General features: G+C 42.5%; 5 protein-coding genes across 5 annotated transcripts; 2 read left to right on the forward strand and 3 right to left on the reverse strand.

Moving 5' to 3' along the window:
• Positions 1-10,943: 10,943 nt before the first annotated feature.
• On the forward strand, positions 10,944-26,258 carry tmem63c (transmembrane protein 63C; the record flags this gene model as incomplete). The annotated part of the gene is made up of 22 exons (XM_083997590.1): positions 10,944-11,156; positions 14,031-14,110; positions 15,479-15,566; positions 17,477-17,514; positions 18,290-18,432; positions 19,308-19,359; positions 19,453-19,561; positions 19,904-19,977; positions 20,102-20,182; positions 20,272-20,392; positions 20,592-20,725; positions 20,926-21,048; positions 22,239-22,392; positions 22,502-22,608; positions 23,257-23,343; positions 23,572-23,637; positions 23,727-23,889; positions 23,988-24,093; positions 25,285-25,452; positions 25,547-25,659; positions 25,751-25,825; positions 26,022-26,258. The coding sequence occupies 22 exons, from the start codon at positions 10,944-10,946 to the stop codon at positions 26,256-26,258; spliced, it is 2,532 nt and encodes an 843-aa protein (XP_083853716.1).
• Positions 26,259-35,180: 8,922 nt separating this feature from the next.
• On the reverse strand, positions 35,181-36,333 carry ngb (neuroglobin; the record flags this gene model as incomplete). The annotated part of the gene is made up of 4 exons (XM_083999015.1): positions 35,181-35,333; positions 35,433-35,552; positions 35,669-35,777; positions 36,236-36,333. The coding sequence occupies 4 exons, from the start codon at positions 36,331-36,333 to the stop codon at positions 35,181-35,183; spliced, it is 480 nt and encodes a 159-aa protein (XP_083855141.1).
• A 2,608-nt stretch (positions 36,334-38,941) lies between these two features.
• Positions 38,942-42,870, reverse strand: fam161b (FAM161 centrosomal protein B; the record flags this gene model as incomplete). Its single annotated transcript, XM_083997591.1, has 8 exons — positions 38,942-39,023; positions 39,273-39,448; positions 39,535-39,634; positions 39,754-39,921; positions 40,019-40,137; positions 41,325-41,620; positions 42,061-42,581; positions 42,662-42,870. 8 exons carry the CDS (start codon positions 42,868-42,870, stop codon positions 38,942-38,944), a joined length of 1,671 nt encoding a protein of 556 aa, XP_083853717.1.
• A 953-nt stretch (positions 42,871-43,823) lies between these two features.
• coq6 (coenzyme Q6 monooxygenase) lies at positions 43,824-52,779 on the forward strand. Its single transcript, XM_083997731.1, has 12 exons — positions 43,824-44,214; positions 44,576-44,710; positions 46,166-46,224; positions 48,093-48,219; positions 49,468-49,598; positions 49,694-49,801; positions 50,079-50,141; positions 50,245-50,352; positions 51,020-51,222; positions 51,420-51,535; positions 51,894-52,060; positions 52,653-52,779. The coding sequence occupies exons 1-12, from the start codon at positions 44,013-44,015 to the stop codon at positions 52,680-52,682; spliced, it is 1,449 nt and encodes a 482-aa protein (XP_083853857.1). The 5' UTR covers positions 43,824-44,012; the 3' UTR covers positions 52,683-52,779.
• Positions 52,780-54,463: 1,684 nt separating this feature from the next.
• On the reverse strand, positions 54,464-60,287 carry entpd5a (ectonucleoside triphosphate diphosphohydrolase 5a; the record flags this gene model as incomplete). The annotated part of the gene is made up of 13 exons (XM_083997810.1): positions 54,464-54,547; positions 54,754-54,869; positions 55,725-55,781; positions 55,900-56,043; positions 56,726-56,827; positions 56,919-56,980; positions 57,115-57,194; positions 57,279-57,367; positions 57,823-57,858; positions 58,387-58,462; positions 58,859-59,002; positions 59,311-59,390; positions 59,825-60,287. 13 exons carry the CDS (start codon positions 60,285-60,287, stop codon positions 54,464-54,466), a joined length of 1,533 nt encoding a protein of 510 aa, XP_083853936.1.
• Positions 60,288-60,948: the final 661 nt, after the last annotated feature.

Consider the following 60,948-nt stretch of genomic DNA (forward strand, 5'->3'; position numbering starts at 1 on the left):
TCAGCGCTACACTTCTCTCCGCACAACGCTACGCACCACAACAAAGCCTGTCGTGTTGAGAAAGTGATGAACTAGCTCGGAAATACTGTCAAAATACGCTCAACAATATGTAAACAAAAGCGAAACACTTGAGCCACTGCATGTGTACATGGTTGAAAAGTACTACTTGCATTTAATCACATTACTGTATTGCGAATGTTTTGTGTACTTACATTTCTTTACACTTCTCTACAGATCTTATAAAACGCACAACGTATTTATTGGCGTGCATTAAAAGAAATGTTCACTTGAAGTCGCCGTGGTTCGCGGAAGAGGTGATGTTAACCTCTGCTGTTTCTGCCTTGTGGCTATGATGCGTTCAAGGGAACAGGGCAGCGTCGGACGGATTCACAGAAAAAACTGACAAACTAAATAGTTTTGGGTCCATGGCGATCTAAATGGCAAGAAAATTATCAATCTCTATTTGAACATTAGTCCAGAATGATTTTCTGTCATAGATATGTCAGTTTTTTTTGTGAATGTCAAACTAGTTTTAATGAAAAGTATACCTTTACAAAGGGCAATGATAAAATATGTCGACACACGAAATCTAAATTTCAAACAATCGACTCACGTCCGACGCTGCCCTGTTCCCTTGAACGCATCAGGCAGAAACAGGTAGACTCAGAGCTAACTTCACCTCCTCCTCGACCACGGCGACTTGAAGTGAACATTTCTTTTAATGCACGCCAATAAATACGTTGTGCGTTTTATAAGATCTGTAGAGAAGTGTAAAGAAATGTAAGTACACAAAACATTCGCAATACAGTAATGTGATTAAATGCAAGTAGTACTTTTCAACCATGTACACATGCAGTGGCTCAAGTGTTTCGCTTTTGTTTACATATTGTTGAGCGTATTTTGACAGTATTTCCGAGCTAGTTCATCACTTTCTCAACACGACAGGCTTTGTTGTGGTGCGTAGCGTTGTGCGGAGAGAAGTGTAGCGCTGAATGTGTTGATTAGACTGGAGGAAAAAGAACAATACACCGAGGCATTGTCCGTGTATTTCAAAGGCAAACCGATGGTAACCAGTTGTCTCAGATCAGCTCGAGTCAAAACGTTACCTGTAGTGACGTAATTGACTGATATCCAGTGAAGCGGCTGGCACCTGTGAGCTTGAGTGGCTCACAGAGCTAGACAGGTGGTTAGTGGTGTAATTGGTTTTGCTGAAGCGAGATCGAGTCCCGACCCACGCAAATATGTGAAGATTATTTTTTCTCCACTTTATTTTTTTTCCCATGTGGCTGGTACGTAACTGTTAGTGCTCACTCACAGCAGCATATTCGCCGCGGTAGATGTGAATTGTGGCTTGAAACTCGCTGGTAATATGTTGTGTATGTTTGTGAATTTGTGACGAATCTGCTCAGGGAGCGCAAAACATCTGCATCTGCAACCAGTTAACTTGAAACCAGTAGGGCCACAACACCGGCCAAGGAGGCCTGCAGACGGGCTCTGCCTGTGTGAGGAACCGCTGCAGCTTCAGAGCTCCGGTGCTCCGGCGGTCCAGCGTTACGTCGCCCCGGCGAACAACGTCGCCCCGGCGGTACGTCGCTCCTCACACAGGTACAGCTTCACTTACATGAAACGTCGGCGTAAACTTCTAAATAAAACTTAGTAAAGTGACGCTACAGCGCAAAAACATGCAGGGAAGAAGCAGGAAGTAGTCCGCTCCGCTCTCCGCTGTGACACCAGGCACAACAGAGCAGCATGGGAGGAGGCGGGGCCGGCTGGAGCAGAGACCTCGGCATGACCATGTAGGGGAGTCCGGCACGCCATGACGTAGACGTGAGCTCATGTAAAAAAAAACTCAGCGCAACCGAGTGTAACAGGTGTGCAGAGAAATCCAAGAGAAATCCCAATTATCTAGCAGGGTTTACCCCCAAATGCATTAACCTCAGGATATGACACTTCCACGGCCTCTAGAACCATTATCCAACATTTTAAACATATATAAAAGTCTGAAAAGCTGGAAAAGCATAATAGGTCCCCTTTAATACCATAAATATGTCAGATTTTTCAAGATCCATACATTATTTCCTGAAAAATGAAAAAAAAAAAAAATCTCTAGATCTGTACCAACATTGAAAGGTCTTCCCTCCTTAGCTCGTGCCCGATCCATCCAATAAGTTTCAAGCACATCTGTAACCCTGGTGACAAATAAATAAACAAACCGACAAACAGAGACAGGTGAAAACACAACCTGCTCGGCGGGGGCAATGACAGTTAACTCTACACACAGCACAGACTGAGGATAAGAGAGGAGCAGCCCATGCTGTTGATAAACTGTACACACCACTGTGTTAGTGATGATGATGATGATTGTGTGTGTGCGTGTGTGTGTGTGTGTGTGTGTGTAATACATCAAAGATTGTATCTAAGTGAGATGTATTTCTGTGACTCATCTCCGCAGCCACATGTCACAGGCTGCAGGGGATGAATAAAAATGTCACAAAACACTTTGGTGAAAGGCTCCAGTGAGACGATTGTACACAAACAGGATATCAGAACAAAACAGAGGCTACGCTACACACTGTAAATCCCATCACTCACTTGACTTAAAAGGTTTCTGGAAACAGCTTCCACATAAAGTTTTTGTGTAGTTTTTGGTGGAAGACTTATATTGAGGCAGGTACATACTGTAGTATGTTTCAGTGCATCTCCACTGTTGATTAAGTCTACACTGTTTCCATCTGCTTTGTGATTGTGAATGGATCAGGATTTATAATGTTAGCAAGGTTTCTATCCCACCTGCCTTATAACAACCGTCGCTCTATATCGTAAACTCGCTTTTGTTCTTTTTACGGCTTTGTTGGTGAGGAGGACGCTTGCTGCTATTTGAGATTCCTGTTGTAAACTTCCCTGTTATCCCACAGGGGTCCATCTCAGTCATATTGACGCATGCAGCCCTGTCACTGATGTATTGTGCACAGATCCTCACCACCAAAGCTCACACTGCCACAGTCTTGCTTACAATATCAATAAGGAGCTTTTGACATTCAGACATACACATTTCATACTGACTCTGCCTTTTGTTCGTGCACTGTGGGCTGGAAGATCTGTCTGATGTAAAGGCGCTCCTGCAGTTACATCAGATGTTGTGATATGAGCCAGTTTCATCTTGATGCTCAGTTATTTCTGATCATAGTTTAGCCAAGGGCGACAGTCAAAGTTAATTGTAAATGACATACTAAACATTACTGTTCAAACAATTAGTCAATTATTCAAACTCTCATGGCAGGAAATTGCTCTGCATTAATCTGCCACTGGATCAAAATTTATTAAGTACTCTTATGAGTCTTTTATGATAGTCAACTTGTTGGAATATTCAATCTGTGCTTTTTGCTAAGCTTTTTCCTACTTTGTATACCACATGTTTTTAGATTTATCATTAGAGTATGATATTTCTGGATCCTGAAGAATCAGTATTTCTCCAAAAAATCCTCATGACATGTGAAAAGCAAACTCAGAAGATGGGGAAAGAATAAAATATACTCTGGATATTTCCTGCATTGTAAACGCTGCTGCTCAGCAACTGACTCTCAGATCTCCGATGTTGGGGTTGGGACTTTCTTGATAACAATGCGCACTATCCCTGCTGGCAACCGCATTTCCTCACAAAGTCGTGAATCTGACAACAAATGAATAGATGGAACAGTTAAGGCCTTTACATGTAAAGCAGGGAAGATATGGAACAGCTTTGCAATAAGCCTGGCGATAGTGTGGCTTGAAGAGGGAGCATAACTAATACACGTCAAAGCAGTGCTGATGAAAAGACCCATAACAAATAAAATCTCTAATATATAATTGTCCTTTAATCTTTTAAGTAAAAAGATGAATAACATCTACAAATAGCCAGGGAGCAAACGTGATGCTGAACTATTGCTGAGACATGTTGTGTGACATTTTACTGCAGAAAATGGTTTTGATGCTTTAGAGAGAGGATGTTTCTCTGCAGGACTCTGTTCTGTTGAGCTGTGGTTGCACTTTGTGGTCGATGTGGGGGTGAAGATCATTTTAACTCTGAGACTCAGGTTTTTCTCTCGGGGCCCATTTTCAGGATCGAATCCAGCAACGTTTTACAGTGTAAAGAAGCTGTGGGTGGAATCTTCCAGAAGCTCGGAGGATGCAGTGAAAACACAGCTAGCCTCTGTGATTGTTGAACTGGTTGAGTGTCATCCCAGTGTTACGTGTTAGACCCGAGCCATCACTGAAACCAGATGGGTCCTAATGAAGTTCACACGGCGGCAGCAGGGCAGACACAGGGTGCCCTCCTGGGGATCTACTGAGCATGTGCAGCCAGACAGCAGGCAGGTGTGTGCGTGCAGCCCTCGCTCCAGGCAGGTTATGGCTCATTCAGCCTTCAGAGAGAGACTGAGGGGGGTGGGGGGGGGGGGGGGGGGTCAGGGCCGCATTAGCTGTGTGCTCTGAGCAGACACACCTCAGTGATCTGTGTTTGTGTATGATGTGATGGAGAGAGAGCGAGATATGAAAAGAATGGAGCCTCCTCCTTTCGTCTGCATTGAGCAGGTGGTGAGCAGATTGTGCTGAAAACCTCCGCTTCCCCTTTTCTCCCCCCTCAGGCTAGGTCTGCCCCTCCACACACCCCTCCAACCAGAGCCATCACAGCAGAGGCCTGTAGCTCCTGTGGAGTTGAGAAGAAGATGCATTCACACACAGCATCCCCATTAAAATGTCAAAAAATAACTGCACACAGTAGACGTGGCCAAAAGTACTGTACAGTATGTAGACGCTCTTGTCCACAAACGGACTGATTTTCATGGATTTCCATGGCTCTTCGGAAGCTCTTTCAGAGCAGTGGAGGCTGTTACAGCAGCATATTAATATCCATTGTGCAAGAATGAGATGTTCAACAACCCCATTTTGGTCTCTGGAGACCTCTAACCCTGCATGCTATGAATATGAGCATTTGGAAGCTGAAGAAGTCTCATTACAATCCTCTTGTGTTTCTGCAAATGTGCTGTCAGCTCTGACTGCAGTTGTATTTGAACTCTGCTTTGATAAGACTTCATTAGACAATTATTCTGTCTCTGGTCCGTGTGGATTATTAGAGGGTTTATCTACAAGACCACCACAGGTAAACGGCAGGAGGAAGACAAAATAATAGAAGTATGCAAAAAAGAAAAAAAAGATTTAACAGTCATGGTTATGATGCTGCAAACACTAAATGAAAATCAGCTGCATTTATCAGCCTAAAAAGAGGTTTGTCATTCAGTTGTATGGGAGTTTTGATATAGGAATTTTCATCAGAGCTCAAGTGCAAATGACCCTGTCTGAAAACTGTTAGCATACTTTAATTATGTCAAGTGGGCAGCCTTGATTGTGCGACAATGTGTTACTAACTATAAATGGGTAAAACTAGAAACCAACCTTACTGACATTTACAGAGATTAAGTAATGGTTTGTCAAGTAGCTAATACTAATTGCTTTGGAAGTTCAGTCACTTTTAAGCTGCACTGATCAATATTTAAACATTAAAGATGGATAAAACGACTCTGTAATATGAAAGAGCTTCTTGTAGTGACAGACCCACAGAGAACCATCATTACTCAGCTCTGAATTTCCCTAGCTACATACTGTAGAGCATTTTTTTTAGCATCTCAGCTGATTTCATATGGCTCTGGCCCAAAGTGGTCCTATCACATCAGGCAGCTGTTTTTATGATTACCTACTGCACACTGCAGCAACAGCACACGGATAAAGTTTTTAGCTCACTAGTGAGCACATATAAAAATGAACCCAAAAAAAGGAATGCTAGACTTGGATTTTTAAGTCGTCCAGAAACAGAAATACTTTTTCTGCATGTAAAAAGTCAGTTATTTGCTAACACATTCACCATATGAACTTAATGATATATGCCAATTCACTTAAATACAGTTATGTTACACACATGTCACAATGAAACACGTGATGCAGGTTTACAGCTGACATTCTTTAAGCCAAAAATTGTTTCCATTATTTTTCAGTCAATTGGAGAAGGATTATTTAGGTTACTCTTTAAACATCAGAATTTTAATAATGAGGATCTCTGTTTTGGATTAACAGGCAGAGCACAGCTAAGAATTACTCATACATATTTTACCAGCTTGGGGCCTTTGTGATGAAGCCAAAGACGGGGGAAATGTCAGCCCTTTCCTGTCCATTGCAGGCATTGCTGTCTCATACAGGGAGAACGGCCTTTGCCAATACAAACACATTAGTGACAGGAACAAGTGCATGTTTAACAAAGCTGCAGTGAAGAAGACGGTGGCAGCTCTGAAGCCATTATTCTTTTATTTATGATGATTGCAAATCGTCCTTGGGGATAGTCTTTTATCTCGCAGTGACTGGCATTTGATGAGGTGCAGTGGTTTGAAGGTCAACACAAGTTCACATATCATTGATGGCTCATTTCTCTGGCAAAAACACCACCATCTCTCTCATTCCCTCAGGCAGGTATTGTAATTTATCTCAGTCCAACTGAAAGTTTGACGATGGGAGGAGAAACCCTGTCGGAGCTGTCCAAATGCTTTATGGTGCTGATCAGGTTTAGTGCAGCAGAGAACGAGGATCCAACCCATTTGGAAGTTGTTTAAGTGTGAAGCTGTTTCCTGTTACAGCTGTTTTTTATGACGACAGCTTCTTGACGAAGAGCTTGTTAATGTTTGCATCAGTGGTGAGGTCTGCATTTGTATTTGAGTGTGCTGCATGCTTGGTTATCTGCCATAATGAAGGCCCTTTACTGTTCAACATAGTCTTGTTTATTGTTGTCTTGTTTTTTAGGTTCTTTTTTTTTTTTTTTGCTTTTATGCCTTTCATTGATAGGATAGTCAGAGAGAGACAGGAAATGGGGACAGAGAGGGGGGATGACATGCAACAAGGGGCTGCCGGGGGATTCGAACCAGGGCCAGCTGCAGCGAGGACTTGCCTCTGTATATGGAGGTGATATAGTTTTGCAAAGTCAACTAACAGGGTTTCACAGTCACCTTGGAGATATTGGTCAAACTTGTCACATGCAAAGATAATGACAAGACACGCTGATATTTTATAGGATAGGCTGGTAGCATGGCCGATCTCTGGTCTGCAGGGGTCAGAGTTCAGAGGATGAAGCATCAGTCTGTCACTGTGCTCTGGAGGATCTCCAGTTACTGTAAGTGTTGCCTTTCATGACCATTAGTTCTGGTACAAGAGGGGAGCGTACCTACAGTATGTTCCCCGGGTCCTATGTTCCCCGGTTTTCCCAAAAAGGGTCCTATCTTCCCCAGTCGCAATACATACTGGGGAACATAGGACCCTCTACCTGGTCTTTTTACTAAACTTAGCCAACTTCTTTCTTTATTGCCTAAACCCGACCAATGGGACAATAACACTTCTCACTCAAAGTCACAACTCAACTTCTCATTCAGAAATAGGCAAAAATCTGCAAAGTCACAACTCCACTTCCAGGTATGGGTACAAAAATTGCATGTTCCCCGGGGCCTTTTGGGGAAAAGCGGGGAACATAGGATCCTGTTTCTAAAAAAGGGTTTACAAAGTACCAAGAGGATGAAAACTATTGACCCTGGTGATTCTCTGACTTTTCATCAAATTTCCACCCTGTGAAATATCTCAAGCAGAAGATGATGGCCCAAAGGAACAAAACATTGTGCAGAGATCTCCTGTCGACCATTAGGTTGACATCTGTCATTTTGAAGACGATAAAACATTAGACCTGCTACAGTAAATATTACCACTGTTTTCCTCTTCCTATTGTCACTCATTCATGTCATGCTAGCTTTAGCATTTAGCTCGGCACATGTGGACTCTCTAGCTCGGCTGCAGACACTATTTTAGGTCAAAACATGATTTGGTCGTGTCACCACCCCTTGGAAAACTCCATGGTACGTCTGCGACAAAGCTAATTTAATCAAAATATTACATGAGGAGTGATGACAGATATCTGGATTGAATCAGGGTTTACTGTGAGTTATCGATCCTCTGACTTAGAATTTAATTGTTTTGTCTAAATCACCTCAGGCATGATATCCTCTCTCTCTCTCTCTCTCTCTCTCTCTCTCCCCCTACCCCCCCTCTCTCTCTCTCTCTCTCTCTCCCTCTCTCTCTCTCTCTCTCTCTCTCACACACACACACACACACACACACACACACACACAGATACCTCAGCTGTTTTCTGGTGCAATGAGCAGATGAGCTGACCTGAGCTAGCTGTTTTTTTTCCCTTCTTCTCTTTTTTTTTCTGCTTTTCTGACTCAAACTCAGGTAGGCCTACAGTATATCTCATCACCAGCGCACGGCCCCTACACCGCCGTCAGCATCTGTGATCAAGAACAGAGCGAGAGAGGAGAGATTTCACTCAGGCTGCCAGTGGGAGGCACAACGCTGCTTCCCAAGCCAAACATCAGTTTGTAATCTGCTGTGTTGGCTGGGAGGCTTGACTCAGGGATGAGCCGGAGAGGAATGAGCAGAGGGGCAGGATTAGGAAGACTTCACATTTTCAGTTGAACAAACTGGAGAAGAAATGGATACCATGGGATGTGTCTGAGCCTGTTTTAGTGTTTAAGAGGGACGAGATAGAAGGAGAAAATCCACGGAGTCTCATAGGCAAAGTGCTGAGTCATGCGGGGTGACGTTTGTCCAAATGTTGTGTGAAACCACACCACACTCAGCCTGTATCCTTTAGCATCCTGCTCTGCTCTGGAGGTGGAGGGGAAGGAGTTTTACTGTTGACATCTGCAGGCGGTAGCACTGGAGCTGAATGACTCGTCAGATGCAAGAAGAGAAACAGCTCCATGAGCCGATAAAGGTCTGTGTAAGCCTCTGCATGTCAAAGTTTATCAGTGTCTTTCCAGTTTGCTGATAGTTAGGCATGTTTTTCTTTCATAATGGAGCATCGTTTCTGTTTGATTTAGCTCCTGTTGCACAGTTGACACAGCTGCTCTTTGATTTGTTTGCTGCCATAAGCTCATCTCAGGAATATAATAATAGGCACTCATTGTTTACCTTTTTTTTTTTACTGCATCTATTTATATCAGACAACGCGCATATTCCCTAGAGAAAGTGTTTCGATACAGACTGGAAGCTGTGGATGATTTGTTTTTCTATTGATCATAGAACTTCAATGAGTTTGTCTATCATTTTGTCTGATAGTGTTTTTCCAGAAATGACAATTTTGGACACAAACCTTCACCAAATCTACTAATAAAGAGCTACGAGTTTTAATTTTCAGAGAATGTCATGTTCTTTCCTTGTGCTGTGAGCCAGTTGTGGCGGTTGTTAATCCATTTTTGGCAGGAAAATAATCCCCTTGTCCATATTGATGGCCCCATTCATTATCAGCGGGGAGAGAAAGCCTGAGATATAGTACACCAGCATCTGTGGAAACACATTCTCTGCAGACCATGTGTGTGTGTGTGTGTGTGTAATGGATTTGCCTTGTGATCCATCCTCAAGGAAACCCCAGTCGTCTCCTCAGGGAGGCTCAGATGTTGTGTATCTGTACAGTATCTGGGTATTGACTGCGAACTGTACACTCTCACAACAACTAAGCGAGACACCAGAGTGGTGCAGAAAGAGCTGCTACAAGATCACTGGGTTGTATTTGACAGAGTGATGTACAGCGGCCCAGCAGCACTGCCATTGATCAGCTCGCCTCCTACACAAGACGTCCCGCTGTGGCTTCTGTTGCACAACAAGCACCGATTGGGAAATGCTTGACAAAAACTGTAATGGAGCTTCACAGGAAGTGACATCATTGGCGCAGTGATAAATCTCACCGAGGTTTTGGTTTGGAGGCCTGTAGCTTCCTTTCTTCGCTTTCACACATCTCATTTAATTCTCATGTTACCTCACAGCTCCAGTGAGAGTTGGACAGCAGAGGACTGTGATGCAGTTTTGGCTGCCATTCACTGCTGCAGAGCAAACACTGTGTTTACTACAGTACAGAGCACCCCCGTTCTGTCACTGTCCCGGCATACGTGGCTAGAAGTAATGCTTCCATGAAGGCCAATGATGGGTGTCTTTCACTCAGGTGAATTGGCAGTATTGATGCAAAGCTTTGTCAGCACTCGGCTGTTGCTGCTCCATTTTCTCTGACTGTTTGTTCAGCGAGGAGCGTACATGAGCAGAGCAGCTGGGAGCCGCGCTTGTATTGATTGAGAGCAGGAAGACTGTGTGCTGTTGGAGGACAGATGGTTCAGGCTCATGGGAGTGTGAATGATTCTACCCTGTGCATGGCTCGCACAGAAACACACAGAGGGTCGTCACAACTGCAAACCACCAACAATCTGGATCAAAATATGGACAAAAGGATTGTTTTACCACTAAAATGTATAAATAACCAAACGGTTTGCACTGTTACTCTTGAATGGTGTCTCACAACAGATTATATTATATTCTTGCCTTCATGGTTAAATTGACTTGTTAGCATTTTACTGCTCCATCTTGAAGCTTTTTAAAGAACCTACAATCAGATTGTTTGCTTTTATGTGACATTTCCACTTCCACAGACACAGATCAATGGCTGCTAATGGAGCGTGGTGGTCATTAGACCGATCCTTGCAAATGGTATCATAATTGCACTCAGAGTGAATGACAGACACTTCTGATGAGAAATGAGTCTCAGCAATGTTCAAAAGAAACACAGACCATTACGCCCCAATCTCAGCAGTTACTGTCATCACATTCATAAACATTGTTACTATACAGGCTGAGTGGCTACACAACAGATTTAGAGTTATTCCATAGTGTCACTTGTTGCACAGCTCATAAATCGGTGTCCACAGCTGCAGGTTCAACAGGTGTGGCGCACAAAGCTAAAAAAAAAAAAAAAAAAGCCACCTTCATCTGCCCTAATGGTCTCTGTCTTTTTTTAAACTCTCTTTTTCTTTAGGTATTGTCCAGTGCTGATGTCGCACTCTGAGCTGTTTGTGATGAGAGCGCCCCCTGCGGCGGAGGGCAGCGCCTCGGAGCTCAGTGCTCTGGGCCTCTTGGATTCCTTCGGAGAAGAGAACAGCACGGCTGAGAGATGCTACCGCTCCCACTCCCGCAGCAGCGTCCTCCAGGGCCTGCCATTTGGAGGGGTGCCCACGGTCCTCGCCATCAATGTGGTGCTGTGGATGGTACAGACTCACACACACACGCACACAATAATGTCAAAAGTAGAAAAATAGCTCCTGAAAAGCCATGGTCTAGTGACATCCAGCTGTAAATTTAAATATGAAACAGCTCTGAAAATGTCCTTCTTCTGTAGACCCACCTTCAAAAACATAGATTAATCTGCTCATAATTTTATTGATTATGTGTTAAACTGCAGTACATTGAGCTCTCTCAGGGCCACTGTACCAAACCTCATCATGCTGTAATATACGTCTACCTGACAATTCAAAACCAAGAAATACTACTTTAATTACAGAACACTAAATTAAAACATAATAATTTAAAAAAATTTAAATTACCAATTATCCAAAAAATATTTAAAAACTGACTCAAACATCCAGCCATCTGAAGATCAGTTAATCAACTCTACACCTCTAAAGCCACATTTACTCTCTTATCTTGGAGCTTGGGCCCATCTTCTACTCTCCAGATCAGCTCTTCCTTGTTGTGCAGCTTGAGGGGTCTCCAGAATATACCCAAACTGCCAACACCATGTTGAGATATTATGGAAAGCTCTGATACAAACAGACAACAAGAGGTGGTACATGGTCAGGGGGGGCATCGTGTCTCCAGTACCTCACTCTGCTCTTGATGATAATGAAGTACAGCAGCAGCATCAGGGGGGTTAGTGATGCTGGACATCATCTGTGAAGGTGTGACATGAATTCTGACACACTGCGTATTGGAAACATGTCAACACACACATGTTGGGGCAGTACTGTCTGTGAAGGACAGTATAAATAAATAGATGATTAAATTCCATTTGTGATGAAAAATGCATTACTTTTTCATATCTTTTTAATTTACTTACTTACTTGCATACCAGTACATATTTGTGCATTAATTTCTGTATTACTGTGTCCTTAGGGTAATTAGGTTGGCAGCCCAAACATCAGTCTTAATCGCAGAAAAATAGAACACAGACAAACACATTTTTGGTAGGGGTTAGCATTTTTGTTACCAACTTTATTCATTTATTGTTTTTTGTCTTTCATAATATACTTAACGATGTGGCACCATTTTGGTGGCTAATCAGTACTTACCATAGACTGTATATAAAAAGGTACTTACTCAATGAATCATTGGCTATCACAAATTCATATTCATATTCAAAATAGTAATATTAAACAATAAGTTTAAAATTGATTCAGAGACAGACCCCTTACTATCAAATACCACAGCCTAGTATAGCATAGCATAGCATAGTATAGTATACAGTACAGTGTGTATTTTAACCTTACCTGCCGACGTCTTAACTAACCTTAAGAACTGTCTTCATAATAATCTACTAAAGGTCAGGATTTCTCAGATAGTGCTGTGTACATTCTGGTTTTACAATCCAACCCACCCCCGCCTTTATGAACTGCAGTAAATGTTACAAAATTGGTCTTAACTTCCTTAATCTAATGTGCTCTTTGAAGGGAAACTCAAAAAAGTATCTTTAGACTGAAGTAACCTCTTAGGAAATCCATGCTGCCAGAGCAGTGTCACTGTGGAGCTTTTCATTTGCCTTCTTCTCCTCATCTGGGCTTTTGGGCTTCATAATGATCTACATGAACACAGATGAATGCAAACACATTATTCTGTGCATGTAGCTGATAATGTTAATTTGCACAAAAGCTACATGTCCTAGCTTTCAGATTTCCTTCTGCATTGTTTAACACGGTGTTTACAAACAGTTGCATATCTGTCTCCAGATAATGATAGGCCTCCACTCTCAGCCGTCAACCAGCTCAGTTCCACTGTCAGGCCTTGTCAGACTTGATCTCTGCACTGATATCGCTCTCAATCTGCCACCTCTACGTTTTAATTGGCTCATTTTATCGCTGCCTGGTTGTCAAGACAACGCAGATGGTTGAACGCTGTCTCTTAATGACAAGCATGAGTCAAAGCACGCGTCCCCCCCAGGTGACAGGAGCACGCCTCTGCATCAATTCCATCATCATACAGAATAAATCATGTGTGGGACTTGAGGAGAGCGTGCCCACGCATCGAGACCAAATAAAAGAAAACAACAGGGAGGAGACGGACAGTGAGGAAACGGCGGGATAATGGAGAGGGAGACGCTTATTTAAAGGAGTTTGGGTCCTGTCTGCTGGTGTCAACACAGGCTCATTATTCAGCTTCAAGCCTGAGTCAAGGTTGCTCTGATTGTCTATGCATGGCTTTGGATCACTAAAGAATGAATCATTCAACATTCATGTGAGCTTTCTTCCTATTAACGTGGCTGCCATCCATGTCCACTTAACCAAATGTCCTCTCGCACGAACGCACAAATGATTAAACACCATAAACTAAAAAATCAAACATTCATCAGCACTTTTGCTCCATTTGCATTTGTCAACATTCATCTGTCATGTTCCTGTTATGCTCTTAGATTTTGACCCAAGGCTGTTCAGCATGAATCCACTACTATGTCTCATAATAAGTGGTTGAATAGGGTTTTTTTTTTATCCATTGCGATGTGCAGTTTGCTCTCCATTTGTGGCAGAATGGAGGCTATTGAGGTTTATTCTTGCCATTGACTACATTCATTCATTATTAGTGTGCAGCATGTGTTTGCAGGGTCTATGCTGACCTGTCGCTGGCAGTTTCCAAGACAACCACATACTACTCTTAAGAAAGAAGATGGCTCATTATTGCTGCTGCTTTTTAAACCTGTCAATTATCAGGAGGGTCTTCATGAGAACGCTGAGATGGGCCTTAGCGGTGTGGAAAGGGTGTGGTTGATGCTAAACCCAGAACGGATGAGGACATGGGGTGTGAGTGTGTGTGTGTGTGTGTGTGAATCAGGTTCCCTGGAGATCTGCATTCATCTTCTTGTTTTTATCTTCCAGTTCCTGTTGCTCATCTTCTCCTGTCTGAGGAAGGCAGCGTGGGACTACGGCCGCCTGGCTCTGCTGATGGAGAATGACAGGTAAATCCTCCACTTCTTTGTCTCACACTGAGGAACGGGATGCACTCGCTTGCTTGTGAGCCATGTCAACAATTAAGATGGAGTAATAAATCTCAGTTGAACCACTCCTGAGTCCTGATGCCGCAGCCTCCAGCTCCCTCTGCTGAGTATAAGTGGTACTGCACAGAGAGCAAGCATCTGTTTGAGTCGTCTGTTGTTGTTGTTGGTGTGATCAATATCCTCTATATGTTCACATTGAATCTGAAACCTAAGCCAGACGTACACATGTACAGTATATATCAACATACAGTGGTCAAGATGGAGAGATCTCATCACTCCTCTCAGTTAAGAGTTGCGCCTTTTGAATATTTCCATTATTGATTAACCCAGTGAGTGTTTTGTAATATTTAAAGCAGTTTATGCTTCAACTGACATATTTATATTGGTGTCTGAACAATAGTCCAACACCACAAGATGTTTAATTTATGATTGTATAAAACAGAGAAATATTAAACTAAAAAGCTGGAATTAATCAATATTGGCATTGTCACTTCACTTGATGAATGAATTAAAGACATCAAACCAAAACAAACAATGTATTTTCTCAGTAGCTCGTGACTTCCCATTCTTTAAACCTTGGATAATTTCCTTAAACATCTGTAGTTTATGGCAAATACAGGTAAATAATGCCTTTATTTGTGACTAATTCCAGCTGCAGGTTAACATCCAGTGTTTTGACGACACCTAAACTCTGGCTACACAGACAATACTTTTTGCATGTAAAAATTATTTTTGATTAGGGCATTTTTATGTTTTTTGTCACCAGAATTAAAAGTAAAGAATATCACCAGACTTATTCTTTAAATAATTAATCAACTGTTTCTAACTTCTTGTTGATCGATTGGTATTTCATTAAAATACCTCAGAGGTTATGAAATGAGTCTGCAGTGGTTTCATCCTGCCTGACCTGACTCCCTCTCTGTGGGAGTGTGGGCTTGATTAGTTCTGCCTGACCGATGGTGGCTTCACTGCACCCGAGGGCAAGCAGCATCTGTGTGTTTTGCCAAGCGGTTCTCTCTTGTACTAATTCAATTATACTGCTTAATTTGACGCGCTGTGGAACTGTCAGTGCCACAGCCCACAGAGAAATATCCACAAATTCAATCATCACTCTGGCTTTATTAGATTTGACCATATTGTATGTGTTTTAATATGTCTTCATGCGCACTGGGATGGATTGCAGACCGGTACTATACGGGGACTGTCTGCAGCAGTTACATTATGAGATCCCTTACACTCTAATACTGAATGTACTGATAAGGTCGTGTCAGGCCACAGTCAGTGTGATGATCCTGCTGTTTCTTTGTGTTTATTTTCCGCCCACGTCAGTCTCACATCCCTGTTTTATGGAGAACCAAGTGAGAAGGAGAAGTCGCCATCAGAGTCCAGCCCCTCTGACTCTGAGACCAAGGACATGGTGAGTTATGACTTTGAGAGTTTTTCATCAGTTTTTAAAAGCACAAAGGAGCCCCTTAGTAGCACTCTCAGATCCATTAAGGTTACCCTATAAAGCTCACTATAAACAAAGACCGTTGTTTGATTTCCCTCTCAGCAAAATATATTTTATGCTGCCTGAAGGTCTAAAGATGTCTTACCTTGTAAAATATTTGCAAAGTTTTGTCATTAGTTTTGAAACTTTGATTGTTGACAGTGTATGTGGTCTTTTTCTGTGACTAATTATTTTCTATATACAGCATATATTAAGAATGCATCAGATAAAAGTGTGTAATGTGAAATATGTTGATTATCAACCAGTTCTGCAAATCAAAGTAGTTTCTAGCCACAGCAACAAAGTTAACAACTACCTGATCGTGCACGTCTCGAATTGTGGGAGGGAGCTGGAGAGAGCCCACACAGACACAGCGAGAACATGCAGACATGAGACAGAAAGGAATCAAACCCTGAACCTTCATGCAGAGAGGCATTACCACTACAAAACTGTGTAATCATCAAAGAGACAAATATTTTCAGAAGAAAAATAGTGGAAACAAGACCAGAGTTAAAAGCAGAGTGAATATAGGACTGAGCCCCTTATCTGCTGGGTGTGTACAGTAAATAGGCAACTCTTCACTAACACAATCAATACGCGTCAGTCAAACTTGAATTACTGCAGCTTTCAGATTGAATGTTTATTTAAATGTTTTATTTGAAGCTGCTGGGTATAATTAACTAGAGCTAGCGCTGCTAAACAATGCCACCACTGTGATGGTAAAAAAAAAAAAATCCTTTCTCCATGTTTAGTTTTGTCTTCTGAGGAAGAGCTGTGATAATATTTAGATATTTTCACAATTTCCATTCAGCGCTCTGCCCCCCACCCCCCCAGCCCCCTCTGCAGGAACAGCCACCGGCTCAGTCACCCTGCCACCATTTTGGCTCGGGTGCAGAAAGATGTTAGCCAAACAAGTCTGTACCACAGAATGGAAAATATTCCACTGTGTCTCCCTTTTCCCGCCGGCCAGCGCAGCTCAGCACATACGATGATCATGTGCGCGAGCAAGTGGAGCCAGGATCCGTAGTGCGCTGTCATTAACCACAGCACTAGGTTTAACCACAAATAGTCTTTATTTAGTTTTTTATAGTGGGACAAAGCTTGAGAAGTTTGTTTAATAGCTCTGAGATTATACAATAATAGACAACTTTAAAGTTGATATTTTACATGTGTCCCCCCTCTCAGGCAGTGATGCAACGTTATGTCATCCCCAAGCTTCTTATGCACATGCTGGTAAAACACACATAAACAATAAAGGGACCTGCTTATAAACTCCACAGGGCACAATAAATCAGTGAATAAGTAATTAGGGTAAGGAAAAGACTGGCACATTTTCGTTACACTTTAAATTATGATGGAGAACATAATAATATGTTTTATTTTGAATAATTATAACAATGTGTTTCAGTTAGCTTTTTAGCAACATATTGATTTCTGAAGATGCTGCGTGCCGTGTTTTATTATGAGCCCCACTCGTCTGCGTCAACTGTTGTAAGAGGAAAGTTTGAGTCATGACTCAGCTGGAATATGTGACACCATGACACCTGTGTGATAGACTGAGGTCACTCTCCGCATGTTTACAACGGTGTAAGACAAAGAGTCAGACTGGAGTCATCGCCCTGTGCCTACACAAAAGCTGAGGCTGCAGTAAAGTGGTTACTGCTCCAGGCTAGACCTATTAAACCTCCATCTCCATGTCACTGCAGATCTTATTACTATGCAAATAACGGATGCATGCAAGAAGACAGATGTGGTGTGCTCAGACTTGAATATGTATGTCATATATTATCTTTAATAACCGATACATTGGGTGATTTATGATTCTCCTCTCCGTCCAGGGCTTCTGCTCGTGGCTCTCATCTCTTTACCATATGAAGTAAGTACACAAAGCAGTTGCCCTTGTAATTATTTTACCCTCTTCTCATCTTAGCTTCCATCCTTTTATTGGCCCTCGTGTCTTCAAAGCTGAGGTCACTCTCAAATGTAAACTCTCGTGTTATATCTCATTTAGCAGCAAAAACAAACGAGTCTGGGCTCATGCGACCGCTGGTGCCACGATTTCCAGTTGCATATTTGCACTTTGCTCGAGTCTGACTGCACACAACACATTTAGGCCCCGTAAAAAAGCCGATTTTCACGCTGTCCATAGTTTCCACGGCATTATGGTGTAGTTTGCGTGCTCCTGTTTTTAGCTCTCGTGCCAGTGGCTCACCCTGCGATCCCTGGGAAAAGAGCAAACCCACCCTGCAAGTTCGCAATGTGTGGGCTGCCATGAGACCGGTGTACACCTCATTTCTTCTTTTTTTCATGCTTTTTTTCTTTTCTTTTCTTTTTTTTTTGTTCTATTTTATGACATTGGTTTTTCAAAACCTCCCGTCTGCTAACCACAAACTCTAGCATCAAAATAGTGGTGCCACAATTTTACTCATGATGGGGTACAAGCTGTGGGCCCACGTGTCTTAGCAACAGATGGGGCTGTATGTGTATGTTTGGTTAGGCCTGCATTATTACATCTGCACATGTGGAAATGTCATCACTGACACCTCTGGAACAATTTAACATGTCTTTATTTTTTGTTTGTTGTGTAGGTAGTTCAGAGTGTTTGTTATTGACTGATCCTGAAAGACTCTCTCTCTCTTCTCCATCTGCAGAGATGAGGAGATCCGTAGCAAATGCGGCATCGACGCAGTCACATACCTGTCCTTCCAGCGCCACATCATCCTGCTCATGACAGTCGTCTGCTTGCTGTCTTTGGCCGTGATCCTGCCGGTCAACTTTTCCGGGAAACTCCTGGGTATTTTGGTCCTCATACGATGTGTCCGAGCTAGTCGTGTGTCTGAACAGCTGAGGGATACCCTTAACCTCAGGAGAGGCACCTCGCAGGGAGAGAGGCCAGGCCACACAGAGACAATCACACACATTTTACTCACCAAAGGACACACTGCTTAAATACACAAAAATGTCATCTTAAAATAACCAGTGGTAAAGCTGAGGTAGAAAGAAAAAAAAGAGATCAAAAGTAAAACCATGAAACAATATCATAGAGTAAAACTACTTTTATTTAACATAAATTCATACATAGCTACACAGGGGCTGCACTTCATTTAATGGGAGTTGCTAGCATACCAGTGGCAACTCATCAAGTGCTTCCCCAAGTCAGATTGTAGGAATAGAAAGTGCTTCATTTCCTCTCGACATACACATGTAGGTGTCAGGGGTGGGATGGTGAACAAAAACCAGCTGCTAAATAGCAACAGAAATGCGTTTTGGCAGTTGTGTGCTTTTTATGTAGCAACGGGATGAAGGCAGGAGCCATTATGGGGTCTACGAGGAGCTGGAAGCCTTTTTTATTACTGCTGGGCTGACATCTTATGGACCAGTGTGTCACCCTCATCATTAAATGAACCAACACCCGATGACAGGCTGCCATGGAAACGGCAAACAAAGGGTGTGCCAAAATTAAAACAGCTGTTAGAGTCGGGCATGAGCACGGCACTTTGGGTTTTGTGTGAGATTTCATTAAATTGGAAGGAGCAAGTGGCATTGCTTCATTCAAAAGACATACAAAAGAGGTAAAAGGGGGGGAAGAGAGGGGAGAGGGGGTCCCCTCTTAAGTCATCTAAAAATTGAAAATGTGTCACTCTCTGTCATGTTTCATTATCTCTACAGGGGACAGCCCTGAAAACTTTGGAAGAACAACACTGGCTAATGTTAGCGCAAAGTGAGTCTAACACTAAATCTCATGACATATCACAGAGACACTGGACTGTGTTTGACATGTTTGACTCACTGTGTGTTTTCTCGTGTGTGACAGGGACAGTTTTCTGTGGCTCCACAGCATCTTTGCTCTGGTTTACTTCATCCTCACGTTGCTGTGCATGGCTCACCACTCCATACGGCTGGAGTACAGGGAAGACGAGAAGGTCTGTCACCGCCATGACCCTCTGTTCACACATTGAGGCCTGGAAGGAAAAACGTCTTTTTATCAAGCTGGTTTCTCTGTTTTTTGGGGTTTTATTCCAACACAATCAAACCATTGCTTTGAAAATAGTGTTTTTTACAAAGTATAGGATCAGATTTCTGCACTAGTATCAAGTTAAATGCTTAAACTACTTGGAGTCTGCAGCCATAGCAGCAGTTCTGGAGGCTGTAATTTCATGTAATACCCATTTGAACCTAAATCACTAAACCACTTGATAAGATGGATCGTTTTCTGCAGTTGACTTTAACACAACTACTCATTGTGGTTGCCTTATGTGTTGCAGGTAGCCAGGACACTGATGATTACCTCCATACCCAGAGAGATCTTAGACCCAGGACTCATCACCAAACATTTCCAGTACCTGTTTACTGCTACTTCTCTTCTTTTTTTGTCAAATTTGTTATATTTCCTTCCTCTCCTTAGGAAGACCTTAATGTTTTCCTCTTCCTACTTAATGATTAACTTCTGCTCCATTCACTAGTGAGGCCTACCCCAGCTGCACTGTCACTGACATCCGTTTCTGCTTTGATGTCCACAAGCTGATGAGGCTGGACCTGGAGAGGTACGGTAAAATAACTGCATGCAGATCTGAAAACCACACAGTTTTGTGATCATCCTGAAGCTCTTGTATAAAGATGTTGTATTTCACAGGCGTAAAGCGATGAAAGGAAGACTGTATTTTGCCACCAAATCTCAAAAGGAGGGGAAGATCATGATCAAGACTCATCCATGTGCTCAGATATTCTGCTGTGACATCTGCGGCTTTGAAAAGGTAGATTATATTGGTGTCACTGGGCTTTGTAGAGTTGCAGCATAGTTGGGCTGCACAGAGAAGATGTCACCACTGGATGGCACTGCAATCCAAATGTAGTTAAATGTGGTAACAACACATCCTGCCACTGCATATCTGGAGGATCTCTGAGAGTGAAAAAAATGCAGTGAGTAATGGTGCTGTAACTTTTTTTCTGCAGGTGGATGCAGAGCAGTACTACAGTGAGTTAGAAGAAAAACGCACAGACGAGTTTAACGCCGAGAAGAACCGCATCTCCATGAAGAGGCTAGGCATCGCCTTTGTGACTTTCCGTGATGAGAGGATGACTGCTGTGTGAGTAAACATCAGCACGACACTGAGGTCTAGGTCTGTCAGATCCTCTCATCACATAAACCCTTTTTCTCAGCAGGGAGCACCCTTAAAATTCATGGAGAGGCATAAAAGCGAGCGTGAGACCGAGCGTTGGTGCAGACTTCAGCAGCGCGTTTGTCTTTATTCTCGTTTTTTTTGTTTTTTGTTGTTTTGTCCTCCAGGATTGTGAAGGACTACGGTCGCGTGCGCTGCCGCCGCCGACCCCAGCAGTCCAGCATCACCACTGTGGTGCAGTCTCACAAATGGGGGGTCGGCTATGCACCGGCTCCCAGTGACATCATCTGGTCAGTACACTAAGATCACTGGAAGTCATGGTTTTCATTTGGTGCTTTTTATAACTCAGATTACAATTCCAATATTCCTCTTTAATTTTGCCACGATTAGTCAGTTTTTAAACATCTTAAAACAGGAGAGATCCCCACTCATCCTGTTCATGCATACAGGGATCTGAAACCTCTCCCCAGTCACATTCACACCTATAAAACAAGCGCTATGTTAACCTTCAACCTCCAGCATGTCTTTGGACTGTGAGAAGAAACTCAGGGAGACAAAGGGTGTAATATCCAGTTTTGCACATCTCATGCATCATTTTGACACATTTTCTTTTTTCTTTTTAAAGTATTTTTGGGCTCTTAATTGATAGGACAGTCAGAGAGACAGACAGGAAATGGGGAGACAGCGAGGGGAAATGACATGCAGCAAAGGGCTGCCGGGGGAATCTAGCTGGGGCCGCTGCAGCAAGGACTATAGCCTCTATATATGGGGTGCCTACTACAACGCCCCAGACACATTTCCCTTTTAATTAAGCCTGAGACGTGTGATCTCTTCGGATACTCTAAGATCACTTTAAACTAAAGTTCTATGAGTTTCAATTATGCTTGTCTGTGCAAAGTTATCTCATAAACATGGAGTTTCTGCATGAATTATGCATCTCAGCTTTGGTATTAGTGCTACTGTTCCTATTTCCTCTTCACTGAGCACAACATTCAAGATGTATCAGTGTGTTGCTGCTTGTTGTTCAGCAGATCTTTAAAGCTCATTCCCTAGCCGTGGTTGGATTAGCCACAATGCATGTGTTCTCATCTTGGAAAGCAAATGCAGCAGTCCCAGCGAGATTATGTAACAAATGAGTGATGCATATGTATGGGAGATTAACCAAAGAGATGGTACTGTAGCTTTCACTGTTTGTGCTTCACGCCTGATTGGCTGCAGTGTGTTTGTTGAAAAGTGTGTTTTTTGCACTAACTAGACTACTGGAGCAGTGTTAAAACTGTTGTCCCCAACCTCTCCAACCCAGTGCAGTCGAAACACAACCACCAAGTCACAGAAGAAACTACTGTTTCTTTCTTTCTTATGTCAATATATGCAGTACAGGCGTGTCGGGGGGAGGGGAGGGGAGGGGGTTGTGTTAACTGTCCCCATCTGTCCTGCTGGATGATTGTGAACTGAGGCTCATTATTTCTCCTGTCACCAGGGAAAACCTGTCAGTGTGTGGATCTCGCTGGTGGCTCCGCTGCATCCTCCTCAACATCCTCCTCTTCCTGCTGCTCTTCTTCCTCACCACTCCCGCCATCATCGTCAACACCATGGACAAGTTCAACGTCACCAAACCTGTGGAGAGCTTGCGGGTCATAGTTTGAGATCAATTTAAAACTGTGTGACCTCAGTTGCTTAGTTGTGACCCTCTTCTGTGTCATTAATTAGCCTTTTTCTTTTTTTTTTTGCTTTCCAATACAGAGCCCTGTCATTACCCAGTTCTTCCCCACCCTCCTGCTGTGGGCGTTTTCGGTCCTCCTGCCCTTCATCGTCTACTACTCAGCCTTCTTTGAGTCCCACTGGACCAGGTACTCACCAGCCATCGACCACTGCTCTCCTCTGAAATGGAAATGCCCGTCCTTTACTCCTCAAATGGACTCTTCATATGAAGCAGCCTGTCTTCCTCTGAACTCTCTGCATTTCTTTTTTTTTTTTTTTTTCATCTCAATTATTTTTCTTCTCTTTCACCCTCTTGCTCTTTATTACTCTCTCCCCTCTCTCTCCTCTCCTTCTCTCTGTCACTCTCCCTGCACTGTTATTCTGGGCAGGTTGTCATAGAGATCTCCATGTGAGGATAATGATATGCACAGTAGTCGCCATGCGCAGAGGAGCGCTGCACGGTGACTACTAGTAGGAGGAGGAGCAGAACAACCGTGCATAGGGAGACAACCTCATGCAGCACCTATGAGCACCCTGTCTTTACATAACCACCCCCACAAACGTGTTGTGCAGGCGTGATGTGCGAGGGACCGAATGCAAATCAACTGTTTACTGGAGTGAAAAGCGTTGTTCGTGCTAATGAACCCAACAGTCAGCTGACTTTGCATTACATTATTTCACACAACTGCATTTATTATGTAGAGGGGAATGGTTTAGGTGCGTTTTTAGAGCTGGATACGGATTACACAGTGATCCATAAGTTCTTATGATCTCATGTTTGTCATTTAATGTTTCAGATCTGGTGAGAACCAGGTAACAATGCACAAGTGCGTTTTACTGCTGGTTTTCATGGTCATCATCCTGCCCTCGCTTGGTCTGTCCAGGTACACTTGCAGTAAATACACAGTCTCACAAAAATCATAAATACATAATTAATTGTGTAAATAAACATATGCAATCACTGTATACATGCAAACCAAACCAAAAGGAGAACAAAAACACACACACACAAAAAAAAAAACACACTTTTACTCTTAGTGTTATGCAGCACACTTAATTTTTCACTTCTTTTTTTTCATGTACATCCCTTTCATATTTTATTCTTTCTGTAGTCTGGACCTGTTCTTCACCTGGCTCTTTGATGTCAACTTTTTGGATGAGAAGGATGTCAAATTTCAGTAAGTTTATAAGTCAAATTCAGCATGAAGCAATCTTAAAAATGAATTTCCGTTGCAGCCCAACACTAAACGTTGTTTTCTTGGTGCAGGTGTGTGTTTCTCCCTGACAACGGAGCGTTCTTTGTAAACTACGTGATCACATCCAGTCTGATTGGCACGTCCATGGAACTGCTCCGTATCCCGGCGCTGACGGTGTACGCCCTCCGCCTCTGCTTTGCAAAGTCCCAGGCTGAGCGAATTCATGTCAAAAGGGTTGGTGAACCCTCTCTCTCATCAGCAGTATTTTTAATGTGAGCATGGATTTTAAAATTTGAAAACCCCCCTCACTGTGTTTGTGTCTGTGTCCACAGAGCCAGGCCTACGAGTTCCAGTTTGGCCTGGAGTACGCCTGGACCATGTGTATCTTCGCAGTTAGCATGACCTACAGCATCACATGTCCCATCATTACGCCCTTCGGTGAGCGAGACGCTGTCGCCCTTTTCTAACCTCATCTACCTCTTCCTTCTCTCCCTGTTTTCTCTCTCTTTCATGTGTGCCTGCTCTGTCTCTCCTCGTACTCTAACCTCACTTTCCTCCACTGCCTGCCAGTCCGATGCAGACTGTGTGAATTTGCTGCTGTAGTCCCAGACACCCAGACACAGTGAGTTGCGAGCCAGACGCCCACTCTGCTCCTGTCTCTGCCCAGAGCTCACCGAGCTTCTATTTACTAATGCAGCCCGATCATCAGTCCAAACAGGCTCCTTTATAACTCATACCTTGATGCTCCATGTTTGTCCCCTGTGTAGTTTCCTGTGTATCTTTTAATTCTTACAAACAATTCTCTGTGGCAGAGCTGAGGCAAATAATCTCACAGGTTGAGTAAACCTCATTGGCCCTTAAATCAGAAGCTGTGTTGGTTCTGTGTGGTCCCAGTCAGAGTGCAAAATATTAATTTGCAGAAATGAACCAACATTTTCATGTCCCTTTTTGAAATCATACGTCATACTGGAGCCAGAAATACTGTTACTACTGCACTTTTTTTTTTTTCTTTTTTTTACGACAGTTCAAAGTCAAGTTAAACAACCCAAAAGTCATATCCAACCATGCTGATGTGCAAATTAATTATAGTAAAGGCACAATATCACCTGAAATGGAAGGCCATATAGGTGGCTTTTGTAAGTGTAGTATATACTGTAGTATAGTATAGTATAGTTCTATATATGTGAATAAAGATGATGATGATGATGATGATGATAATACTATACTGTATTTGTTATTATCAAGTATTTGTCCTTCCTGCCTGTCCAATGTGGTTCATTTCCTAAGTTTCCCCTCTTTTTATGACACTCATCAGCAGGGCCGTTGCTAGGAATTCTGGGGCCCCTGAAAGAATACTAAAGTGGGCCCCTGACTTTTCCACTTTTTTTCTTAGACTACATACGTATTATCATTTTTTATTTAGCCTACTTTGTTTTGATGCTAATGCAGCATCACTATGAGTATTAGTCAGGGTCTTATGCAGAATAATTCAGTCATACAAAGATTAGACTACTGGGGTTTTTTGTGGGCTCCACTGGGCGCTAGGCCCCTAGAATTATCATCACCTTTCTCCCCTGTACAACGGCCCTGCTCATCAGTCAGTGCATGTGTTTTACTGTGCTCCTCTAGGTCTGCTCTATGTGATCCTGAAGCATATGGTTGACCGATACAACATCTACTATGCATACGTTCCCACCAAACTGAGCCAGCGGATTCACAAAGCAGCCATCAGCCAGGTCGTCATCGCTCCGCTCCTCTGCATGTTCTGGCTGCTCTTCTTCTCTGTGCTCAAATTAGGTACTTTATCACTGTCATTTCTGTCCTGATACGGTTTCTATAACTGTTACGCATTAAGTGTTTTTTAAAAATTGTTTCACTCTCATTATTAAAGGTCCAGTGCATCCCATCACCCTCTTCGACTTAGTGTCCCTGCTCTGCTGTATTGCCTTTTCCCTCTTCCGCTTGTGCCTTAGGAAGCAACCAGACAAGTCGATGAGCTACCAGGTGAGCAGCTCTGCTACAACTAGAAGACACATCAGGTTTATCTGAAGAACCGGTGATATTCAGTGAAAAGTCTTCATTGTCTCTGTTTCAGATGTCCGATCAGCCAGCAGAGGGGACATTCACTGATGCAGACAGGACTACTGTAACAGCAACCACCGCCTCCAATGTACAGTACCATATTTTTCTCTAATTAATCAGTAACATGATTAAAACATCTTAACTGGGTGCAAGGATATTCTCCATCTCATTTAGGAAAACAAACCCATATTTATAACCATGCTCCCATCTCACGCACTCCCCATGAATTAAATGATTTATTGTGTGATACGATCATAAACTGTATGTCAATCTGGCTTCCTCAGCTCTTTGTGGCGTCCGTGCTGCTGGAGCCAGAGCTGGCTTTGACTCCGATGCCCTCCCCGGCCCACCACAGCTACGGCGCCATGGCGAGCTCCCAGGGTTCAAGCCACAACGAGGTGGAGGAGGAGGAGGAGGGCGAGGAAGACCATGCCCAGACCCGTGAGACTGAGCTCCAAGACCCCGCAGACCCCTACTGCTCCAGCCCGCTCATGGACAACCCTGTGGGCTACCACCAGTAACACCAAATCCTGCAAGCTGATTTCCACGTGTCCTTCACCTGAGGAACACAGATTGCTGAATGCTGCAGTGCTGCATTTTCGCCACTGACCTCAGACTCCAACTTAGCTGCCTCAAACCCCGAGATTAGACTTGGTTTGTTAGAAAGGATGAAGAGCCTGAAGGAGTTTGAGAATACAGGAGCAGGATCCATCATACACATCAATATAAATGTAAAGACAGACACAACAGACATGAACGACACATCAAACTTAATAGAACAACTTAAATGTACAGATGATTTTAGTTGAACTATTGGATGCTCCATCACAGGGATACCATCTTCTTCTGTGGCTTCATTTGCAAGTTAAAAAGGTTAAAAGTAATTGACTAGGGTGGAATCGCCTTTGGTTATCTATCAAAGATGCTCTGTCTTTGCGGTGCCACTTGGACATGAGCGGAGGTGAAAGTTCCCATCAGAGTGGGTGGTGTGAGCAGGCTTGCCCCGGCAGACTGACAGAGTGGTCTGGGCACTGGGTGATATCTGGTTCCCCGGCAGCAGAGCGCGGGGAGGCTGAGGGTGAGGGCAGCTAGTTGTGAAGCCATCTGCAGCGAGAGAGCAGACAGACGGAGGGCCGAATGTAACTCAGAGATGTACTGTAATAGATGTACACTCTCTCCACAGAGGCACAAGCAGCTCGACTGTACCTGAAGCTTGTAACTATTATCGATTCAAGGTTGCTATTTTTGCTACAGTATTTTTGGTGTCATTGATATTGTGCTTTGGGTTGGGAGCGGGGACCACTGGAGACTGGTCAAGGATTTGCAGAGCTGTCTCATTTTAATCAGACTGTTCCCTATTTATGCTGTGTGGTCCGTGTATGTGATACACATTTTATTCTAAATGAATAATTGAACATTTGGGGAAATACACTGATTTGTTTTCTTGCTGAGAGATAAATGTGGAGGTTACCAGCAGCCACTTAGCTTAGCTTTGTATAGTTTATCTTAGCTTAGTTTAAAGACTGGAAAAAGAGGGAGAGAGTCAAGGTCAGGACTATTTCTTGGTGACACAGAAAGTTACGACATTCTTTGTTATTGTAACTTACAAGAAGCCAAGTTAGGCTAGTAGCCTATTCTGCAAGGTAGCTGTGAGTGGGTTTGCTTTGTCTTTAACAGAAAAACAAGGAGTAGGACTATCAATCTCCTCATTTAACTCCTAGCAAGAAAGTGAACCAGAGACCCTGAAATTAGAAGCACATCCTGGATTTACAACATTTTGAGAGTATATCACGGAGTCTACAAGACAAAAATGGAAATTTCTATAACTTCATTAATTTTGCTAATTATGTCAGCTATAATTACAGAACACTTCATGTTCCTACTAAAGCCATTATGTTTAGTTTCAAAAATACTGAAAACTAAAATTCAGAGACAGTTCAGTTTAATTCACTTTCATTTGTTTAGCGTCCAAATGTTTCTGTGCTAAAACGTTGTGATATTCAAACGCCACTCTTCACCATGATTTCAGTCACAGTCCACTGCATGTCAGCTATGTTGTAAAAATGAGGTATGCATTTGTATCCTTAACTGAAGTTTACCACCTTTGACCCATTGATTTGTTGTATGTCGGCAAGTTTTGTATTTTTGGATTATTTTCATGAAAGTTTTTTTTTCCTCATCAATCTGAATGTACCGTAAACTAGATTGTAGTTTGTTTTTCATGTCTCTTGCTGTGCCTTGAAAAAAAAATCCCTTTTGTGTGACAATCCAGCATGGCCTGAAATATGCTGCATGGACTAAACTAAAGAGCAGGTAAACAACCAAGTCATGACAACACAAAAACAAACACAAAAACTCAACAACCCAGAGCAGTGACTTCATGCTCACTAACAGGTTAGTTTAGCAGTGACCTCCTTCCACTAAGATATTAACAAAACAATCCTAACACAAGATCCGCTTTCTACCTTCTCTTGAATAACTTTCTATCATGTCACATGGTCTTCATCAGCAGATAAGTTTGTTCTGTTTGCTCTTATTGAGAGGGGTCTCCATTCAAGGTCCACTTACTTAACTTTTTCTGGAGCTTTCAAGAATGACCCATGAATCTAGTGTAACAGTAGCTAACACAAAATTCTCATAACAGGTCAGCAAACTATATCTGCTGATGCAGACAGCGTGACGTGGTGGAAAGCTCTGGAACAAGCAAACTTCAGCTCAACACAAAGCTAACTTACTGTGTCGTTATGTCACAGCAGTTGTTGCTTTTTAAGATGTTTTGTATCGTGGCCTTGTTGATTTTAATCAGTTCTCAGCTGCTGCTTTCTCTGACCATAATATAGACCTTCGTATGATGCAGCTCTTTTTCAGCTTTAAAAGCTGTTTGTCTTACGTCTCAACAAGTTTGACTAATAGTGACAGTCCTGTTGTTGACCAGTTCACATCAGTTATTTCTCAAAACAGCTAAATGGATTTGAGTCCATTTTATGTTCTGTCTGAGAGGGTTTACTCTAACTTTAATCATGAAAAGAAAAATCACATGCCTGTGATGTGAAGTTTTCAAACTTTTTTTTTTTCATTTGTGCTTTCTTAAAAATTAACGGCATATTATTTCATAAAATGAAATGTATTGCTCCATTTTACAAGAAATCTAATTCTAGTTCCTCATGCTGTATAAAACAGATGAAAGCTGGCTGCAGAGAGGGTCTGAAGTGGTCAGTGCACAGAATCATGAAGTAAAATCTGTTTGGGAAAAAAAAACATCAAAGAGCATCTCCTGTGGGTTTCTCTTCCAGAAGCTTGTTTCACAGATCATTAAACGTGCTTTCCTTTGAAAAATACAAAGTAAAACTTATTAGGATATTCTTAGCTCAAACAGCCATGCAAGGAAAGGATTGTCCATTTTCAGGCTTAACTAGTTTTATTGTATCCTGTCATGTCTGTTCATATACTGGGTAGATACATTAGCTTTCCAGACGTGTCGATTCCTTTCTGCTCTTGGTTACGAAATGTGTGTCTCATACATGATTTTCAAACTTTAGCCTGCTAAATGTGGGTTGTATTATCGCCAAGAAGGTTGAGGTCAATGGATAGTCTGCCTTTGAGATTCATCTGTCAGGCTAACGAGTCTTCATCTGTCAAAAGTGAAGTGCTGTGATCTGAAATTAAAATTAATTCAGCTCAATCCACTCATCTTGTGCCATGACCTCCTCATTACTCTCCTCTACTGTGGTCTATGATGAAGGGCTTCTGAGAGCCACTGAGTCAGACTTCATGTGGTAAGTAGTAGTGTAATGTGCACAGCATGCTTTCAGGAAGTGTGTACATTTTCTTTTAGCATTAGTCAATATCTTAACACTAAAACTGACCAGTTTAATTAGATAAGTGGTTTAATATTTTACAAAAAGTTCAGTTATTTGCTCCCACCAAAGGACTAATGACAACATCAATAACACTGATTCAGACTAATACTTCAAGATAAATGTGAATCTAGAGCTGAGGGGAAGCAAACATGATTAAATGAAAAGGCTATTTTTGCAGTTGGGATTAAATCGACAAACTAGTGAGATAAAACACAACACATATGAGCATTAGAGATGCTGCTAGGTGGATTTGTTTCACAATTAGACAGAGCCAGGCAGTCTGTCCTCTGTTTCTAGGCTTTGCGTTAAGCCTAGCAAACTGGCTTCTGAGCTGAGTGATATCTTGTCATTGAACTCACGACAAAAACACACACATTTCTCAAGGTGTCATACTACAGTGACTCCTCCGATCAGACCCTCTTTCCACAGACAAGCACAAAGCAGACACCTCCATCTAAAACAGCAGGGGAGAGTCGGATAATGCAGGTGCATGTTAGCCGAGTGTGTGTGCATACAAACTAGCCTCAAGACAAGCCTCAGTACATACTATAGACCTCATGGGCCCCTGAAACCACATCAGTGGGTGGATGGTGCAATTAATTGCATGAGCATCTGCTTTTATCCAAACCACATTGGAAAGTGGTAATACCATAGTGCTGCAGCTGAAGATACTGTTCCAACAAAGTGGTGCACAAGTTTCTTTTCCAAACAGGATCGTAAGGTGGTTGAAAAACCCCAAAGCATGCCATTGCCCGTCATTATATACAATGCTGCTTCATTACCAAGAGTTATGAAAGAGAGAAAGGTCCCTGACATTTCCCCTGTCACCCGTGGCAACTGCTGAGAGCCCGCTTCTCAGTGAAAGGTGAATTCCTCTGGGTACGTGACCCGCCGCTCGCCTTTCTCCTGCCCAGATGCCTAGAATAGAAAATGTGTCTGCCTCCTGCAGCAACCATATTGTCACTCCCATGTGGCTTAGTTTCAGCATGCAAATACAGTTTAATAAGTCAGTGTTGTTTAATATTTACATAATATAGAAGCTCAAAGTAATAGGCTGGCTGATTAGTATGGAATCTGCCCTAGGGTACTGTGCATTCTTCCAACATTTATATATAAGTCTTAGCAGGGCATTGAGATTCAAGGTTCATCCTATGACCCTGGAAAAGCAGTTGACACAAACAATCTGAACACAAAGGCCTTCAGTGTCTGTCAATAGCAGGATGTTCTGAGAGGCTGACAGTGGGCTCCTGGCCTTGGAAAAAAAAAGTGGGTGTAGCTTTCAATCATATCACACAATCTTTTTCAAATTTCAGTCCAAAGAATGTGCTGACATTGTTTTACCAATTTGATGGGGATTACCTTTTTGAACTGAGAAGGTCTCAGGTAGCCGTATCCAGTATGATATAGTACATCGGCATCCCCCTCTTCTATTACAGTATATCTCACTACGTCAAGAACAGTTACCTAATGTAGCACTTAACCTGTTGTATTTTTGGACTTGCAGCTGAACAAGGAAAACCTTGTGGGAAAAACCCATAGAAAATCACTTGTCAGAGGGTTTAATTGGATACCCTTTTCAAACTCACACTGTGATAAATTTGTCCTTGAAGAATTCACCAGATTTCTTTGCTTCAGCTGATCCTCTTACACACTCCATTAAGGGATAAGACCAGTAAGAAAACAAAACGAATGGATCCTAATTGACTTTTGTCTGTGTAGCCAGAGTCTGATATGTCTCAATCCTCTGATCTCCACTGTCGTAAAAAAAAAAAAAAAAAAAACACCATTCAACATAAATTGCTTCATGATGTATTTACCCACAGCTGAAACACCAACCAAATAAACTATTTACTCTAACATTTGTAAAAATCTACAGTACACAAATGTTTTAGGGAATTTACCCAGCCTTTCCTGGATGAAACAACATTTACACCTGCAGCATTAACCACCACAAACAGGATATGGGATTCAGAAAGCAGAGAGAAACTGACACATAGGCTACACCATCTGAATCTTTTCATGGGATTTGTTTACAGTCAGATTATATATGACAAACACCAGCTTCATCCTTTATCTGATTGTGCTTCACGTTTGCACTAACTGTTGCAGCTGCTGACAGACAGACAGACAGACAGACTGACAGACAGCCTTTTCCCACTGGTTCATGTTGCAGGCTGCAGCTCCTCCAGACCTATCAGAGCAAACCTTATTAACCTGCTCCTGCACCCGTGGTCTCTGTCCACTCCACAGCGTGATTAAGGATGACTGAGTGATGGAGCAGCGCCTTGCTTTCCTCCCCTCTTCATCGAAAACAAACACACGCGCTCAAACACACACACACACACACACGCACACACATGTACGACTCTGGACCATCACTTAACAGTTGCCATGACAACGTTGAATACCCCCTTCATTCCAAAACACATTGCAGACTTTCTAAAAATAATGTGTGTTGTCTTTTCTCACAGACTCCGCTCCAGACGACAGCCTTCACGAGCACATCCTCGTACACAACAAGGTAAGACTGCGGAACCACAGGGACTGATTAATTAATTACCACAAGAGAAATAAACACAATGTATTTTAGCTCACAGCTTACTGGATTTTTTTTTTTTCTGCTCCAGTCTAACCATTGGTGACCTGAGAGAAGGTCAAGCCAGAGCCTCCATGAAGCCCAGTGACCAGACAGGTCTGGCTCAGTGTTCCTGAGGCTGGAGCGAGACACGGAGCATGGATCCAACATAAATACAGCAGACTCTTAGCGGGACAGAGAGGGTGAGGATACTGTTGGCAGTGCAGGGAGACAGATTAAGGCCATGTCAGCAACTGCTCCAACAGCAGAACAGACAGCCAGCTCATGGATGTGACTTTTACAATGATACAAGCAAATTGTAGAAGGGAGAAATGAGCCCTGTGTATTAAGATAACTCATCACAACTACCCTCCCTTCTCCATTTCCCTCATTACTATGGCTTCACCTACACACATACATGCAAACTGGTGTTCACGCAGCAACACATGCAAATATGTGTAAGGTTTTTACTTGTGTTTAGAGGAAAGTTAAAAAAAAAAAAACAGCAATCTGCATTTTAAAAGCAGAATTGGTGAAATTTCCTGACAATTTTGTGAAATTCTGTAAACAACCGTGATGTGACATTGTGCAGTTGCATGAGTAAGTGGGCTGATGTGCCTGAAGTCGCCCTCGTCTCTGTAGCCAAGGGCGATGAGCCATTCGAAGCTTGGATCTTATGTAACACTAGGAGATGGGCTGTCAGTGGGAAGGAAATCAGGCATCGTGTGATTGATTTCAAACGCTGACTGTTGTGTTGTAACCATCATCACGTCTGTGACAAACAATCTGAGAGCAAGAGGAAAACACACTGACCTCATTTAGCAGTAAAATATCCACAGAAGATCACTTTATTTAGTCTCCAGTAAGCACACAACATGTTTTCCTTTAAAGTGTAGGATGGATTCCAGTTTACAAAGAGTGCGTGCTTGTTTTAAATAATTATGTGCATTTTTATTTCTTTTTTTTTCATTTATTTATTTATTTATTTATTTTGGTTGAAGGATAACTAGGTGAAGTTATCGCTGTTCAGTAGCAGCTGATAATAATGAATGAGGTAGACAGAAACACACCCAATATGTACAGAGCTGGATGTTAATGGGATAACATGCCAGTTGTCAGTCATGCCTGCTAAAGAGACCTAATGTCAGGTAGAGTGAAAAGTAGAGACATGGAGAAGAACAACCTGCATAGGGCTGTGTACTGATACTAAGAAAAGAATCACTATAAATAATACACCACCTACACAGACAGTTAACAAACATTACACCTGTGGGCTGGACAGTACAGACTGAACCTTGGAGGGATATAATAGTTCAATAGAAAACTTTTATAATTATCTGTGAGGATTGCACATTTAAAAGTTGATAATAATTCTATTATACTGAATAGATTAAACCTGTTTAACAATAGCAAATTTTAGTTATCTTGTATTGGGATCATTAATAGGAAATGAACACAAGGTTATATACCTCTGGATAATATACTGTACATCAAAACAAATCAATGCTTTTTAAATAAACATTTACATAACATTTCAGAATATAAAAATAAACTTTATAAATGTAAACTCAGACTAAAGCGATAATAACCACATATCAGCAGCTTGGATTTACAGTTGTATGGTGTTATTATCTAATACTTGGCGCACTGTTGCTAAGTTACTTGGCATCATGATCATGAATGTAAATAACAGCTGAGGATGATACATACAGTGTCATGGCAGAAGAAACATATCACACATACCGGATGGTGTAACCACACAGTATCTCTGCATTATTGGTTTTCAGTTGATAAATTGTAGAGATAATCGTCATCATTAAGTCAGTCATGATCCTAAACAAATCCAGGTAGTTGTCTGTGCTAGATTAACACAGGCCGCTCTGCTTTTCTTCACCTCTAAAGCCGAGGTAATACTACATTAGTAGCCACAACAACACGGTAAATAATCATCACTGACAGAAGCGACTAGAGCACAACAAAACAACGATGATGTTAAAATTCCTCCAAAGTGCCTTTTTACTTTTAAGCTCATAAGGTCACATAACAGTCTAGTAGTGAGAGTTTAACAGTCAGCTGGAGCCTATTGAAATACTCACAACCTCTACAGGGGAGAGCATCACACACCATGTGGAGAAAGGTGCACTCGGACGCCTTTTTAACAGTCATAGATCACTGGAGAAAGCTATCGGAGAGTGTAACAGTTCTTGTCATTAGCTATTGGAGATCATTTTTAAAAATTTGCTTTGCTTGTCATCAGTAGGTTAAATGTTTGATGACAAAGTCACACACAGAAAGAGGTGTGGTGATGTGCAATATTAATATTATTAATAATAATAATAATAAAAAACAACAACACAGTAATGATTGCGATTAAGGTGATAGGATTTTCTTTCTTTAAGGTCACATTGCTTTGTCCCAAAGGTCTGAATGTGTATTGAAAAATATCACTGTGTTCCAGTATGATAGAGAGCTGCCGTGCTGGCCACAGTAACCATCACAGTTTAGTAGTGTGTGATGCTTAAATATAATATCTATTGTTTCACAATTGTGCAACTCTTTTAATATACATCACAAAGACCACTACAGTCACTGGTATCGTTTGAGTATATATATATATGTATATATATATAAATATATACACATATAGATATACATATATATATATATTAAAGCCATTATGTACAAAGAGACAAAACTGTTTTCCTTTTTCTCAGTGTGAAGAGCTCAGATTACAGATCCAAACTCAGATAAACCAAACCAGAGTGGCTCATATCCTCACAGCCTCATCTGGTAGCTAAAATATCCACAGCAAAGAAAACAAACTCTGTGATTGGTCGATCCAATTGTAAAGTGGAACCACACCATACAATCGCTACGCTATGCGACCCCACTCACAGAGCAAATGTACAGCAGCCAAAGCCACAACGCTGCAAGTTACACAACCTTATTCCATGGCAACCATGTTGAGTGATTTGACAGCAACTGCTCAGCAGCTCCCGCTGCGCACCTCAGTCGGCCTTGTCCTCGCCGTTCTTGGCCCACCCTCGGCTCATGGCTGCGACCACGATGCTGTACATGTTGAGCCAGGCCTGACGCAGCGGCGCCGTGTAGGCTTGGCCCAGACTGCACTGCAGCATGTAGAGAAGAGACTCTCCCACCACCTGCAGAAACAAACAAACAGAATAAAATATTCTTTACTCGGCTCATCCACTTGTGAAATTGCTTTTTTTTAGGGTTGTGGTGTAAGATGTTGGTCCTACAGCAAATGACTGTGTGTTGACCCCCACTGCCTGATGCTTCCTCCCAAGGTTGAGGAGAAAGTCCTCCAAGGTGTGAAGGTCGTCCAGGTGGCTGACTGCTGCATCGATCACAAGCATCACCTGAAAACACACAAAACACACACACACACACAGATACACAAGCAAAGTATGCATAAGAAAAAAAACCTTCAAATGTGTGTATACTTGCGGCGGTCACTGTGGTGGACGATGCTCACCTTGGTGACATGTTCCAGGAACTCGGGGCTGGAGAGGCAGTCTTGTGTGGAGCCACAGTTTGTACTGTAGTGGAAAAGGCTGAGCAGCGCAGGGTCCAGCTCAAACAGTCTACCACAGACAAATACCACACTGTTCTATAGGTGTATACAAACGGCACTGGGTTGCCAAACACTGCACACGGACACAGAATCAATCTGTTAATCATACATCTACAAATCTCTCCTGCTAGAGTCTGATTTATCGGCAGCTGTCTCAAAGTAAATTGTGGATTATTGCAGTCTGTCGCCAAGCAACAAGTCAAGCCTCCGGTGCCTGCACGGTGAAAGTGTGCAAACGAAGGATCCTATCCTGATTCTCTCTGCACACCTGTGTTACATATTCTGACACCACAATTATAAAGCAACTACACAAAAAACATTACCACTATTGCATGTGTATTAAGTGTCATAATGCATGTAGATTAGGGGATAACTGCACAGAATAACAACCTCAACCTGAAATCTTCTCTAACATGTCACTTTGCTGTCTTATTCTGTTTGCATCGTGCTGAATGTGTGGGACGTTACCTGGAAAACATGACGACACCATGAGGAACTTTGTTCTTGCCCAGACTCTCCCAGCTGCCTCTTATCAGCTCCTTGTCCTTCCCTGACAGCTTCTCCATCCTCCCTCAGGCTGGTAACGCGAGACAAGTTCTTCTACAGGGGAAACACACAACTCCTCTACAGGACAAGAAGCCTCAGTTTGAGGAAAGCCATAACACTGGAGTGAATCCGCAAGCGAAACTTTCGGCCAACCCACCTGGAAAACAAAGTGAAGCATCAAGTGAGTGCAACAACAGGATGTTTCAGAGGGGACAACGGCTGCAGGAGATACGACTCCTAGGCTTAAGACGCACACACATACTGTACCTTCTTGAGGTCAGTCTTCTCTCTGAACTTCTTCTGGTGATGCCAAGCTGAGGGGTCTTTCTGTCTGTGTGTATGTGTGTGTGTGAGTGAGTGTGTTTGAGTGTGTGCAGGCAGTAGCCTTGCCTGACACTCTGGTGCACTTGCTCTCTCTTTTCCCCCGGCCCACGGTGCAGTCAGGGAGACAAGTTCTGCCACGCTCTTATCTGTCAAACTGGCTGCTATCTCTCTCCCCTTCCCGTTTGCCTCTTGATATGCTCTCTCTCCAGCACTGGGGATATTATTCATGCCACTGAAGGAGAAAAAGAGGGATCTCTCTCTTCTGCTCCAGAGAGGCTACAGCGAGCCACAGCTCCTCCTGCAGGTGAACCGAGGACTCAAACACACAGAGACTCAACAACGTGCACACAACTCTCCACTCACAACATAAACTGCACTTATGTAAATACTTGGCCTTTGCACTTTCACGCGAGTTCGAATAAACAAGGAATTAAAATGAACAACCTAACAATATAAGCAACCTAAGCATTTCATATAGTGAAATTGCTGATGTTTTAACACAGGTAAAGTCCATCTGAGGCCTATATCATCTCTTCTAGGGTGTGTCCTCCACTGCCTACATTTGCAAACCGTGCATTTACAGAATTAAATGTGTGGGAATTTTAATATTGTACAGCGGCTGGAATAATAAGAGACCTGAACACACCACCTTGGTGAAATTATATTGTTCATCCAGTAAGTAGAGCCACTCCTCAAACAGCATGATCATAACATTTGGTGGCCAAGAGCATGGCCTCTCATTAATCTAAATGAGATGTGTTTGTTCCCTTTCTCAGCCTCCACACACATCCGCACCGCTCCACAGTTTGTTTAAAGAAATGCCACAGGCGTCTGCTTCCTCGCGCATTTCACAAACGCAGGCTCCCGCTCGGATATTATCTAACAGGTTGGGCGAGATTGGTTTTGTTTTCAGCCGTGCACCGGGGAATCAGAGGTGCACAGTGTTCTCCTGAGGGACTATAAAGCAGAGAGGGGAGTGATACACGGTTCCCATGACAACCTGACAGGATGGAGCCCTTGAAGCTTTGTCATGTGATGTTTGAGATCTCAAGGAAGGGACAATTTATTACATCTATAAGAACTACGTGACAACATTTCAATCAATTTTTCCTATCTTGGTTATTATGCAAAATGAATCATACTTATTTAATGAAAACCCTGACAGTTAAATTGAAGACGGTTACAATCAGCGTTTCTCTGCATGTAAATCAGTCTGGAGGCAAAAAATGAATCATAATTATTCATAATATCAAGGGCATTTATCTGGGTGGTACATTTTTCAAACATAAGATTGCAGTTGAGCTATTTTAAGAAAAATTGCCGTGTGATTTCTACTATTTAACCCTGACCTCATGACTTCAGCAGCTTCAACATGTGACCCACTAGCCTACAAAAGTAACCATATGGTATGTACTGGTGGCCATGATGACTTTTTGATTATGATTATTTACTTATTCAGACATTCCCATGTGGTTTGTAAGTTAAAATGATCTTTCAACTGCCTGAGGACGAGCAAACAGCTAAAGCGGAAAAACACGAGCATTTGATGTGGGTCTGTGGGCCCAGAGTTGACCTCCGAACCGGTCTGTGTGGATGCAGATGCACAGTGAGGGCTGTTTATTTAGGTGGCAGAGTGGCGGTAGGAATGACTGGAAGATTTAACCCAGCCATGTCAGACGCCTGGTGTCCTCACAGGCTCTGCCCAATTAAAACGTTTATTTGATTTTTAAGTAAACTAAATAAAATACATCTAAGAACAGTAGCAGATACAATATCTCACTGCATAAGTATAATTCATTTTATATGGCTATCAAAACTTCAAGCTGGGTAAAATAAATCAAATCAATGTCAGACTTTCAGCTGGTGTCCTAATTTTGTTTTTGAATTGTTTATTCTGGTTACCAAGTGCTCATCATCCTTGAAATTACAGTCTTCATATATTCCTTAGCACAATTGTTGTCATAAAACCAAAAGTAGCCTTTTTATTCCCAGTTTAATCTGCTTGAAATGTTACGCAGATCTGTATATATGGGAGAGTGTGTTAAACTCAAAGCATATAAAAATATTAATTACACATAAACATATACAGTATACTATAAAGTTTTATTTTCTTCCAGTTGTAATCCCCAACTTTTGAGACTGTAAAGTCCAGATGTTTTGTAATTTCATAATTTATGGTTGCACATCTTAAACTATCAAATGTTTGGTGCGGATAGTTAGCCGTGACATGAATCATTTTTGAGGACAGTGTTGTTTTCTGGTGGAGAGGCCACAAAAAACTCTGTGCCGCCTGACCCTTTTTGATCATGGCATTTCTTCCCCTTTGGACTTCACGCTCTCCTCTTCCACATCTTCAATTTTCTCCCCGTCGTCTACATTTTCTTCCCTAAATCAGACATGTTGGGTTAGAAAACGGCTATATTGTAATTACATCCAACTTTTGCTTGGCTGCAGTTATTTGTCTTTTCTTCGCAGAAAGACAGCAGGGCGAACTCAGAAAATTATGTAATGTAATATGACCAAACCACATGAAGTCCTTGGCTCTGCAGCAGCAGTGCTATTCATGATTTTACCGGACACAGTGGGATTACATAGTGGATGAACAAAACTTGCTAAAAATTCTCACTCTGCATACCTGCTATGAATGTTATTTTCATTGCTGTGGTTATTCACGTCTGCATCGTCCTCAGATCTAGACGAGACTGATGTTCCTTCAGTTGTTGCTCCGTTTTCTTCAATAAATTGCTCCTTAAACCCAGCTTTCCTCAGCTTTTCTCTGTATGTCTGCTCTGCTTGAGCCTTCGCATTTCTCTGCCAGTAAAAACACTAAGTTACTCCCACTGGAGTTGCATGTCGCTTTACAATATGATGCAATGTTCAAGCCTTGTGTCGCTTACCTGTTTCACCTGTTCAAACAAGTAAGGTCTTTCACTGACTCGTGCTTTCATGTTCCGTAACTCCTTCATGTATTCTCTTGTCCTTTGTCGGTCAGCCACCCTTCATGAAAGAGAAGATTATATTTTGAGCTGCTGTGGCAAGCGTGTGTGGTTGTTGTGATGTGAGTCAAAAAGGCTGAAAAACACTGCAATGAATTGTGTCTTTTGACCAGGACTCACATATGGAGCTTTAGTTTTTCATTATTCACTTCTTTCAAGCTGCTGTGTGGGTCCAGTAGCTTTGCATGGAGGGCAACTGTCTTTTTCATGGCCTGGGACCTCATTTGGTACTTCCTCAACCAGTCTGCACTCTCTTGGTTCTTACTATCCCTCATCTCCATTGACTTCCTGTAAAAGTAAAAATATACATCAGTAGATCCAAATATTGGTGCGCAGACATTTTGAATAGAAAACTTTAACAGTCATAGCAAATAATCCAGCTCACCTGATGGCCGTGCAGCGCTTCCTCACAGAATCTGTAATGTACAAGGGGAGAGTGTCTGTGGACAGAGACGTTAAGGCCCCAAGTGACTTGCTTCTACTGAGGGGATTTATTTTTGGTTCCTGTTAAGAAGAGAGAGAGAAAAAAATTTCCTTGATGAAATCAAAAGAAAATGTATTGGTTGACCTCATTTTGCATGAATTAAACTAAGTTAGAAAAGAAAATGTATTGGTTGACCTCATTTTGCATGAATTAAACTAAGTTAGAAAGAAAATGTATTGGTTGACCTCATTTTGCATGAATTAAACTAAGTTAGAAATGTATTCACTCAAAAGACAAAACATAGGGGTTTGTGGTGAAAAACTTTCACTGATTATAAAGTTCATCTTAGCACTTGGGAAACTTCAAGTTTCAATCATAGCTATTCTGACTGAATTAGTTATAATTGATCTTACTCTGTAATGACAAATTCCACTGAACATACACGGGATTGTTGTAGTGCTATTTGAAGAAGACAAGCAAACAATATACAGTATGTTTCTAAAGTATAACAAGTACTGTGGAAATGGAGTTTGGGTTAAAATTCATAAATCACAAAGTAGAAAAAAGTTGAAAGACAGTGAGAAGCGAACACTGTCGCTGTTGGTGGCCTAGTGTACAAATCTTAAATAACTTCCACATCTGAGGGAAGTGGTTGGAACCACCTCAAAAATAACACACAGGACATGGAAAAACCTAAACCATACTATAAATCCTTATCATCAAACAAATTGCTCCCAGGCATAAAAAATAAAAATAAATACAACCTGGTCAAATCCCTTTGTCACATTTTATGATATACACACCTCTGGGTGTTGAGGGAACACACAAGGGACCAGATTATACAGTCACCAAAAAACTGCAGAGTAATCATCTGTCCCTGGGCCAGTTTCTGTACATTTAGTGCAACAAATGACGCAGACCTTTTTAAACAGGAGAGTTTAACGGTTTCATGTCCTCCTTAAAAAAAGAGATGGGTATCATTGACTTGATAAGTGGTGGATCAATGTGTCCTAAACTGCCCATCAAACAGAGAACTTCTGAAGTTGTGATGGAGAACTGCATCGTGAAACCATCTGGACCTGGATGTCTTCTTCTTATGAAACTCCTCAAGAAACACTGTCTCCTAACCACAGACACTGTCCTTCACGTTTACTGATGTGACACTCTGAGAAGTAATTATATCAAAATGCATTGTAAAGACTAAGCCAACTAAAAAAAACAATTCAACAGAGTAAACAAAACAGCTGGGGTGAAGAAAGTGTTTTACCTGTGTGCTTTCTGAGCTAATCCTGCTTTGCCTCGCTGGGAGAGCTGATGTCCTGAGGTGAAAGGGTTCACACTTTGTCACTTCTTTAGTCTGTGTTTTTCTCAGAGCCTCTGTCTGCAAGGCCTTGTGTAGCCTGCTGAAGTCAGGGGCCCGATGGATGATTTTGGGCTGGAAGCTCGGCTTCTCATCCAGGAATCCAAGCCTTTCTTTCCTGGTGCGCTCAGCAGTGCGAAGTTTCGGGCTGCAGGACGCAGTGAAATTCTCCTGTCGCGGTGGACTGCATACCTCCTCCTGGCCTGTGTGCAGAATTAGAGTAAGATAAGGCAGAAGCTGTAGTCATGCCACTATGTCAACTGTATTGGAAGCTTTTTATATATGTATTCAATATAAAATGTTATCAGTTAGATGTGTTAACAGTTTGGTTCGAGATAATTTGTTACAGGCAATTATGGTAATTCAGGAAATGTTCAAAGTCTAAAAAACAAACAGATTTTATATAGGGCTGTAAATAACAATCATTTTCATTATGAATTCACCTAGAATAGTTTATAGTTTTTAAACTATAAAAAATGGAACAATCTGATAAGAAAACATCACTCTTTGATTGAATGCAATTCCCACTCAGAAAATGTATGGAAACACTGGCTGGTAACATCCTAAACTGGCAGTCTATGGTACCATACACTCCACTAGCCAGCATCATCCCATTTGGAGGAAAACAAATCAATCAACCCACCTTTTAAATCAGAATATAGTGCGCCCTTTTCTACTTTATGTTTTCTTACAGTAGGAATCTTGTTTTTCTGAACCTGTAAGACTTGGTTTAATGTAGTTATCAGCATCTCCCTTTTCTCCTTTTCTCTCTCCTGGAAGCTGAAGGGCTTCTGTATGGAGAGTAAGAAGTTCTTCCTCTGCTCGTGACACTGCTTTCTCTCCTTCTCCCTCAGCTCCATCACCTCCTGATAGAGGGGCTGGCTGACATGGCTGGGCACTGGGACAGCACAAAACTTCTTCTGACATTCAGCCTCGGCCTCCTCCTCTTTGCTCATCTGTGTTGTTTTAAGCGATGCCACCTTTTCACAGAGATGTGTTTTATCAGGAGTCAGTGAGGAAGTTCCGACAAAGCAATGTCTCCCGTTTGTTGAAGATACCAATGCTGCAGAAGATGTGTTGGGCATCTCTGACTGTCTGGGATGATGGGACATCTCTTTGTCTGAGGTTAGGCCAGATGTGGAGATGGACATCATTCCTACATGTCTGAAAAAATAGTAAAATGTTCTTTAAGATAGGTGTGTCATAGCTAAAACAAAACATAAAAGAGAGTTGAGAATACCCACTTGGCCTGACGGTTGACTTCTTTTTTATCACTAGACTTTTGTGTTGACAGGAGAGTGTTCTGATGAATCCTCCTCTCCAACTCCTCTGTCTGTCTCTTCTCTGCCTCCTGCAGCTGCTGTCTGAGGGTCTCACTCAGGCTCTTCAGCTGCTGCTTCAGCATCAACTCTGATCTGAGTCTATCTTCCAGCAAGGCATCTACCTTTGACATGTTTGTCTGACAAAGAAACAAACAAGGATTAACAAAAGGCATAAATGCTTTGCTCACTGCTCTAAAGTATTATGTCTATATAATAGAAAATGTGATGGAAAGCAGCTATGTGTTTGTTCAGGTACAGTGCCTGAGTACAGTGCAGAGGGGGGTTGCATTTTACTTTACAGTATTCCCATTTTATGGTACTCTATGTTTCTATTCCACAACAAAAACACTGACGCATTAGTATCAGCAGTGTAAAAATGTCACAAATCAAAAGGTCATTTAAGTGCAGAACCTCTAGTCTTACTTAGAGTCATCAGAGTCAGACACATCTGTACCAGCTGTAATATGCGATTTTGATCCAACAATGTAGGCTACGTGTTTATCAATAACGATAATCCTCATTAGTGTTTTAAGGACATGTTAGGTTTCCCCATTGATTTAAAAAACTTCAAACTTAACCTCCTCTCAGTCTGTGTAAACGGGTTACCATGGTGACCAGACCTCTGCGCCTACAACAGTGTGTGATGAAGATTTAGTGACATGTATTTAAGGCTAACTAAGCTACAATTTCAATACAAATCTACTCCTATAATTATATAAAAACACACTCTCCGTTCTGGGCCACTTCAAATCATGCTATAGTCACGAAATTCAACTTAAAAGTAGTAATGATCCTCCAACCTGAAAAAAAAAAAAAAAAAAAAACGAGTTTCAGGAAGTAGTATCTCTCTGTCGAAGCGGTCTCCAAACTCGTCGCTGAGAAGACACAGGGCAGCTTTCACCGCAAGCTGAAGTTGTCTGTTGTTGATATGAAGTAGACAGAGGGTTAATGTAACACTTGAAATGCAGCAAGTCTTCTCCACTTGCCCTCAGTCGTCCGTTTTGGTAGCATTAGCACTGTCGGTGGACAGAAGCGGCAGCGCCGGCTGCGTAAGACGTATTCTGTGATTGGACAGGAAACCGGAAGTACTTCCTCTGGAGCGCCGCTTGTCAACACAACATGGCAGGATTACACGGCTGCTGTTATTAGGACACATTCAAGGGGAATCAACTGTCTGGCTGTCATATGAAAGTATCCAGACGTCGGAGTTGGACTGCTTTCACCTTTTTGATTCGCGGCTTGTCTCTTATGAAGACAGGGTGACGACTGAATAATGCACAAGCTCTCAAAGGCGGCGCTGGCCTGCAACGGACTTGGCCGGTGTTTTATAACAGACAAGCATGTATCTGCTGTAAATATCATCAGACGAGGATTAGTGTGTGCAGAGCATGGGGACGACCCTGGCAAGAAAGACGTTTATGATGTTATTATATCCGGGGGAGGGATGGTTGGATCTGCAATGGCATGTTCCCTGGGTGAGTGATGCCCTCATTGTGCTCAGTCACCATATTTAATGTGATGTAGCTATTAATAACCTGTCCTCATGAAAACAAAAGGCTGTATTACAAAGCAGTGTTACAAGGCAGTGTAAAGTATTGCTCTTTCCATTCATTCAAACCTGATTTATCTATGTAGAGTTACATAAACCTTGTCACTGTTATTCAGAAAGCGATTAAAAATTAATTCCAAAGTGTTATGTAACAGGAGAGATGGTGCAGAATGCCTGAATATAAACACATGCGTCTATTCTGATAAATCAGTCTGCTCTGGTATCACTACCAATACTCATTCTAATATATGTGCTGTGATTTCTTTCATTCATTCAACTACGGACAGGCATGGACCCCAACCTGGAGGGTAAGAAGATTCTGCTGCTTGAAGCAGGCAACAAGAAAGTGATGGACAAGGTCCCAGACACCTACAGCACCAGAGTCAGCTCCATCAGTCCAGGCTCTGCCACACTCCTAAGCGGTACAGTATCCCCCTTTCACAACGTAACATCAATAAACAGCAGATTTTGTTGTGTTTGCACTGACAGGAAATAAAACAAAAAGTTATTTATGTGGTGATTAGCTCCCTTCCTGGGAGAAGCCTGTAGTGCCAGACTAGTGAATGACTCCCACAAGGTAAGCTAGGGATCAGACACTGTCCAGTCACCCAGGCTTAGCAAGGATCATATCTGACCTCAGTTTTTCCTCTTCACCTCTTCACCCGGTCATCTGACACTTCTCCTGACATAGTTCAGGTGGTTAGGTGGTGGTAGTTTAGTTTTTCCACAGCCCAATTTTATATTTAAAGGTATTTCTCTCAGGATTATACAATTAGGAAACCAGAGAGAGAGAGTCAAGGATGCCAGGTAGAGTAAGTTTAGCTCAGCTGGAGAGACTTGTCTGTGAAACATATTCTTTGTCCTAAATTACTGTCTCAGGTCTAGAATCCATGAGAAATAGCTGAATATGAATATCAATTCAGACCTCTGTGTTTTGTTATTGCATGTAATTATGCAGACAACAATCATTAGGTGCAATTACTTTGATTCTTAAACACTTAAGTCCATCCACATTTATCCTGACTCATGTCCTAAAATAACATCAAGCACAGCATGTGGTTGTTCTGAACAGTTCAGCGATGAAAGCCTGGACAGTGACAATTACAGTATCTCTGCAGTCTGCCCAGTTCACTATGATAATATTTTCAGATAATTATAATCTTGAAAGTGAGACACAAAGACTGTAACGTTTTGCTTAAACATCTCAAATAAATTCTGCTCCCTTGAAATATTTTGAACTGTCTTAACAGTATTATCCACTTAATCAGATCAGAAACATTGTAGTGGTGCAGAAGGAGTTTATCATCATATTGTATAGATAATTCAGATCTCCAACTACATACTGTAGTGTGGGCTTAAGTTCTAGCATTTAGCATTTCGGTGTAATCTCCTCACATAATAGTCAATAGTCAGGTTAACCACAACTTTTCCCCCCTCATTGAAATGTTTTATTAATGGGTGGGTTTTGACTCATGCTCCTGAATAGTGAAAATCACAGTGACATCACTAGAGTCACACCTGACTGCTGGTCACAGTGGAGACAAAATTACCCTGTTCCAACTCAGCCTTTATCTAATGCACTTTCCATTTGCACATTCATTTATATTCTTTTCTTTAAAAAAAAAAAATGATTTACAGAATTTATGTTTTAGTTTTATTTGTATAGCACCATCTCATAAAATGCATTATCTCATGGCACTGGTACAGGATAAGGTCAAGACCTTTCTCTGTTACCTTTACTATACCTTTATAACTGTAGCTTTCTTTATACGACATACTTTGACTTTGAGTACAGTAAGGATTATGTGTAATACACTGGTGTGCACAGTTGCATTGAATTATTAATTGTAATTGTTTCGATGTGTTTGCACATACAGGTATTGGAGCGTGGGACCACATCACAGAGATGAGGTGTAAGCCCTATAAAAGAATGCAGGTATGTTCATCTCCAGTGCTCTTATTATGTTTTATTGCTTTTTTTTATTTGCACAGTACAGTACAGTACAGTAAACTAACTACTACTGTGCAGCCAAGTCAAAAGTTCAGAAAAGTGTTATTTCAAGACATAAGAAAATAAAATCTGCAGCCTTCTGCAGCTCTGAACAGCATCCAGAATCCCTCTGTTACCCAACGTGATTTTTTCTGCATGTCCTCCAGACTTTCTAATTTACTGGCATACAGTATGTATTTCTGTCATCCATCAATCATAGCACCATACAATTTGTGGAGAGAAAAATCTGTGACACTCAGCTTCTACTCAGTCATTCAACGTAATGAACAAGCAACACAATACCGTATCATATAATCATGTATATGGTATGTAATTGTTCACATTATAATGGCAAACAGTGGTTTCATGCAACTTGCATTTTGTTCATTCCTTTGTAAAATGTATGCCTTTTCAGTAGCTATGCCGACTCTCTGGCACTGAAAGCCTAAAAACATAAGGTATAGTTAAAAAAAAAAAGAAAAGTCCATCCCCAGGCTTGTTCAGAGAACTTCATTGCTCTCTGAACATCCAAGACTTATTTATTAAAGCCATTTTTCTCTATGAAGAATAAATCATTTTTGACATTTTCAAATTGGTACTCATGCCCCACATCTTCTAATTATGAAGATTCATGTGAACAACGGGAAGAAGATGAAAGATTAGGAGAGTGGTTGTTTGCTGCAACGTGAACCGGCTTTACGGCTGCGGGTGCAGGCTCAGTCCCGCTTGTAAGATGTGGTCTGTGCGTACCAAACACGCGACCGCAGGGTTTCTCTCTGGGCCCAAGATGTCATCATTCAGAGCTTTGCAGTGATTATGGTAGTGTACCTCTCCCATTATACCTTCACTATGCTACCGCTGTTTTGGCTTGTTTGCCCGTTGCATCTCAGTCATATACATCGTAGCCATAGCACTGGAAAGTATGTACTGCAGGTCAGCTCTAAATAACATTCTTTCCACGCAGTAAAATACTCTTCCACGTTAAATGTGCAGTAGGCATTGAGGGTTTAGATTCGAAACAGAAGGCAAACCGAACGTTTGCCATGAAGGCCTCATTTTGTGCAAATTTTTCTCTATAAAGTTGCAAGGAAGTATATTTTTTTTAGTTCTTGCACAGAAAGTAGCAACTCATTCTTCCCCTTAGCTGCATCATTCACCCTGCATTAAACAAAACCAAAACAATTTTTGGGCTGGTCTCAGTAAATCTTTCTCCCCAACCACTTATCACAAGTTGCAAACCCACTGCCATTAGTGGTTTTCTGTAGGGTATATCCCCCTACTTTATGGCAAGTTGGAAAAAAGTAGAGCAGCAGCATATTACTGCACAATGATGGGTTCTGTCACCATAGCTACAACTCAGGAGAGGATTAACCTTGTACAAACACTTTCACCCCCTTCATGTTAAACTCAAACAGTGCTTTCCAAGGCTGGAATTACAGTAGCCAAAAACTATATCTCAGTCTTCCGCTTTTGGTCGCGGATAAATATTGACTTACTCTGTAATGTTCACAAACATGTCATTTGTTATTTGTGTTTCCAAGAAATTTCTTGTGTAAATCCACATCACAAAATGTCATTTGGTTCTTCCACCTCAGAGAGCTCCATTAAGATGAAATCAGCAGAGGGGTGCTGGTGACCCTCATCACTCTGGGTTTGATGAATGAAGGCTGTGCCAACCTCCGACAGCAAACTAACAACTTTGATGTGTTTAGCTCAATGAAGCGACGCTTTGCTGCCCGGCTATATATACGGAAAGAGGATGCATTAAAGGATAGACTTGGAAGACCACAGGCGTAATGGGGTCTCTCATTTAGGTTTGGGATGCCTGCTCAGACGCCCTGATCACGTTCGATAAGGACAACCTGCAGGACGAGATGGCGTACATCGTGGAGAATGACATCGTTGTGGCTGCGCTCACTAAACAGCTGGACTGTCTGTCTGGTAAGCGCAGCATTTATGATTAAAACATGAACCCCCACACAGCAGCAGCAGCAGCAGCAGCAGCAGCAGCTCTGTGAGACCTCTTGATTCCTGTTCCATCTGCTTAATGGATGCTGAGTCTGGCAGTTAATGTCACCACATTTATTCCATCCTATTCCCCAGGTCTTGTTTATTTGTACTCTCTCTCTCCCGGTGACTGTTTTTAAAGACAAGTTAAGCTCTTGGAGCCGTTTGTGTTTTTCCTGCCGTTTTTTAATAAAAAAACCCTCACATTTTGGGAACTGCTGATCCCCGGCATCTTCTGAGGACACGTGAAGTGGTCCAGTGACCTATTTAAAGTTGCCATGTGCTCCCGAGCTTTCGCCACCTCCTGAGACACCAAAGCTCTGACAGTGTCGAGCTCCGAGTCGCCGTTAGACATTAGAGTGACTTTTTTGTGTGAGATTCTCAAATAAAACAGAACTCTTGACAGTTAAAGTGGCATATTTATAAACAGTTTTTAACATTTTGCGCAAAACAACGGATGTGTGGTTACAGCACGTTTCTTGCCTCATGTGCCTCCCATTCGTCCACTTCTCTCTCTCTCTCTCTCTCTCTCCCTCTCTTTCCTCTCGTGGTGTTGTTATGCTCAAGATGCACTACATGGAGTAGTATGCTCCTCCAGCAGCTGTTTTCAATGTAACCCTGCTCTCCAATCACTGAAAACCCATATTTGACATCAGCGTTCAGGAACCAGTAGCCGTTCTGCGGATGGGTCCGGCTCCAACTCGGCGAGAGCCAGCGTGCAGCTCGGGATCCTTTCATGTTTGGGGATGACCAGCTGCTGATATTTTTGGGAAGATGGGCAGATTTAGTGCAAAATCCTACGAGCTGGCAGCGTGTGCAAAAGTGTGGCGTGGTGTGCTTGTAGATAAACACTATTAGTCAGTGCAATGTGGCAGGCCAAGACCATTAAGAAGATTGTCAGATGTGAACTTCGGCAGCTACCATGTGCCAGGGAGGAAAACCAGTAGTGTTTTATGAGGTGGTTTATAGATCTTCCACTGTTTTAGCTGCAGGCAAACCATCCTCTCAGGGAAAAAGTGGCAAAGCACTGATTTAGATTGACGATACATACACAGAACCAAGATTCATCTAATGTTGTGAGAGAGTCACAGCAGTTGCCCTTTTTATTTGAAGGATCACTGCTTTATTTTTCTCTCCCACTGCCTCTGTATTGAACCGGTTCTATGTCTTTGTGCTTGTCAGATAATGTGCAAGTGAAGTACAGGTCCAAGGTGGTGAAGTATAGGTGGCCCAATCCCCACCACGTCGCAGAATCCATCCCGTGGGTCCAGGTCAGGTTGGCGAACGGAGAGACTCTTCAGACCAAGCTGCTGGTCAGTTTGACTCCGTCTGTGCTCGACCCTACTCTCCTTCTCCTTTTGTGTGTGTTTTTTAAAAATTCTTTTCCTTTTTCTCGTCTGTTTTCCAGATTGGTGCTGATGGACCAAACTCAATGGTGAGGAGGGAACTAGGGATTCCCACAGTCAAGTGGAATTATGACCAGTCTGCTGTTGTCGCTGTGCTTCACCTCTCAGAAGTGAGTATCACATTTAACACAGGCATACAGTCTAATGCTTAATACTCAATTTTATAATGTATAATTAGTGCAAAGAAATATTGAAGCAAGCATTATTGTATGCTACTGACTTCATTTACTCATTGTTTTTTATTATTATAGTTATTTTACTGTCTCCCAGCAGTACCCTTTATTATAAATAGTTTTTATGTGCAGTACATGCAATCAAAATATAGCCATACAACGGCAAACACTTTAAGTATAATATTTAATTTGATTTAATTTATGTCTTGGACAGCCCACGGAGAACAATGTCGCATGGCAGAGGTTCCTCCCAACAGGACCCATTGCTATGCTACCGGTAATATATCTACAATCATTTACTGCAGTGGTGGTAGTTGCAACCTATCTGTTGCACTTGATGAAGTTTCAGTGTCCAACTGTCCACCCTCTGTGCTCCGCAGCTGTCGGACACAGAGAGCTCTCTGGTCTGGTCCACCAGCCACCGGCTCGCCGAGGAGCTGCTGGAGCTGGACGAGGAGAGCTTCGTCGACGCCATCAACTCTGCCTTCGTAAGTCCGACTCTGGTGATAAACAGATGCCGTCGTGTCTCCCCTCAGATTCCACATCTGTCACCAGGCAACGTCTTTGTGCAACATCGTCTGTATTTGTGAGCCGTGTGGCGTTTTGTGGCGGGGGTTCTCCATAGACTCACGCACGTGTCGAGCTCTTTCCAGTGACTCACACAAACAATACTGTCATTGTTTTGGCCACACTTTATACAATACTAATATTTCACTCTGAGAATGATATACCTATCCATTTTTTTTTTATGTTTGGAGAAACTCCTTTTTCCCAAGCGGGCTATTTTTACTGGGCCTGCTGATGGACGGGGTCAGCACGGTTGAGTCACGTTTGGTTTCAGGCCTGGTTTGCTAATTAAACCTGTGGTCTCCCAGTGTCGACCATTACTGCATGGAATGTTTTTCAAACAGAGCTAATTCAACTGCATAGCCTGGCCGGCATCTTCTTTTAATTAGCCCAGCTCCCGAAGCCCTGCCAAACCAGTTAGTTAGGGAGGGGAAAAAAAGCACTTTCTCTGGCCTGGAGTTCGGCTTTGCTCCTATGTCAGCTAATTTCTTTGTCCACTCGAAAGGCATAATGTCTGTTTTCTCTCTCTTCTGACCATTTCTCATTCTCTGTGACTGTCTCCGTGCCCGTCTGTGCGTGTACTGACAGTGGAATAATGAGAACCAGTCAGAGCTGATGGAGACGGCTGGCTCTCTGTTCCGTGGCGCCCTGTCCACCATCATGCCGTCCGCAGGTTCACCTCGACAGCTCCCCCCGAGCGTGGCTGGGATCGGCCCAAAGACCAGGGTCATGTTCCCACTGGGCATGGGCCACGCATCAGAGTACATACGGCACCGGGTGGCTCTGATCGGGTAAGATAGTTCACACAAAGTTATGCTCTGCATGTGAGATGTACACTTTTGTGCTATTAATTGTTCATTATTTACATTTAGTTGATCCCTTCCTTCAGTGGTAAAGGAATGACTTCTTGTTTTTACAGTGTGCATAAAAAATAGCCCACCGTACACTGTGTGTGTTTGGATAGTGGAGGATATGTTTGTCTTTACAGGGATGCAGCCCATCGTGTCCATCCTCTGGCGGGTCAGGGAGCCAACCTAGGCTTTGGGGATGTGGCTTGCCTCACACAGCTCCTTAGCCAGGCGGCCTTTAACGGGAAGGACCTGGGTCAGTGGGAACTCTAAACAGACGCAAGCTCTGCAACTATAGCGTAGTGGTTTTCCCCCTAAGCTCTTTTCCATAACCCCTGCTGAAATGCATGCTGTTGATCTGAATTATAAAAAGCATCAGCTTTTCCGGCAACATTTATTTGATGTTTTCCTGCCTGTTCTGCCAGGAACTGTATGTAAGTTGCTTTTCATAAAAATGGAAATCCTGTTATGAGATATTGTATTTATTTTTCCGTCCGTTGAATGTTCTGAAGTGAAAATAGCGCCGTGACTCAATGTAGAAAACATATGACAGACATACACAGATTTAAACTGTGTCCTCAGTTTTAACCCTGAGTTTTTGTTTCTCGGTGCAGGAGCAATGCAACACCTTTTAGAGTATGAAACCGAGCGCCAGCGGCACAACCTTCCCATGATGGCTGCCATCGACCTCATGAAACGCCTCTACTCCACTAACGCCGTTCCTGTGGTTCTCCTACGCACCTTGGGTCTGCAGGCCACCAACATGCTCCCAGCACTGAAAGTAAGTTCTCCGTCTGCTAGCAGCTACGACCAGACACGAGCTCCTGTACGTCCCAGCGAACCTGGACATCGCTCAGATAATATCCACCACCTGTCAAACTAAACCCCGCCTCCTCTCTGTACTCACCCTCCACCCTCCTTTCTGATTACACGGAGCTTTACTTTAGCGGTGTCTATAATTTCCAGGGTTCTGAACCTACTACTATGGCATCTAAGTTTAGCCCCAAATTTAGTGTTACCAAAAGTGTGTGGGTGGGGTGCAGGGCTGGCCCTGGGGCAGCGGACAGCGGTGTTGGCTTGTGTTTTCACACCCCTTTTATTACCGACCACTCATGTGAAAGGGCTTTATTCCCTACTAAGTGATTCAGACCAACACAACTGTAACTTGTTGTAAAGGCATTTCACTATGGAGTCGCAAAGTTGAACGTGGCGTTCTTTTCCATTCGTTTACTATCTATTAAATGATGTGATTTCACTGGTTTTACAGGTCTTATATAGAGGTCTGCAGTACCACTCATTTGTAACAGGCCTTTGGTAAGCATGAGTCAAAGGTTACAATGTGTTTTGATACATCTCTCTTTTTGTCTCTGCAGGATCAGATCATAGCATTTGCAAGCAAGTGATGGATTCATCATGGAGTGGTCATTGATGGATCTCCAGTGATTGTGAGAAAATGTGACTGTAAAAAAACCTAATATAATAAAGATTTATTTTACTCTATGGCGATTTTTTTGTGTGCTTTGGTGTATAAATTCACTTCAACTAACAGCACACTATTTTGTAGCTGCCCAGAGCATATTGTAACATATCACCCATGATTGGTGAAGCAATTCAGTCTTAGATGGAGGAAGCTAGAGGCTCTACAATCATGAATAACAACATGAACTAAGTGTTTCAAGATAATGAAAGAGAAAGTGTTGATCATAAAAAGTGGATCGATACACAATTCACATTTTGATGTTTTATTAAAACATACATGTATAGTACACACTTATTCAACTGGATTTGATAAAAACAATGTACATATTGTCAGTCATCAGGTTATCCATACTGATGAACATAGAGGCATTTCAACTGTGCAGCATAAAGTTTCCGCAATGTAGAAGTCGTTCCTGTCAAAGTAATTCACTAATATAAGTTTACATTATGTATATACAGCAGTAGTTATTGAACATGTTGAATACTGAAAAGACAGCAAAGGCATGGCTTAGGGAGCAGTTACACAGAAAGTCCAAGAGTTAATATGAGGATAATTAAAATACTCTACATTAGATAAAACTTTCAGTAATTAAATATTTGTACAGTTCACAAGAAAAATTACAAATAATTCAAAGAATTCAATATTTCTAATGTTTTTTGAGCAACCAGCATCAAGTGAAGGAGTAATGAGTGTCTTTTTTTCTTTTCTTTTCTTTCTTTTTTTTAAAACATAATTTCTGTTTACATTTTTGTTGCATTTAACGGCTGTAAATTATGTTGTTGAATGCAAAATCTTCCCTTGATGAGAGGGTTTTCTTTTGCTGGTTTAATATACAGTTCAGACCTGAGGCCCCTGCAATTTAGCTCTGCTTGATAAGGTCTTTTCCACTCTAGACAAAACAAACAATAATGGCCAAACTTGAAAAATACAGGCATTAACCTCAGACTTGTAAAAGCTGTACAACACAGTCTGTGAGAGGCATCTCCCCACAGCGCTCTCTCTCTCTCTGCCCCCCTGAGTCACGATGAATCCAACATTAGTGATGAATATGTACAACAACTCTCTAGTTGACATCAAAGCATCTGATCACGTCTTAGCTACAATATCTGCAAATAAAGTGTTATGTGCAAAGTTGAAGAAAAGAAGCTGTGTGGGTTTCATCTGCTCGAGATCCAACGATGTAACTTGTCACAGGCTAGGGGCAAATGGATTAGGGTCCTGTTCGATCTTTACTACTAGAATTAAAAAGAAGTTAAAGTTAAAGGTTTTCCACTGCACTGTACAGTGCGCACCAGGACCACAGTAAGCACCAAAATACCATGACTGGTTGTATTGCTTCTAAATTCCCCTCTACACACTTAACAGGTAGGTGAGAAAGACACTTCAGATCAGACACCCATAAGGAATCAAACATGTAAACGTTTTACAAAAATAAAGTCAGCCCACCAGTTATGAGCTCAACATACAGTAGAAATAGCTGGCCTTATAAAAATATAGTGATTTCTTTTTCAACAGTTCTTGGAGTGTTCGCAGGGTGCTGAGGTCGAGGGATTGAGGAGGGGCATGGTGGGTGAGGGAGCATGGTGGTGGGACCGGGTGTGTCTGTGAGGGGACGGGCTGATCGGACGGGTGGATGGAGGAAGGGACGCCTCACAGTGGCAGACTGTCCCTCTCAGTGCCGGCTGCAGCGACAGCAAGCTGTCCTTAGTGGATGTTGAGGTTTCTGAAGTAGTCAAAGGTTGCCCCCAGGGCCCAGCTTGTCTCCACGTTGTTCACCTTCTTTGCGAGCTGTTGAACAGAGCCAGAGGAGGAATTCCATCAAAACCACAGAGGAGCAAACAATTTCCACCGCCTACTGTCATGCAGATCGAAAATTGTTGTAATCTTGTGAAATACTGCATAGCAAGAATGTGAAGGTTTTGTCGTGTAGCTTTTCACATTGTGTATTCCTCCCACATCCACTGTCCACAGTAACCTGGCTCTGATTTGCTCACCTGCAGCACAGTGTTGTCCTTGAAGCCAAAGCCCTCCTTTAGCAGACAAGTGATATATGTCATATCCATGCAGAGGAACGGGCTGATAGCACGGTATTTGGTCATTTTGTTGCACACTGCAAAAACAAAAAGCCACAGGTTTCAGACATGACATTAGCACGGGTTTCACGCACATCTGACGAAAAAAGCATTTGTTGCATCATGTAATAGAATCACATTCCATGTATCAACACAAAAACAGCTTTTCTAACCCCTGTGCTACATGATTAAAAGATGACCTTTCTGTTTTGTTTGGCTGAATAAACAGGGAGGTGTGAGGAGGATGGCTGAGGGTCAGCGCAAGGCTGTGGGTGGGTGGGTGGCGCTGCCTAGTACACAGTGTATGTGTGTGTGTGTTTGGGTCAGCATGTGTCAGCCCCCAGGTGTTGTGTGGCTGTCAGGTGCCCTCCTGCCTGGGCCAGACAGACATCTTCAGCTCAGCTGCCAGCCCGGCCTGAGCCAGACTTGTGACAGTGTTCTCACAACACAAACAGCTTTATATAACACACCAGCTCATTCCTTCTCGCTATAAATCTGCTTTGACACGGACATTACAAGTGTCACAAACCCGAACCGATAAGCATCGTGTGTATCTTTTAACCTACTGAAACCTTTTATAGTGATGTTAACGTACATTTACTTGATAATAAACTACATTTATCTTACAATCTGCCTCCTTAACACATTTTAGCAAATAATCGGTTACACTTTACTGTTGTAATAAATTCTTTTTTGACAGCATAAGCTGTGCCAATTTGGCACCATTGTACCACTGAGTGCTTTGGGCAAAAACAAGCTAGTGCTCTTGCTGTTTGTAGCATGGACTGTTCTGCATGAAGTTTGAGTGGTTGGCTGATATATATAACTTGTAAGATCGTTGGTTTCATACACAAGTTTATCTAAGCCTAGAGAAGATAACATGTAACTCTTACCTTCTTTAGCTCTCTTCTTAAAGTCCCTAACTTCAATCGCACCACCACGACTACCATCTGTGTGCAGAAAAAACAAACAAACATGTCATTTGAATACCTACTTTGTGCAAAAGATGACATTTAACATGCTAGATAATGGCACTGGAAGGTGGCTCTTTGGTCTGGGCCCACTCACCGATGAGGCCAGACTCCACAGCTCTGTCGAAGTAGTAGGAGAAAGCGTAGAAGATGCTGCTGCCCTTCACTTCATAAGGCTGGTGCACTATTCCTTTGATTACCTTCATCACCTCATAGTAGCACAGCTTGTAGCCTGCATAGCCTGAAGAAACACAAGACAGGAAATATATGGTTTTGTAACGGAATAATTAAACTAAATGACAAAACGTGTGGAGTAAACAGTCATGTAATGTGCATGGAGGCAGCGATGGGTGGCATTCAATCGGAAGAGTCTGGAGCCTCGGTGGTGAGGTCAGCCACATGTTGAAGCTGGGGGCTCACCAAGGGAAGCCCCAGAGGGACAAGTTTCACACAGTCCCATGATTGGCATAGCTGTGTCGGCAGTTGTACCGGCAAAACCATGTGCTGACAAGAGCGGCAGTTAGCGCTGTCTATTTTTACCACATAATTGTGAGCGGTCCAGATCAAGCCGCTCGTTACACAAAAAAAATAACAACTCAGGGACAAGCCCAGCATCTTTTGGCTACTTGACTGTGGTATGGGAGTGACTGCCTTATTTGTGAAGTTAACTGACAGTTTTCTTTTCGTTTAAATACAAGGTTGACTGCAGTATAATTGTTCAAGAGGGAAAACAGAAAGCGGGAGAGTATGACAAAACATGCGTTTAGCGCCAAGGTTACAGGAACTTCAGCGGGTAAATGTTCTCATGTGAGGCCGTATGATACTGTACTGTATTGTCCTCCAGAGAAAAGAAAGGAATGCACTGATGGTTGTTTCCAAGGCACTGGGAAGCCTATCAAAACCTCAAAGTGCTTTTATCTTACCGTCTGGAATCCCGCTAACTTTGTAGGTGGTTCCTCCAAAAGTCACATCCTCTCTGAATTTTTTCGGGAGGCAGGAACTGGTGAAGATTTTCCAATCCAGACCTGGGAAAACAAACAACTGTTTCCCATCTTCCAACATTTAGGAAAGAAAGATTGCCAGTAGAAAAGTGGAAAAAGGTTTTAGATACTCTACCATCAGCTCCTAGCGCTCCAAGAGTTGCCAGTCGAGCCGCATACAGTCCATTTCCAAGGTAACTGCGTGATGGTGACATACAATTATGGTGAGTTTCTAAATCAACAATCGTGTGTTTCACTCTACAGAATAATAATAAATGAATTTCCAATGAGCAAAACACAACCACAGAGAACAGAGCATCTTTGTTATTTACCTGTGTGTGTAGAGTTGGTATGTGTGGTTAAACAGGTTGAATCCAGCAATGTAACTGGTGGGTGCAGTCTGAACTGTTTTCTGTTGGATAAACAACATATGTTTAGTTGCGTGTTGTACAACTTTGAATATATAGGTATTTACCAGATCAAATATTTAATTCACCTTTGATTTAGGAAGGAATGTGATTTGTGTAGATCCTCCACCCAAATCCAGGATCCCCACCGTCTTCCTTGTGTTGGAGTACAAGTGACCTACAGCAAATAAGCACAAGGTTAAACTCATCACAGTGGATGAAGGGCTTATGATATGTTAAGATTTAATCATCAGAGCAACAAACAATGCAATACTGTGTGATCTTGCGCCTTGAGTTTTAGTTAGAATCTATTCCTGTGACAGCCCCTGGTGTTGGACGGATGCATGCATAGAGAAGATTATGTTGTGCCCAACAAGAGGGCAAATACAATATTGGTTTGGTGCTTAAGGTTGTTGATGTTCAAAATTAAATGTGATGGTGCCACAGCTGTGTGAAAAAATGTGAGGGAATATTGCTTGTTTTTGCAACCTGAGTGTGGCCAGTGATTCAAGCTCATAACCTCAGACAGGAGACAAGAGTCTTTCACTGCTGGACCTCTGTGTACACTGGAGCCTCAGATATGAGCCTCCTAACCACTAACACTACCATAGCAAAACACAAGCAATGTCTTACCTGTAAGGAAGTTCACTGTGACCCAGGCAAGGACTCCTAAAACAGCACATGGGTGAAAATGTCTACATTAGCAAAAACCTGAGAAGTGATTACAACTGGCCTGTGCTGCAGTTTCCCATTCAAACGTAGTCAGGCTCACATAAACAAACTGAAGTCATGTTCTCCTTCATTAAGCTAATATTAAAGCACTAGTGTTGGCCTAACATGTAGGACTGCAGACCAGCCCAGGTAATTACAATTGTCTCAGATGTCAAGTTATTGCACTCATAAAGTGAGGATAATGAATGGCACACAGTTATGATGAAACACAACATAGTGAGGGTGTCTTAATAAGCGATGTGGAGGATCACACTAAATTATTGGGCGTGGGACAGCGACTCACGCTGGTATATTTATTTGTCTCAATGAGGTAGTAACAAACCTCTTGTAAAAAGAATTATGAGAGCAGCTCTGTTTGATATATCTTCAGTGAATGAGGCAGTAAAAACACCTGGCCAGACAGACAATATCTCAGTGCTCTGTGTACAGCACAACTATGTCACAGGACAATAATAGATAACCTACCTTCATTTGTTCCGTTCATGAGGGAAACACTGTTGTTTGGCACAAAGAAAGGGGACTCGTCAAACACCTCTTTGACCTGTAGAAAACATTAAGCATCATTTCATTTGATGAACTACTACCAGTTTTAAAACGAGCATAATACTGTACTAAACTACACATCTGGATCCTCTGCTCTACTATAGACTGTGGCAGTCAAACTGGTCTGTGTTAGAATGACAGATAACTCAGCCACAAGCACGGCTGCAACAGAAGCCTGGATTTAATACTTTAAATGACAAATATGGTTACTCCACACAACCCCACAACAGCTGTTTTTTTGCAACATGATAGCCACCAAACGGGCAGAATGGCTGCCTTCTCTTTTTTTTCTGTGACACTTGTAAGCACTTAGTGGTTTCTCATCTCCGTTCCTTGGCGGGACGGGTGGTGTCTGTGCCAAACTGTCTGAGGGCAGAGAGAAAACGCGCCTCACCTCCTTCAGAAGAGCATTGGCCTTGTCTTCGGGCAGCAGACGCAGACCCGCCGTGGCCTTCAGGACCACCGGGGTCCTCCTCCAGTCCTCCTCTGGGACCGTCTTCTTGGCAATCTTCAGCAACTGTCGGATGGTGTTGCCACCCTGAAACCAGGAACAGGCGGCAGCATTAACATAAGTGACCAATCAGAAAACAGAGAGAGACAGAGATTTCAAAATCAAACAAACACGTATTAAAGTCTTGTTGAAGTCAAAGCTAAGTGAATACAGCAGACGGGAGTGGGCAGCCAGTGGTGATGGCATCAGCAGGAGGCATTTTTGTAATTACAATGTGTTTACATCACATAAGCCCAACCCAAAGAAAATCCCAGTGTTTTGCAGACAGTGAACAACTCCCTAATATACCTTTTCATTAATAACAAGTGATGGCGTAAACGTGCATGCATACGTACCTCCTCAGGGTTGTCCTTGTAAGCAGACAGTCCGGGCTTCACTGCATGGTACATTTCATTGTCCAGAACCGGCAGCTCAACTACAGACAGAAGTCAGTATAGACACATCATAAAGCAGTGAGGCAACAGTTTAACATCTAGGAATAACAAACAGAAGCTTCAGTATATATAATTGTATAGTTTTTTGTTTTTTTGTTTCCTTTTTTTTTTGCCACAGGAGATATTTAGACTGCAGCCCTTCACCTACATCCTGCTTCAGTTTCACACAGTTGAGTCAGACAGCCAGAGAAATTAAATGTCCACCTTGGCTGCTTTTAGAAACTGTACTGCCCATGAACTTTGCCAGTGCATGCTTGTCCTTACACCACACACTGAATGACCTAACAGCAGGCAGACAGAGTGGGAGCCAGCTGCATGTGCTAGAGCCCTGCAATTGGTTTACAGTGGGAGGGAAGGAGGGAGAGAGAGAGTGTGTTTGAATGTGTGTGTGTGTGAGAGAGAGCGGTGCACTCACCAGGGTCTTTCTGGATGAATTTATAGATGTGGATCCGGGTGCCTGTGCTCCCGGCGTCAAACATGATCCCATGGAAAACACGGCTGGTGTTGACGGGTGACGAGGCTTCAGGGACCGGCTGGTACACCACCACCTCGGGCGGGTGGTACGGCTCAGGTGCAGGATGCACGACTTCGGGCACCGGGTTGAAAGCCTCGGGTATCGGGGGGATGACCTCGGGCGCCGGGTGGAAGACTTCGGGGATCTCCGGGTAGGTCGGCACGCCGGGCTGCGCCTGCGAGGGTTCACGCACCGGGGGGTTGTTGGAGATCTCGGGGAGGAGGTTCTCCGTGTTGGCGGAGTGCTCCCGGTAGCGGTAGAAATGGGGGATGTAGCGGTGGTGCCGGTAGTAAGTTGCCTCCGTTACGAGGCTCCCTGCCAGAAGCCAGACGGATAAAGTGAGGAGCAGACTCGGCGTGGCCATTGTTATCACAGCCAGAGAGAGAGAGAGAGATAGAGGAGACAACTGGAGGGTCAAGACAGAAGCAGCTAGAGCTGAAGAGGAGGAGAAGAAGCCCGGTGGATGCTGGAGTGAGAGACTGAGAGAGGCCCTGCGGGGATGGAGAGAGGTCGAGTGGATGCGATGCACACTCAGGACTGTCCGGTCATCTGTTTACAGTATATAAAGACATAAGGGCTTGGCATAGGGCCACACCGACAGCAGCCATCCACCAATCCTGTGACGGTCCATCCCAACTCCATCAGGAGTCCCCCCTCCTGTGAGCTGAGCTGGAGACGGACTACCTGCCTACCAGAAGCTTTTCCCATCTTTTTTTTTTCTCCCCCCCTTTTTTTTAAGAGGAGGAGGAGAATTATTTTTGGCTATGTTTTTTCCCCTCCTCATCTTTACTGGTTGCTCTGGAGCCAAAAAAATTCCCGTAGGAAAGGAGAATGGGGTTTATAAAGAAGTCAAAATGAATGGCTATGAATGGTCCACAGTGAACAAATTCAAAAGAAAGGGTCTTAAAATACTTTTTATGAGTGTATTTAAGACTTGTATAGTAATCTGACTCAGAGATTCCTTCACTCTGCTACTTTTTGGACTTTCACAACTTTGACAAGTGCTCAACTTTGGCCACTGCCTA

The sequence above is a fragment of the Trachurus trachurus genome (assembly GCF_905171665.1).
Source record: "Trachurus trachurus genome assembly, chromosome: 22".
Taxonomy (NCBI): Eukaryota; Metazoa; Chordata; class Actinopteri; order Carangiformes; family Carangidae; genus Trachurus; species Trachurus trachurus.

Coding starts and splice junctions, on each gene's coding strand:
- coq6 (XM_083997731.1), top strand. CDS start 44,013: ATGCACAAGCTCTCAAAGGCGGCGCTGGCCTGCAACGGACTTGGCCGG. Junction 44,215..44,575: donor TGCAATGGCATGTTCCCTGG/GTGAGTGATGCC, acceptor AACTACGGACAG/GCATGGACCCCAACCTGGAG. Junction 49,599..49,693: donor CTCTTCAGACCAAGCTGCTG/GTCAGTTTGACT, acceptor TCTGTTTTCCAG/ATTGGTGCTGATGGACCAAA.